The sequence below is a fragment of the Polyodon spathula genome, chromosome 4, assembly GCF_017654505.1.
Source record: "Polyodon spathula isolate WHYD16114869_AA chromosome 4, ASM1765450v1, whole genome shotgun sequence".
Classification (NCBI taxonomy): Eukaryota; Metazoa; Chordata; class Actinopteri; order Acipenseriformes; family Polyodontidae; genus Polyodon; species Polyodon spathula.
The window spans coordinates 15,480,200-15,552,288 of record NC_054537.1 but is presented as its reverse complement, the minus strand read 5'-3'; the positions used below and the strand labels follow the sequence as shown (position 1 = coordinate 15,552,288).

The 72,089-nt window shown below is 37.3% G+C and overlaps 2 protein-coding genes across 3 annotated transcripts; one reads left to right on the top strand and one right to left on the bottom strand.

Annotated features, from left to right (window-relative positions):
• The first annotated feature begins 5,146 nt into the window (after positions 1 to 5,146).
• On the top strand, positions 5,147 to 11,762 carry LOC121314212 (E3 ubiquitin-protein ligase RNF152-like). The gene has a single exon (XM_041247238.1). It carries the CDS (start codon positions 5,364 to 5,366, stop codon positions 5,973 to 5,975), a length of 612 nt encoding a protein of 203 aa, XP_041103172.1. The 5' UTR covers positions 5,147 to 5,363; the 3' UTR covers positions 5,976 to 11,762.
• A 20,254-nt stretch (positions 11,763 to 32,016) lies between these two features.
• LOC121314211 (cadherin-20-like) lies at positions 32,017 to 70,145 on the bottom strand. 2 transcript variants are annotated; one of them, XM_041247236.1, is made up of 13 exons: positions 69,875 to 70,145; positions 52,637 to 52,703; positions 46,374 to 46,772; positions 44,754 to 45,048; positions 44,371 to 44,490; positions 43,437 to 43,604; positions 42,256 to 42,443; positions 40,904 to 41,157; positions 37,799 to 37,935; positions 36,988 to 37,109; positions 36,405 to 36,522; positions 35,734 to 35,985; positions 32,017 to 33,760 (listed from the first exon to the last, which is right to left on the bottom strand). In XM_041247236.1, the coding sequence occupies exons 3-13, from the start codon at positions 46,620 to 46,622 to the stop codon at positions 33,264 to 33,266; spliced, it is 2,400 nt and encodes a 799-aa protein (XP_041103170.1). In that variant the 5' UTR covers positions 46,623 to 46,772; positions 52,637 to 52,703; positions 69,875 to 70,145; the 3' UTR covers positions 32,017 to 33,263. The 2 variants fall into 2 exon arrangements, with proteins under 2 accessions (XP_041103170.1, XP_041103171.1); XM_041247237.1 differs by lacking the exon at positions 52,637 to 52,703.
• Positions 70,146 to 72,089: the final 1,944 nt, after the last annotated feature.

Sequence of the window (72,089 nt, the reverse complement as noted above, 5' to 3'; positions counted from 1 at the left end):
TATTGTATTGCTATGATACTACTTATTGTATTGATTTTAAAATACTATAGAATTCACTAAAAAGTTAACCTTTTCATAATTGAGTTAATGGGAAATTATCTCATCACATTGTGATCAGTAGGACCCTGTTTAACTTAAGATCTTGTGAAGTTTGAATTGTGGGGTTTAAATTCATTTAATTCACCTTTTTGTAGTTTGATTACAGTGCGACCAAAGGAAAGGATTTTAGGCAGCGGTCCGCTTTGAAATACCCAGCATTTTATTGATTTATTTTTTACGATGGATCAACCTCCAGTGGAAAGTGACTGTGTTCCTGAGGCAACATTTCCACTGCCACAGTTTACACAGGACAAATCAACTGGACTTGCACCTAAATTAAAAAGACAGCAATTCCCAGTTAGGGATTATTTTAGTTGAAAAGAAAATAATGAAAAAGGCGAAGCAGTTAAAGATGGTACCCCTAGTTGTATGGCATTTGAAAAACAACCATCAATCATTCACTTGCATGTCAGGAAATATTAAAGATAAGATTGTTTAAAACACTTTAAGGCAAAATTAGTTATTCAACCTGGTAACTTTTAATTTATAGTAAGTGATCTAAAACTAAAATATTTAAATATTGTGTGGTAGATAGTTTCAATAACCGTACAATTAAAATAGTTGAATAATAAAAAAAAAACTGTAATTTTGATATCGTGGCAGGAGCAGCCTGGTCATTGTTTGTGGAAACTGAACAGTTAGTCCAGACAGAAAGGAGAAAGCAAGGCCATTGAACTGTGTTGGAGTGTCTAGAACAGCTTGTTCACAGTAAATCAGTCCATTGTTGATTTTCTTTTACTACTGTATGATCATTTGTGTTGTACATTGACCTATTTTTTTTTTTTTTATTACAGCCTGCTCAGCAACCCTTTCAAGCCTTGAAATGCTTCTCAAAGTGGACAGCAGATTGTCAGTTCTCCCTGTAGAAAATGATTGAAACCCATTCCAACTGTGATTTCTGTCACCGAATGCCCATTCACAAGATAGTTTGCAAGCTGTGATTTATATGAAGTAGCTACATGCTAGCTACTTCAGCCTGCAACTCCTGCAGCATGGCTAAGTGCACAGAATCTATATATGGTGGTACCCACGGGCCACTGTTTTGTGTAAAATTACATCTCCAGGTACTCCACTAAAAATGTTAAGGGGAGCCATTTATTAGTCAGGCTTTCAACAGTACTTTTTAATGCAAATGAGATGAACTGACTTCTTGATGAGCATATTTTGTAGAACAAAAAAACTAATGTTCACAGCTAGAAGAATAAAAATAACTAACTGCAGCAGTGCATCACACTTCAGTCTATTTATACAGGCAGACCACAGGCAGACCACAGGCAAGTGTCAGAAGTATTTGTTAAGCAGGACAGAAGGAAAGAAATACAAGAAACATTGAGTTTGGCAACTTACCATCAGAAGATACCCATTTCAAGTCCAAATAATCTGTTATGTCTTTTATTACTATTGGGTACAAAAGTATGTCATTTTGTAAATATTGGAAATATCTTAATCTCAAAACATCCTGCGTATTATGTAGTTTCTGTACAAGAGCAGATTCTAGAACTTACACTGAAAAACAAGAATTCTATTTGGATACTGTAAGACAGGATCATTCTTGAATGTTCTGATGCCAGTACATGAAAATAAATAGGATACTCGGCGTATAATATCAATCTTTGCACTAGTTGCCTGTTGGTTTTAGAATTGATTTTAAGATTTTGGCCGTAACCTTTGGTGTTGGACCTCCTAACTTCACATAACTGCTCACTTTTTACACCTCTGAGCATAGTGTACTTTTGAGGTCTCAGGATGCTGATGAGCAGTTTCTCCTAATTAGTTATTTGAACTGCTGAGAATAATTCCTACAGACTGCTCTGCTTCTGTTTTCTGAAGAGCATCTACAGAGATGCACTTTACCTGTAGATACTGAGCGAATTAAATGTTTTGCTCCCAAAGCAGTTCATTCAAATATGCCTATGGGATAGAGTGATGCAAGATGTTTTCATTTATTGAAAACAATATTGGCATCCACGAGACCCAGTCGTCTGCCTAGCAGAGTGAAGCGGATTCAAAGATTGCTTCTATTGTCCAGTAAAAGCTCAGCACATGGAACTGATGTGTTTCTGGTTGAGTGATTAAGATGCTTAGGAGTGCACATGTCCTGTCCCATGTGCAAGGTCTTTATACTGATAAATGGGTTGAGCCTCCACTGCTGCTCAGTAGTGCACTGAGGAGGTTGGGGTGAGGGGGAAGGGCAAATAGGGAAGACGTTTAAATCAGTCATTGCCATATTGAATCAAGTACCACACTAGAAAACCCCATGCAGAGCAGCTTTTAAAATCGGATGGATTGTGAAAATGAATGAGTGATAACAAATATAAGAAATAATTCTGGTGATATTGGGTCAAAATGCGTTTGGAAGGTTATAAATTAACTGGGGCTTCGAAAGGAGTAGCTCCTGTAAAATCAAGATCATGTCGAAAGTATTTTAAATGTTTTTTTATACTGTAAGATAACTATGGAGTTGAAGAGGATTGGCTTAAGGTTTCACTGCTAATTCAAATGTGAAATGAGGAATTGCTACAACTGGAACTCGGTGTACACATCGTTTGTGGAGTTCTTCAAACTAAACACTTAAACTGTCTTCAACTTCGAATTTATTGAAAAAGACTTCTGCCAAGATATTTGTTACTGAATTTATTAAAGGGGAACTTTCATTGGGTTTTTGTAAAATTCATACTAAATGTACACTCTTCACATGTCTTCACAGCTGTGCTGCTTGTCCTCTCTATGTTGGGCTGTCAGGCTCTCATGTTGCATGCACAGTGATGTTGTAGCGTGATAGGAAACATGAAGCCACCATTGAAAACTCTAAAGCAAATGTTTTCTAAAACCTGTATAGACACTTGAACTGTGATCAAAACATATTGTTTCAACTAACTGAAACCCCTGATTATGAAATCAGCCATGTCAAGTCACAAATATTATTTTTAAATGTTTTATCCTATGGGCTGAGTTGCTGTTTGCCAGGCCAGGGAAATGGAAATGGTTTGTTTGGACTAGTTTTAATATCCCACTCTTGAATTTGGCCGGTGGTTGTTCTGTGTTTGGGGTACACATTGTATTATGTAACATCTCAAACACACTGCAACACAAGCAGGGCTCTACACATGGCAGTAAGCAGAGACTCAATAGGGGTTGTAGATTAGTTTAAATTAGGGGAGCTGAATTCAGGTAAGAAACTCATGATACCTTTTAAAGTTTTTCTTAAATTCATCACTATTGAGTGTTTAATAGTTATGAGTAAAACTCAAAACAGCATGAATTGGAGTCGAGGCTATTTTAGGAATTACTGTAGGACCTTGCTAAAATTGCCACACATTACAGTTTTTGGATGGTTAAAATAGGTTTGTTTACACTCCTGTCCACAGCGTCTTTGTATCTATGCAGGGACGTTATCATTGCCATTGAATACTGCTGATAAAGATGAGGTTTTCCAGCTAGGAATTGCTATAACGTGTTATCTCTAATTCCATCTGTGGGCTCAACCACAGGCTGGATTTTCTGTAGGATTATACAGTTAGTCACCATGACTCTTAAAGGAAAAATAGACCAAATTTTGTTAGTAAAGGCCTGCTTTTTTGCCTACACAAATATGTTGACAATGACCATACATATTAATAACCAGTTTTTAAATTATAGGGAAAACAGTCTTCAGTCAGTTTCCTCTCAAAATGACAACAATACTGATGATTTCAAATCTTACTTTCATCCAATTTCTGTGTTACCAAATATTTTATGCAGTAATCTTTGGAGCTTTGATCAGTGGTCAGTTTTCCATCAGGTACTGTGCTGTAAACCAACAAATATTGTGGTCTGCATAAGCCCCAAGAGAGAGTATGGGAAAATGTAACCAAGAAGTATTATACTGTAGTCCGATCAATTAAAATCTCTATTCAGAAGGATTGTGAAATGCCCTTGTTGTGTGTTTTTTTTTTTTTTTTTAACTGTTGAACAAAGGCCGACCTCGGCTGTCTAATGCTAAGAATCTAGGTCACTTGTAAAAAAGTGTGTGGATGTGTGAACTGGCTGATACAATGAGTTAATGCTCAATCTTTGCCAACAGCTTAATTCAACTCCTTCAGTGCACTTCACTTTGATATTCTTGTTTTTCATAGACCAGGTGCTTGTTCTTACTAGGATCCCATTCTGTGTGCTTAACTAACATCCTGTGAACTCCATTTCAAAGGACTAAAAGGAAAGCCTGTCAATTGGGGAGAGATTATAAGAATTCTATACCTCACAGCCATTTATAGTCTTCATAAAAAATGACAGAACAGGGTGTCAAGCCTGTTAAAATCACTAACATAAAGTTAATGATGTTTTTAAAAAATGGGTTTGAGAGAGGACATCCCCAAACAAATACCACAAAATCTTTCCAGTTCAACACAAACATGTAAAGATAACCAAGCTGAGCTAACTTCCCTTACATTGATGAAAACCACCACTCCATCTCCTCCTGATATTTAGTCTTATTTCAATGCAAGGAAATATGTATCATATGATTTAAAATTTTGACTTGCAGTACTTAAAATGGAGAAAGTAAAGTTTCCTTTACATTTGGATTTTACAGCGTAGACCTAGTTCTGCCAGTCCAAATGGATCTGTACAAATGATTTTGTTCCACATTCCTGACACACCAATTAATTAAATGGAGCACCTTAGCTGCCACTTTAGTTAAGTGCTCAGATCCAAATGTCAGCTTTAGATTTATTTATTTTATTAGTTCCAGTGACTTGCTGAGATGCCGAGGTCAGAACTCTCAAATGAATGAGATATGAAAATAAGAATGCTGTATAAATTGGTAATTTAAATAAATAAAATAAAAAAAAAATGTCCCTCCATTCATGATTCTGTAAAAGTTACCATTTAGACCAGATTTTAATAGAAGCCAGTAAGCCATGTCTTACAAGGCCACCTTAAAAGCAGTAAGTTATAAGCTGACCTTAATTTGAAAACAAATCAAAGATTAAGCATTAATTAATACCTGAACCGTGAAGTGCTTGTAATTTTAATCTCTTTGATGAATAATCTAGGGCTTTTTAATTTTTTAAAAAAATTTTTTATACAGGATTAATGTTGTAATTTCCATTCTTTTACAGATTTGGAAAGAAGTAACATGGATGTTTCTCTAATGTGCTGTTGAAAAAGTCCTCTGTGAAAGGAAGCTTCATCTGAAAAGCTGATATTCATGAGAAAGCAGTACCACACCTGCTGACAACACTGTTGAGTTTTGTACGGATTGCTTTGTCCTCTTTAAATACAAAATGGAGACCCTTTCCCAGGACTCTATTTTGGAATGTCAGATTTGCTTCAACTATTTCAGTCCTCGGCGCAGACCAAAACTCCTAGACTGCAGGCACACATGCTGCTCTGTGTGTCTCACTCAGATGAGGACCAGTCAAAAACAGATTAGATGTCCATGGTGCCGAGGGGTCACCAAGCTGCCAGCAGGATTCTCTATCTCTCAGCTTCCAGATGACCCCGATATGATCAATGTCATTGCTATCCCACATGCCTCGGAACACACCCCGGTCTTCATCAGGCTGCCTAGCAATGGTTGCTACATGCTGCCCCTCCCCATCGCCACAGAAAGAGCTCTATTGCCTGGAGACTTGGGTTGCCACTTGTTGCCAGGCAGCCAGCAAAAGGGAGTCACCATGGTGACAGTTCCCCAGCAGCAGCAGCCCTTGCAGGACAGGCCAGGCCCTGACAGTGAAGAAGAGGAGGCAGAGAGGCAGAGAGGTGTGAAAAGTTCCACCTGGTCCGGGGTCTGCACTGTGATACTGGTAGCCTGTGTTCTTCTGTTTCTGCTTGGTATCGTCTTGCATAACATGTCCTGCATCTCAAAGCGGTTTACTGTCATCTCCTGTGGCTGAGGCTCAGCTTGAAAGAAAGACTCGATGTGTGTGCACGATAACATGGGTGGGGGCTGAAGTGACTGTATTGGGACTTCACTGAAAACAGTAGTTTACGCAGCCCAGTGTTAAGCATTCACAAGCATTGGGCTGCAGATATTAGCACAGGAACCCACCCTAAGAAAGTAAAACAGAATGTGCTTAAGAAGGCATCAGGATTTAACATTCATTCCATTCAGGTCTTGCAGTGGTGAAGAACATTGCATGCATCATTGCAAACCTGCAATGCCTACAGTGAACAGTAGTGCAAAACAATCACCATACTCTAAATGTCGGAAATACAAAAATAAAAAATGTCCTGTGCTTAGTTGGAGATGCAGTATAACATATCTAGATGCAGTTTCCCTTGTAGTTGGTGCTGCAGTATCTAAACATTTAGAATCAGTTTCAATTAAGGTGTGCTTTAGGGATAACTAAATGCTGATTAATGTGAATTTTCTTCCCATTCCTAGACAAGAAAAAGTTACTATTGATGTTGCTAAAGCTTACATTGTTACATGTACTGCATTACAGTATACATTGGTAGGATGTCATGTGTAAAAATAGGGAGCACAATAGTATATCAATACCAGCATTTTAGGTGCAAGCACAGATCTTTACTTAAAAGCAATGCAACCTTATAACCAATGTTCCGTTTTTGGTGCAATAACATTTTTACTTGGCATTGTTTTCTCTCTATGTCTGTCAGATTGGATTCTAGAGCAACATGTGTTCATAGAATAAAAAGTGAGTGCAAAGAAAGATGGTTTGCTTTAATGCTGTGATCCTGCCTGACTGCATGCAGATAATCTGTGCATTAATGCATTGTCGTTATTAGCGTCTTCAGGAAGTTAAAGCACAACCGCTTTTGATTCAGGAAACAACATTGTTGAACCCATTTCCTCTTCATGTTGAACAGTTTCAGATTTGGGTGGCTTTATTTAGGATGAGGAACTGTTTTTGACTTGACTTTAGCTGGGTTTTGTGTAAAGGAATGTGTACATTTTAGCTGTTGGAAAGATAAAGAACATAACAGTCACAGTAAGATTGGTGTAGTAGTGTTTCATCCCCGACTGCCAGCTGTTTTATGTGTTTTGTCATTTGTGTTGTGCCAAATTTCTTGAGCAGTTATACAATATAATTCCTTCAATCAAATTATAAGGTAAATCTTTAAAAAATGGAATCAATATATTGATTTTCTTATACGTGGTCTTTTCATTATGTCAGTTAGGAAGGAATGACCAACCCCTTCCTAATTAATATATTAAAGTAACGCATGCAGTTTTAATCACTTGAAGGCACTTGCCAAAGCATTTGTCTACTTGAATTAGTTTGACCTTATACGGTATAAAAGCAATGAAATGTGTGAAAAAACAACAAACAGGGTTTGTGTAATTTGTAATCAAAACAGAAGATTGTGTGTGTTATTCATTTCAGTTTCCTGACGTATTTATCAAAAAAACAATGAGCTTCCTCGGACAAAGCTCCCGGGGGTACAGTGCATGATAGAAGTAATTTGTGTTTTGACAAGGGTAAGGGTGGGTCTTATCAAGTGATATTGATGTATAACTATGTGTCTCAGTGGCTAGAGGTTAGTATTATTGTCATTTTACAAGAAATGCTGTTGTATGATAGGAGTGGGGGTTTTCCCGCTATGTGTGTCGGTTTATATAAATTAAATGACGTAATTTATAAAATGCTGGGAAGTGTTTAAAATGATTCTCTGACCCACTGGTAGCAAAGCCATTTGCACAGATTTGATTGTATGTTTATAGCGTGGCAATACCCGTACTTGGCTGCCTGGTTTGAAAATAATGAATGATTATTGATGATCTGAATGATGATTATGCCAAGGTTGGTTGGTATTGTAACTGTGTAGCTCTGGAATACAGTTACAGTTGATGACAGCCCAGTTCAATCTGTTGCTTTAAGTGGAATATGATTTTGAAGTGACCAGCTACAGAGCAGTGTATGTAATTATTTGATATCAAATGAAGCTCATATGAGTAGTCTTTTGTTTCAGAAAATAATGCAATTGCTTGTTTGGTTAGTATTTTAAAATGCATTATCAAACTGCCCTCCAGATTCACCATTTCCCCTTTCAATGCCATGCAGGTTAACATCTTGTTCAAATAGTCGAGATGTATGTTTGTTTTTGTTTTTTCCCCCAGATTCCCAGTAATGATAATTATGTGACTTTTTGATCCAACAATGTGGTCTACTTTAATAATCTTCAAAAAGGATCTTAACTGTACAGAAGTTTACTTTTCTTCTTTAATTTAACAGACAATTTGATGCGGCTCTGGACTTTGAGTTATTTTACTCCTGAGATTTTTTTTGTCTTTCAATGTAATATGGTACGAATTATACCAATTAAACTGTTCTCTTGCCAATTCAAAACATTACTCAAATATGTGTTAATATTTTAAAGCAGTTAAATATTTGCCAAATTCTTAGAAGTCAAATTTGTATGCAGTAATGTATGTGCTGACTAAAATATAAACTTCTGGAAGCTTATCTTATTCTCAAATGAATCCAGACTCTGCCAGCCTTATAGACATTTGACTTAACTGGTTTTGCGTGAACTGGCAGTAAATCATGAAATGCTCAATGCCTTAAAGTGATATCAGCATTTCAGTCACTGTACAGATGGTTATATTTGTTTTAGGCATCTGTCCTGTGTGCATGTAGCAATGGCATTGTTCCTTAGAGTTTCTACTGAAGCTTGAAAGGTAGCCCCTTTGTTTTCAAGAACACAGTTCTGTATTCTACAGTGCCAGTAAATCCTAAGGCATGGAAATCAAAGACAGATGTCGGAATTCTCCCGTTATTGCCCAGAGTCATGCAAATCCAGTAAAGCATGCCATCACCTGGGGGGGGGGGAGAGTGTGCCAGCAGGCAAGGAGAGTGTGCCAGCAGGCACACAGGGGCATTCAGCAACACACACCTACAATGAGTTGATACCTCCCTGACTCAACCATCAATATCTAAATAAAAAGATTAACATTTTGTAAAGTGTTTGAGTCACTTTTTGTTGGCATACAAATTATCATAGAATCAAAAATGGCACAACATTTGATTGTATGATGGGTTAAATCTGAGGACAAATAGATGCAGACTTTGTTATGATGATGTTTTTTTTTTTTGTTTGTTTGTTTTTTTTGTACTTTGACAAATCTGAAACCTGACATTTGATTTTTAAAGTACTGCTTTTATAATGAGCTTTCTCAGTGCCATGGGAATTTATTTGCATATGCCTGAATCTTGATGGTTGTTTTTATAACAAAGATCAGTGATTCTTACAACCCATTGAAATTAAATATTTGTAAACCAGCATTGATCATTGATTTCCTCCTAAGTTTGATGTTCTATGTTCACTGACCAAAATATAACACAAATAAAAAGTTAAGGGCATGATGAAAATGTCTGAACACTTTGTCTTATCTTTGAAGATACTGTAGGAACCAGAATTTAGATGATAATTTACCCTTGATACTTGCATTTAAATGACTATTGACCCTTGATATTTGACTTGTTGATATTTTTGAGCACTGCAATATCCTAGTTACACAGAATACATGATGGTTTGTAATACTTTCACTGTGCACACCAAGTGCCCCCTAACCTGAGGAAATGTGGTATCATGTCAACCATTTAACATTTATCACATGTAAAAAAACTTCTGTTTTTTTTTTCAATCTTTACCTTTTTATAAAGGGAAGGTTTAAGTGTAGTAGTGTGCCAAGCAACAATTTATGTGAGGTAGTCAATCATTTATTTCAGTTATGATTGAGGGCTCAGATCTGTAGCGGTACTTTGTCAGGTGCTGTCAAATCCCACTGTGCTTCAGCAGTATCTGCGCAGAGAAATCTGTACAGTGTGTCAGTACGTTCCGTAGATAAGAAAGTGAAGAGAATGTTTTTGGGTGACAGGGTTGCTTTCTCAAAGATTGTGCTCTGCATTGGGATTGTGATGCTTAAGAATGTGAAAAGGTTACTCACACATTTGTGTTAGTTTCTATGTATAACCCAAGGTGATTTTTTTTATGGAATCCAGGTTTATTTTATTTCATAAATATTTATTATAAGGGCAGTTTGAAATATCTGTGTACACTGATGTTTCTAAAAGTGATTTGGTTTACTGATGCTGTGGCCAGCAGTATTTAATTACACCGTACAGTGAAGGATATTGCAACAATATTTATATCGAAAGGTGCAGTGCCCCTCAAAATAGTGTTTAACTCTTTCTCTTAACTCCCCCAAAGATGGTGGAAATATAACTCAAGAGGACAGACTGCTAATAACTACTCAGTACAACAGACCAGTTAACCCACCCTAGTTTTTTGTATGCACTTATATGATTTTTGTATGACTTAATTCCATAAAAGTCTTTTTGCAAGGTTACCTAGTGCTTAGCAATACTTGAAAAATTCACTTTCAGTCTTGAAATGAGTTTGCTGGGAGTAGAATGCTTTTGTGATACTGAAACCTCCTTTGAGGAATGTAAGCAAATTGTGTATTCTGCTTTTAAAATAAACAGGTTCCAGAAGGCCACATTCATGCAACAATGTACACCCGTAATCACCAAGGAACTGTAATTCATGAGTTTGGGACACTGCAGCTTTAAACCACATTTAAAACGTGTGTACCTTACATGAAAAACCAAACGCAAGTCTGAAAAGTCATGCAGTAAACCAACCTAGTTGTAATTAAGGGTTTTGGGCTCTCAATTGTTGAAGTATAAAGTAAATGTTTACCACATGGCATTAAGTATTTTCTATTTTGTTTTTAATAAATCAGGGATTGTGTTTTAAAACTGCTTCCCCCACCACCAACATCAAATATTGTGATACCATATATATTGAAAATATACAGACTTGTCCATATAAAGTGCAAAGACAAAGTATGTTATGTTTAATGATATTAAAAATATATATTTAACAATGTGATATCAAAATGAGCTTACTGTGAAAAAAAAAAAAGCGTTTTCTTTTGCATATGTGACCTGGAAGTGATACGCTCCCAAACAATGCGCTTATTAAATTTAAACTTTTTAACAAATTAATGTTATTGTCCATTAAGACCTGCCACTCAATACTTTGGACTGACGAAAGCAACCAGTCCTGTACCCACAACTGCAGAATCAGCCAATCGCAGCCTGTCAGCTCAACTGGAGCTCCACATCTTTCAACAACAACAAACATAGATACACACAACTCAGAAATATTGCTCCATTCAGATATCTGCCGCATAACTCCAGTCAGGGTTAACTACCACATGGTAGAGCTTCAATGATAAGCACTATCGCATAAATTATGTCCTTGTCTAAATGGTATTGTCTCTTACCTTTGTGAAGCAGGCAACTACTGTACCAAATACCCTTTTAAGAAATCACTGGACATTGTGAGTTTTAAGTAAACCATGCATTTAGCTGCAGTACAGCTTCTTGTATTTTATTTTGTAATTGAATGATGGTAGATGTGATAACATAAAGTCAAAAATATTAGAAATATATAGGCTTTCACCATGGTGTGCAGGTAATATTGCAATTTTCATAAAATAAGTGAGCAATTTAAGGAAGATTAGCTTCTGGTAACAGATTTTGATGTTATACTAGGTACATCTGCCTTGCACACGCATCGAAAAAAGGGCCAGGTGTGCTATCAAATGAGGTCTCCCTTGATAGTGCAGCATGCCATTTCTGTTGAAGGTACTGTTGATGCGAGACGAACCTGAAAATGCCTTTTATTTCGGAGTTTGTACACCACTAGCTAAGAAATACAGTGTGTGTATATTTATATTATATATATATATATATATATATATATATATATATATATATATATATATATATATATATATATATATATATATATATATGTAGTGACATATATCTTACTGCGATATATCTAAATGTATGTATAGGCTGCCTCTCACTGTACCAGAATCTAAAAACATGAAAACAACAATAAAAGGTCGGTCAAGTCTAATTTTCTTTAGAAAATGACCACCTCTCATCTTTTCATAGTACTGCAGCAGCAGCTAGAGGACTGGAATAAGGTGTAAAATGTCATTTTAGATTGCAGAACAAAAAGGTTAGTGACTAGAAGAAAAGCAAATAATTGGTTTCATTTAAGAGCCCAAATCAGGTTGGTACTGATGTTTCTGTCAGGAAGTTCTTTTCTTTCAGAGCAAGTCGTAGGTTATAATTTTGTGGTTAAGATCCTGTTAAATGGTATTTTATCTTAATTCTTAAAAGTAGAGATGTGCAGAAAATACAGATTTCCCTTTTATGAGGAGAATAAAAAATGTTCTAAAACAAAAAATTAAAAATCTGTAAACCAGACAAAATTCACGAATTAACCCAAACCACAGTGTCCCGCCCCCCCCCCCCCTTCCCCCCACCCAAAAAGAAAAAAAAGTGCACTTCCATTTGCTAGAAATGTGCAGTTTTGAAAGAAACATTTTAAATGTTTAATGTGTGTTTTAATTTCAAATTTATAATCTCTGGTACTACTTTACATCAAAGGAAGCTCTCTGTTTCTATGCCTTATTCTGGGGTTATCATTTTGCACTTGTACTTCCTGGGTCATTTCACTTCAGCAGTGTATGACGGGTCAAAGCATGTTACTGGCTGAAAGCAGGTCAGTCAATAGAGGTAGCAGCTGCTGATTGGTTATTGACAGGAAAGCAGCCGATGAAGCTGTGGGGACAGTTTCACTCTCCAGGTGAAATGACATAGAAAGTGCAAGCATAGGTTGTAAACAGAGATTTATTTCAAAACTTCACAATTGAGACCTATGTAATTTATGATATCCAAGTCAGATGGCTTTTCTAATATTCAATGCTGCTTGTGAACTGCAGTCCTTGAGTCGTTCCATTTGTAATAATAAGTGTAATTTATTTTATAGGCTGTTCTTTTTGAAGTTTAATGGCCCTTTTAGACACATGAGCCACTAGGCTGTGTTTTAAGTACTGTTGCAATGTTGCCAAATATTGAATTTGTAAAGGATAAAAAATCTGCTGTTTGTAGAAATTTGTCTTATTATTTTTTTGCTTATTCTTTCTTTCACTTCTGTGAATTTTATTTCTTGTGACCTGATTTTAATAAATGTAGATATTATATTTTTTATGATAAATCACTGTCCATTGTCTGTATATGCTGATTTTATGACTGCTGTTAAGCACATTTATTATAATAAAACTCCAGATATGGTTTCAGTTTGGTCTGTGTGTCTGTCTTTGTGGATGTGTATGTTTTTAATATCACATGATTAGATTTGCTTTCACTTTAATACACCAAAGCCAAGAGGGGTTTCAGCCAAACCAGAAGTACTGTGTTGGGTGACTTTGAACCCGCAGTACTGTACGTTGGTTAATATTTGTATGCATCACATTAATGATAGGGGTTTTTGTATTAGTTTAAAGAGTAATTAGCAGGGTTCTGAAAAATATTGCGTTATACGTCCCCATGTGTTACTACAACAGTCTAAATAACGCCTATAATTGTTATGTACATTGTTAACATCCTGACACATTTTTACACTTATAAGTTTAAAGTCTGTTTCAAAGGTCTTTTCAGCACTTGTTTGTATATTTATTTATTTATTTATTTATTTATTTATTTATTTCTAATTGCTCTTCCGGTAGCGATCAAAGGAAACATCCCTGATCTCAAACCAAATGACACGTTGAAAACCTAAAATCTTGAAAGGAAAACATGTAAGTCACATTTATTTCTGGGAACCTGCTGTTAGGAATAATACTTCTTCTATGTGAAAACACATTTGCTGCTCTAGAGCAAAAATTGTAATGGAGTTTTAAAGGTTTTTCATTTTAATTACGGTGCATTTAGAAGTGGTGACACAGTGTGCAATGTAAAAATTCTGTAAAATAAACAGATTTGTAACATATTATTGTAAGCAATACTCCTCTCTTCTGATCAACAATCAAATGTGTTGTTGTTTTTATTTATTTTGTTTCTGCAGTATGTACCTATTTATTCAAAATGCCTTAAATATCAGTTTTTCAATAAGTTATTTGTGTGTCAACCATAAAGGGCTTTTTGTGGTTTTACATTTTTTTGTGTTTGGTAAAGTTCACCTGATTTAACTGTAAAGTAAATCAGTCAGTGTTTAGCTTGATATAAAGTTGCCAAACAGTTCCAGATGTGAGCTTAAATCTCTTAACAGCTTGCGTGTTGACAAGATATTGAGAGTTGGGTTTTATGTGCCTATCAACATTTTATGAGGGGAAATGAGCCCGTCAGACAAATTGACTTGAAAACTGCATTTGTGCTTGGAGAGCACTGAAGTGAAATCATAAGTAAGAAAAGAAAAAAACAAGATTACAAAACATAAATAAACAGAAACAAGTAGCATAGGACAAATCTGTTTAAAAAAACTATGTTGGGTAAACTGTACTTTTAAACTTTGGCGCAAGGTTTTCATTTCCTATTATGAGTATGCATGATCACATAAAACAGCTTACTTGTTAAAAAAGGTTCAGAGTTAATAAGTTTTTTTTTTTATCAACCTTTTTTAGTTAGATTTTTTTAAATTAATTTTAACTCAGAGATTCATCTACTTCTATTTTGATAAGGAACTTTGTGAGCCCAATAACTCAATCGGTTCATCTTTACTTGGTTGTATGGAATATTCAAACTCAAAACTGGGTAAGACTTAAGCTATTTCTCACTTAATATCATGTAGCCTGCCCATATATAAAGAAGCGGGATGTTCTTAAATTGCACTAGCTAGATAATACTGTAAGATGGATGTTATTAGCCCTCCCTCCTGGGACTATTTGAAAACATTAATTCAGGCTATTGACCCACCTGGTCGATATGCTAGTGTGAAAATAAAAATTGGGAATCTTCTGTGGGGTAGCCTAACCTGAAAAAAATTACAGTAGGTGGCAAAACTAATCACACGCATGGAAGAAGCCACACAGTGTTTATTAAACATGACTCCCTCGCCCGCTGGTCATGAGTTATGAGGGCAGACGGCAAGCAATTGCAGCTACTTGTTTGCTGAGGTGTTGCACGTTTAAGTACCATTTATCTCCCATGAAAACATGTGTAGTATAGATGGATATCTACAGTATCCCATTATACTCTTTGTAATAATACTGGGGAAAAGGCTTGTCTTAGATATTTTGCAATTGGAAATAATTGCCAACGCTAATGTTGTAACAGAGAGTGTTGTGTGATGAACTACCATTGTCAATTCATTCCCATTTTATAATTGTTGAGGTTAAACATCTGTATCTAGTGAGATATTCAATGGAGGACCGCTGGACTTTAAATAAATGACTGAACTTAGTATTATTATTATTTTTTTAAATGTCTTCCAATGCCAAGATGTTACTTAACATATATTTTTAGGATCCCTCACCCAGCCTTAGTTTAATATAAAATGAGATATTTTAGTAAATAGTGTTGGTGGCACAGAAGGGTGGACCATTCTAAATGGGCAGATATATTAATAATGCCTTATACTCACCCAACAAAGAAATAGAATAAGCTGAGGTAATGAATAGATCATGTATACATGAAGTCTTGTCTTAGAAGAACACAGAATGAATAGTTATTCCTGTTATACCATAACTAAAGCTTCAATTAAAATATATTTATATATGTAACGTAAAAGACTGGCTTTTATCCCCCAAACACCACAAGGCTGATTTTCTTGGTGTTCAACAATGAAGGTTATAGCGACCTTCAAAAGCGACTTGGCTTGAGATTCTAAAAATCAGTTTCTGATCACCTATTAAAGTTGAGCTGTTTGTTTTTCAATTTTTATTTGCTTGGTACAAACGGTCAGTATGTTGAAAACCACATGTATTTGTAGTTGAATGTCCTTTTACAGCATCTGCATATTCTAATATTTAACGTTGTACCATTTTAATATCATGTATCTTCTTTTGCTTACAGTGTTGTGTACACAAGAAGGTTAATGATAAAATATGAGTCATTTCTGATAGTGAGGGAATAAGAATGACAGAATGTCGACCCTCTGCAGAGTTCTATTGACTTGCGTCATGTTCAATTATATAGCTTGATTGGTTCCAGTAAGGTAAACGAGCAGGGGGCTCACATTAAGGTCTAATGGTGCTATTCTTTTAAATCAGAGCCATTGTCTCTCATTGGTCTATTCAGAAAATTGCCACACTAGCAGATTAAAATGCAGACCAGCCATCATCATTTATTTTACTGTGGCAGATGTGTAGAAGTTATTGATGTTTTTGCATTAAGTTATTGTACTCATTTTCAGAATCAGTCTTTTCTATTGCAGTATTGAAACAAGTGTTAGCAAAACATGTAAAAAGCGATTTATATTCAAACACATTGGCAAGCACTAGCGCAGGGATTTAAAAATAATTAACAGTATTTCTGCAAATCCATAGTAATGTGACTGCTGGGGAAATTGCTTCTGTCACCAAAAAAAAAAAAAAAGTAACAGGCACCTGACTTAATATATATTTTAAGCAAAACATGAAACGTTAGGTTACTTACCATAACCCTGGTTCCCTGAAAGTGAAGACGACCACCAACATACTTATGGGATAGGCTTGCCTTACGTAGGTATTCACTGAGCTCTTTATATCAGAGCTGCCGATAGGCCCTTTCCTGGGGTTACGTCCACCTACCGAGGGATTAAACAGTCAACCCACGGAAGCCATTTTCTCTTTTGGGTCTAACCTGTCAGGGTGACTGCTGTGACCGCGCTGGCTGGTGGTAGTCTTCTCTTTCAGGGAACCAGGGTTATGGTAAGTAACTAACGTTCCCTTTCAATTCGAAGACAACCACCAACATAATTATCCACGTAACACATCAATGCCCACACCGGGCAGAGGAAGTTCAATCTTCTTTCCTTCTCCGACGAAAACAGAGGTGAATGGAAAGATTCCAGTTCCACCTACTGGTTCATGTGGAAGGCTGTGATTGCCTAAAGGAGGAAAGCAAGGTTCGTACATAGTGACACCCTGCTGCCATCATCCCAAAAACGCATATAGGAGCTGTGCACAGACAGTGCCTGTAGCTCACTGACCCGCTTTGCGGTGGTGATAGCCCGTAGGAAGGCTGTCTGCACAGACAGATACTTCAACGCTATGGTGTGTATGGGCTCAAACGGGGCCTTCTTGAGATCCACAAGTACAATATCAAGGTTCCATTCGGGAAGAACGACCCTCCTTGGAGGGCGTAATCGCAGAGCACCCTTGACTGTGTGTTGACTGTTTAAACCCCTCGGCAGGCGGGACCAAGGACGCCACCCCAGGAAGGGGCCTATCGGCAGCTCTGATATAAAGAGCTCAGTGAATACCTACACTGAATGCCAGGCATATCCCACAAGTATGTTGGTGGTCTTCTTTGAATTGAAAGGGAACCCATACAGCATATTAAAGACTCAAAACTACTTTTTTGCAAATACATTTGAGATAACATATTGTAGTTCCCAGTGCACAAAAGTTGATGGCACCTTGCCCCCCCCAATCTCAAACTGGAAGTATACAGTATGGTTGCTGCTTGTTGAGATCATTGTCAGATCACCAATGAACAAACAAGTTTTGCTGTAGACCTTATGTTTTATATTGTTGTATATTTGTTTTTGTTTTTTTATTTGCTTTTTTTAAATAAGCTAAAAACCACCAAGCTACGTCACAATTTAATACAATAACAGTTCTTGATTAATTCCCACTTAGCAACTGAAATAATGTGATCAATAAAAGACAACTACTGCAGAGCTGGATCATTAGTTGAATGGTAAGACCTCAGACTCATAGCAACAAGGTTCACATTATATACTTTCAGCCATTGCTTTTCCATTTAATTCCCCTTTTTGTTGCTCTTGATATGTTATTGGAATATGTACTGTTATGTTAATGTATGAACAAATGAAAGATGTACCTTGTACTCTTATGTTAATGTATGAACAAATGAAAGCTGTTCCTTGTACTGTTATGTTAATGTGTGAACAAATGACTGCTGTACCTTGTCTTTGCCTGACCCCAAGACAATGGGGCGAGCCTTTCGTCTAAACATTTTTTTATTCCAGGGCCAAGACACATGTAAATAGACTGTGACCAAACTGTAATACAGACATAAATATGGGTATTAAATCTCCAGGCCTCATCTTGACTACAATTATACTCTTTGCACTGTATTATTAAAGAAGACTGCAGCTAAATGTCAGGTCCTAACATAGTTTTAGAGTGAAATAACCATAGCATAGTTAGTGCTATGTTTATTTCACTCTTGTCCCTGCTTCATTTTTTCTATGACACAGACACTTTGACTTTGCCCCTGATCTAACACTGGTCTTCTGATTGGTTATATTTAGCAAAATAAGCGCAGACAATAATCAAACTGCTTCCTCAGTTACCACCTGCTTTACAAACAAGGCCATGTTTATAGGAATGGTGAGACCGTTATTTTAAAGGGGTTTATCAAGTTCAACAGATACCAAAGTGGAAGTAAAAGTGATTAACCAATTCCCACATTTTTATCTGACAATAAAAGAGCAACTTAAATGACAGTGTTATAGATTTTTGTTACAGTGTTTTATGATGTTTACACTTGTATTGTTTGAGATGTGCAAATGGGTGGTTGGTTCTCACCAAAATGAGTCTTTAATGGCTTTTGTGTGTAAAAATTAACGAGACATTTTCTAACAAAAAATAATATTCAATGCTTAGAACAGATTCTCAAGTTTAATATACAAGTATATTTTAAAATTAATTTACTTACATTTTTTAAAACGTTTTCTGTGTCCAACCCAGAAAAATCACATTACCGTAACAAAGCAATTTTTTTACGATAAAAATGTGAAATTGGTGCTTTTATAACAATTTTGTGATGCAATCGTCTTTATCAAGTTATTCTTAAACATATCAGTAGCTGTTCAGGTAACTTCTTGGTTTGGGAATTATGGGTAATCAAAACTTTTTAAAAATACTTTCAGGAATCACTGGAGAACTTGAAATATTATGGTAATGAGACAAATCCCTTCGTGACATGTAGCATTTCTCAAAGAAATCAATAATTAAAAGCTGTACTTTAAAAATCCATAGATTATTGCAAATTATTGACAATTCTGCAGAAGATACATATTTATTTCTGTGATAGATATTCATTCTTTAATGAATAAATGTTTAAGTAAATTACAGTAGTGAGGTTTCAAAAACAATAAAAAAAAAATAAAAAAATAAGAAAAAATAGTAAATCCTCTTTACTACAAAAGATATCCACTGCAGACATGGTTTTACATGTAATTGTTGAGAATCGCCCAAATGATACATTTTAAGACAAGGACTACTGGAGCTGCTTGAATAAATCCAATGTTTAGTCACATGTGCTGCAGAAGGTCCTTATGAGACCGAAGGGATGTTTAGTCTATATGTATCAATAATCTCTATGGTATCTGAGTTTTGTGCACGGCCACTTGATTGATAAGGGGTCAATTAGGTGTGCCCCGCACTGCTGTCAGCATGGCAACTGCCCACAATGCCCTTGTCAGCATTTTTGCTGCCGGAGTGCCCTGCACCGCTGCCAGTGGTGCCATTGTCAGCATTGCCGCTACCAGAATGACTCACACTGCTGTCAGGGTTAGGGACACCACGGCAGAAGGAGGAGGTGAGCAGACCACCTCCACCACAGCCCTGATCACCAACCTGCCCACAAGAATCCATTTGGGGAAAGATGGACATAAGGGGAGGGGGGTTGTGTTTTAGGGGGGGAGGTGGCTGATGGAGGCTATGTGTGCTGTGCACATGAGGTGAGGAATGTGGCAGTGTGGCAGGGTGAAAGCTCTGCCGGTGCACAGGTGCACGGTGTGGGAAATATTGGGTGGCACGGAGGGGTTAAATTCCTCCCAGTAAAAGCATGTGGGAATGTGGCTGGGGCAGTACATTGAATAAAAAGGGTGATCAAGGGTGTTAGTTTGGAATTGTGATGGTGAAGGTATACATTGATAAAAAGGGTGATCACGGGTGTTAGTTTAGAATTGTGATGGTGAAGGTACAGTGCTGGACTGTGTGTGTGTGTGTGTTTGTTTTGTTTTTGTAATTGTAAATAAATGCGCATGAGCACTTAAACTGCAGCATTCTGGTCTCTGAGTCTCACTGCCGACAATACCCGGTCACAAGGTATTTTAGCTTTTCAAAGCTTTTATCATAAGCCAGCCTTTCTGCAGCTCCGGGTTTACTATCTTCCTCTCTCAGACTTTCTCTCTATGGATATACATACTGCTTCCAGTCACTCCCTCTAAGCTGGGAGTCTATCAATTAACCTTAGTGTATTCACTGCTTAAATATTGTGTTCTTGCCAAACCAGACGGAATACATAATAAAAAAACATATGTGCACATGTGCAAATAGTACAGTTTAATAAATAACTGGAGGAACTCATGGTAATGATGTCTTGTAGAAAAGGGTATTTCAAAATAAAATAATAATACAAAGAAGTGGTTGGATATCTAGGTATACACACAGTACTGTTGCATTTTGTGCAGTTAATTCAAGACCTAATTCACCCTCCACCAGTCCTGTAGCTCACAGTCCTTGTTTCCTTGCCTGCTTAATTGACATCCATGTTTTATGACATCCATGTTTTGAATCACAGTTGAAACATGGAATGGATCTCCTCCTAGCAGCTGATGAGTTAACAATACTGACATAATCATAAACCTCTCAACTACAGAACCTGCTCCAGAGAGCTGCAATAGGCTGAGATGTCAAGCCATTGCTGTACAATGGTTCCCAGCAATGAAGCTCTGTCTTTTAAATGTGAGGGTACTTGTTCACATCTAGCCCTTGTCTTCCTATTCAATCCAAAAGGTTAGGATGGCAATTATTTACAGTGACTTCCTATGGAAAGAATCCTGACCCCTTGTTCAAACAGGCCATTTGTTTCTTTTCTTTGCATTATATGCTATCATAAGTTGTTCCAGATCCTGGGGACAGCAAGCTGGATGTTGAAACTCGCTAAGTTAAGGTTGGCTTGCACTTGTATTTAAGCTCAAGGACGAGGTTTGATTAAGGAGGTGACTCTTCATTCAATTTAATGGGCTGAGATGCCAAGCTATTGCAAGCAGCTCCAGCTTTCTGCGTTGAACAGCACATAACTACAGCTTTCAGTCCAGTATGGTAATGTTTGTACAGCAATAGTGTACAAATGTTCTAGGCCAATGTAGCTATGATGGCTTATTATAAAAAGGCAATTAAAAATTAGCTCAACAGGATTTTTTTTTTTTTTTTTTTTTTTGCAGTTTGTGATACCACTCCAACTTTCAAAACACACTGTTGTGAAAGTCTTTTCTAATTACTGTGGATATAGGTCACAGTGTGTGGCAGAGCAAAGCTCTGCCCTTTAAATTGGCAGGGATGGGGTTAACTTCCCCTACCTGCCTGGGTTTATTATGTTCAGGTGGCTGGGGTTGATTAGTTGATTAGGTTGATTAACGATCAATCAGCGCCCAGCCACCTGATATAAAAGGAGGCCTCTGCTTCTCATTTAGAGAGGGAGCTGAGGAAGCAGGTTGGTTTTTTTTGGTTGTGTAGAAAGTTTGAATCCAGTGAAGGCATTGCCCAGCCTGGAAACTTTATTTTTGTGAGTTTTGTTTTTGCTTTATTTGTGTTTGAGTATCTGTTATTTTGCCCTTGTGCACTTTTTTTTTGTTTATTTATAATAAAATTTTTTTGAACTGCAGACTGTCTCTTCTATTCGCCAGCCTGCCACAACTGCAGGAACTGTCTCTGTTATGTATATGCCTCTATCAGTGTAAATAACATACCTCGCCAGCCTTTGCCACGTTTTTGTTGTCATTCCAGTAACAGTGGAATCAGCTAATAATTGTAGCGCCACCTAGAGGCTCAGATTTGTGAGTTTTGTTTTTGCTTTATTTGTGTTTGAGTATCTGTTATTTTGCCCTTGTGCACTTTTATTTTTGTTTATTTATAATAAAATTATTATTTTTTTGAACTGCAGACTGTCTCTGGGCCTCTATCCACTCGCCAGCCTGCCACATTTGGTGTCAGAAGTGGGATAGCGCCACCTTTATTTATTTATTTTTTTTTTTTTTTTGAAAAAAAATGGGAAAGAAGAGCAGACAGTGGAAAAGGCAGGACAAGCAGCAGCTGAAGAAATGTAAGCTGCTGCAGCCACCGCTGGAGGACCCGGCCAGCCTCTTCCCTTGGTGTTCCTGGTGCGGGAAGGAGGACCATCGTTGGCGGTCCTGCCCAGATGTGCCACCGGCAAACTGGTGTGGCCGGTGTGAGGAGGACGGCCACAACTGGGCAGGATGCCCCTACAACCAGGCCCAGGAAGAGGTGCAGTGTTCACCCCGGGCATCAGGGGCCACCCCACTACCTCCAGCACCACCACCTTCACCACCGTCCCAGGAGATCTGGGACTGGTTGATGCACCCTGAGGCAGACCTCGTCCACGATCTCCCCATAGTTATCAACACGCTGTGGCGTCGAGATGGGGAGAGGTGGGAACAGTGGGAGGAACAACACCACCCAGCGTCCTTCCCAGAGGTTGCTCTCATGGTGGTTAATTACCTGGCGGTAGACATGGGAGATGCACCGGTCACTCCAATAAAGAGAGGTGAGCCGCCTTCCCGGGAGCCAGAGAGGGGAGGAGCCGCCTTCCCGAGAGCCAGAGAGGGGTGAGGAGCTGCCGTCGCTCCCAGAGCCAGAGAGGGGTGAGGAGCTGCCGTCGTCCCCAGAGCCAGAGAGGGGTGAGGAGCTGCCGTCGCTCCCAGAGCCAGAGAGGGGTGAGGAGCTGCCGTCGCTCCCAGAGCCAGAGAGGGGTGAGGAGCTGCCGTCGCTCCCAGAGCCAGAGAGGGGTGAGGAGCTGCCGTCGCCCCAGAGCCAGAGAGGGGTGAGGAGCTGCCGTCGCTCCCAGAGCCAGAGAGGGGTGAGGAGCTGCCGTCGCTCCCAGAGCCAGAGAGGGGTGAGGAGCTGCCGTCGTCCCCAGAGCCAGAGAGGGGTGAGGAGCTGCCGTCGCTCCCAGAGCCAGAGAGGGGTGAGGAGCTGCCGTCGTCCCCAGAGCCAGAGAGGGGTGAGGAGCTGCCGTCGCTCCCAGAGCCAGAGAGGGGTGAGGAGCTGCCGTCGCTCCCAGAGCCAGAGAGGGGTGAGGAGCTGCCGTCGCTCCCAGAGCCAGAGAGGGGTGAGGAGCTGCCGTCGCTCCCAGAGCCAGAGAGGGGTGAGGAGCTGCCGTCGCTCCCAGAGCCAGAGAGGGAGGAGGATCTGCCGTCGCTCCCAGAGCCAGAGAGGGAGGAGGAGCTGCCGTCGCTCCCAGAGCCAGAGAGGGAGGAGGAGCTGCCGTCGCTCCCAGAGCCAGAGAGGGAGGAGGATCTGCCGTCGCTCCCAGAGCCAGAGAGGGAGGAGGATCCGCCGTCGCTCCCAGAGCCAGAGAGGGAGGAGGATCTGCCGTCGCTCCCAGAGCCAGAGAGGGAGGAGGATCTGCCGTCGCTCCCAGAGCCAGAGAGGGAGGAGCCGCCGCCGCTCTCAGAGCCCGAGAGGGAGGGGCCGCCTCCGCCACCAGAGGGAGCCGGGCCGCCGCCGCCGCCGCCTCCGCCACCAGAGGGAGCCGGGCCGCCGCCCTCCGCCACCAGAGGGAGCCGGGCCGCCGCCGCCGCCTCCGCCACCAGAGGGAGCCGGGCCGCCGCCTCCGCCACCAGAGGGAGCCGGGGCCGCCGCCTCCGCCACCAGAGGGAGCCGGGGCCGCCGCCTCCGCCACCAGAGGGAGCCGCCGCCGCCGCCGCCGCCTCCGCCACCAGAGGGAGCCGGGCCGCCGCCGCCGCCTCCGCCACCAGAGGGAGCCGGGCCGCCGCCTCCGCCACCAGAGGGAGCCGGGCCGCCGCCTCCGCCACCAGAGGGAGCCGGGCCGCCGCCGCCGCCACCGCCACCAGAGGGAGCCGGGCCGCCGCCTCCGCCACCAGAGGGAGCCGGGCCGCCGCCTCCGCCACCAGAGGGAGCCGGGCCGCCGTCGCCGTGCTACCTTGGAGATTCGGGGCCCCCTCAACCAAAGAAGGCTTGGGGGCTCCGACATCAACCCCGCCCACCACCACCCACCATAACAGCCCACCCAAGGGACATAATTGGACTCTTGGGGGGAGGGGGGGGGGAGGGTGGGGGGGGGGGAGTTGGCCGATTGCGGCCGGTGTACGTTGTACATGGGGGGAGGTGTGTGGCAGAGCAAAGCTCTGCCCTTTTTAAATTGGCAGGGATGGGGTTAACTTCCCCTACCTGCCTGGGTTTATTATGTTCAGGTGGCTGGGGTTGATTAGTTGATTAGGTTGATTAACGATCAATCAGCGCCCAGCCACCTGATATAAAAGGAGGCCTCTGCTTCTCATTTAGAGAGGGAGCTGAGGAAGCAGGTTGGTTTTTTTTGGTTGTGTAGAAAGTTTGAATCCAGTGAAGGCATTGCCCAGCCTGGAAACTTTATTTTTGTGAGTTTTGTTTTTGCTTTATTTATGTTTGAGTATCTGTTATTTTGCCCTTGTGCACTTTATTTTTGTTTATTTATAATAAAATTGTTATTTTTTTGAACTGCAGACTGTCTCTGGGCCTCTATCCACTCGCCAGCCTGCCACACAGTGATATACTTTTTCAGGAACTGACACCTGTAATGTGTTATGTATATGCCTGACAGCATATCAGTGTAAATAACATACCTTTAATAAAAATCTCTCTTTGAACAACACGTTTTCTAAGTTGACAAAATTCCAGTAACAATAGAATCAGCTAATAATTGTAGCAATGACATTTCAGCTGATGTATTAACTGGAAAATTAATGTTCCCACTGCCAAAATTGTATTTTCATCTGTCATACCTAAGCAACGAATGTTCCCAAGCAACTGAACCCTGGAGATAAGACTCAACCTTGATTCTGGTGCCTCTTCTCAGTCAGTTGTCTTCCCAAACCAGGATTAAAAAGGCTAATACAGCACCCACAACCAGGGATGGCAACTTTGCACCACCAGCATTCCAAGGAGCTCTTGATGACACTCCATGCATGAGTTCTTATACTGTACCAGAAGAGACGCTGGAGACTCCGGGTTCATACCTGCTCCCAAGATACTTTAACCACATGAAATCTGAAATCTCCGATTGTTGGTACTAAGGCTCACATGGCGAGATGTTTGGTTATGTATTTCAAAATGTTCTCTGTATAATTCTTACTTCTGCTTAATTAATAATAAACCTTGTTTGCAACAATATGTGCTTTGCCTTAAATTCTTGTTCCATTACTGACAGGATATCTTGGAGCAAAAGCTTTTAATGTTTTTTTCCCAGCAAAACTTTCATCCTCCACCTTCAAAGCAATGTTAACTGGGGAAAGCAAAGTTTTACTTTACTATGACTAAGGATTGATTAAGATATTCAACAGCACTACAAAGTAATTACCAGCCCTGAATTATAATTAGCAGCTTAGTGAGAGCAACCGCTGTCCTTGAAATGTGCAATTCAGGAGGTGCTGCATGACCTAGTTTGACACTGAATTCTATAACACACTTGCTATGTTACAGATGTTTTTTTTTTTTTTTCTCATGGAAGAAGTGGCTTAAGGGGAAGGAAAGCAATCAGGTGACTCAACCGAGCTGTAAAAAATACTGGCAACTGCTTGGAATGTTCTTTCACTGCAGCTATGCAGCACACATTGTATGTGAATGAGAAGAAGCTTGAAGATTACTTTCGCCAGTGTATCTATTAAAGGGTTACAGAACACCAAATTTTGATTACAACAGATTACTTTTTTTTTTTTTTTTTTTTTGCTGTGTTGTGTGTACAGTGTCATGGTTATATTATGAAAAACAATCATAATTGTTTTGATATTTTTGTCATAAAATGTTGAAAGAAAGGTTGTAAGTTGAATTCTCCTCGACATCGTGCATCAAAGCTCTCTCCTGCAACAATGCCAGTACTGTCTTTCTGTCTCCACCCATGCCATTCAATAGAGCATCTGCATTATTGCGGCAGAGAGAACTGATTTGGATAAAAAAAGAGAATTTAGTGAAGAGTCAGATGCAGCGTTTCTTGATTAATGGCATTGGTTATGATTTGTAAAATATATTTAGTTTAATTCCAAACTGTATGACCCAAGATTTGAGAAAATAATGATCATATAAGATTCATGGGGTCTTGTTTTCGGAACACACCAACACTAGCTATTTTGGAAACTGGACATATTTGATCATGGCATACATTCTTTAGTGCAATCAATAAGCCCCTTATCACAGAACCACCTTAGAAAGCTCTCTAAATTTACAAGGTTTGAAAACCCATCATCTTTTCATATTTCCCAGTTGCTTATTTGGCCAGCTTTCAGGTTTGTGACAGTCACTTGGTTGCATAAAGATTGATGGATTTAGCTGACTTGCAGTCGCTGTTTTGAACTGTAGTATGAAATATAATTCTCACTTTGTAAAGAACTAGATAACTGTGGAAGACACTGTACAAATATTGATTTTATTATTATAGTATGAGATTGGAAAAGTAGAAGTAAATTTGATACTGAGTGAAGGTTATGTTTTTATTACTCACACCTTGTACCTTTCAATGCTCTCTCTAACTTAAGTCTTAATCTTTAACCCTGTGTTCAGTTTTAAAAATAATCCACATTGAATCCAAACTCCTGGTATTAAAGCCTAATTTCAAGTTCCATTCCAATTCAACAAAAAACTGAATCTGTGACAGGGACCACAGCGAACTGTGTATTACAGATGAAATTCAGCATTTTTAGAGCATTTGTGTGATTGTAACACATTGTAATTCTTGAGAGCTATTAAATAATGCATATATTTTCTATTATCAGTAATATTCGGCAATGGTATTTTGAATGAATTTCAGTTAAATAAGATGTTTTACATGGAAAAAACAACTCAAAGTGGTGAATTGATGTATGTTCAAATAATCCATAGTTTCTAACAGTTTCTCACTTATATTTGTTTTGTCTCTCACATAATCCAACCACTGGTACCCACATACCTCCGATTCGAACACGAATGGACAGGTAAAGATAGGAAAGAGTGGCCTGTGGCCAAGATTAAATACTATTACAGTGAGAAGTTAGGATGAGGGCAGATCTCAAGCTGTGCCAGCGAGGTGCTGTGGCAAAACGATTGATTGTATACAGGTGCAGGGGTGATGCAATGCATGAAAGAAGCAGACAGAGATAATTATAATCCGGTTTGGAAATGTTTTTATTTTGTGATTCTAGGTCTGGGGACCAAACAATAATTCCCCAGCAGTACAACCAATGTGTACAGCATGGGGTATATAACACAGGAACAGACAGCCCCAAATAATAAATGATATCCGTCATACAATAATACAAACACGGTTACCAGTCCTGGCTGTGTGCGGTAGTGCTCGTGGTGGGTGATACAAGTTTACATTTGTGACAAAGGTGCAGTGTTGTCCAGTTTAGTGCTGGTCCTTTGCGACAGCTCCGGAACTGTGTTAACTGTCTGGTAACGTTAGATCTCTGGCAGTGAAACTGCTGCGGCATCTCCCTCTGGGGGGACTCCAGCCCCCAGAACTCCTGCAGTGAAATTGCTGGGGGGAAAGGTGGTCTTCTGATCTCTCCCCCGTTTTTTCAGAATTGGCAGCTCCCTCTGGTGGGGCTCCAGCCACAATGACCCCTGCGGCCAAGCAGTGCTGACGACGACCCCTGGCTTAGCAGTTCCGGCGACCCCAGGCGAAGCAGAGCGGCAGGCAACCCCAGGCGATGCGAAGCGGCAGGCAACCCCAGGCGATGCCAGGCAGGCATCCTTAGGCGATGCCAGGCAGGCATCTTTAGGCGAATCGAGGCAGGCATCCTTGGGCAAAGCGTGGCAGGCATCCTTGTGCGAAGTGAGGTAAGGAGTCAGGACAAGCTGGGGTGCGGGTGTTGGCCTCTTCTCGGCCACTGCGGCTGGGCTGTTCTTCTCCGTGATTCCCTCACTAGCCTATGCAAGGGCTGCTGGGGACCACCAGCATCTATTCCTGGTCCTTCTGGTGAAGAGAGAGGCAGCTCCTACTCCTCTCCCCCTGATATTGATGGAGGCAGAGGCAGCTCCAGCTCCTGTCCTCGTGATGGTGGGGGAAGTGTTACCAGCAGGCATTCATCCTCTGCTGGTGGGGGAAGTGATACCAGCAGGCATTCATCCTCTGCTGGTGGAGGAAGTGATACCAGCAGGTATTCATCCTCTGCTGGTGGAAAGGGACCCAGCATGCATTCACCCTCTGCTGTGGACGGGGACCCAGCAGGCATTCACCCTCTGCTGGTGGCGGAGGCAGAGGCAGCTCCTGCTGCTCTGCTCCTGCTGGTGGGGGTGACGAAGGCAGAGGCAGCTCCTGCTGCTCTGCTCCTGGCGGTGGAGGTGGTGGAGGCAGAGGCAGCTCCTGCTGCTCTGTTCCTGCCGATGGAGGTGGCGGAGGAGTGTAGTCTCCTGGCAATGGAGGTGGGAGCAGCGTGTAATCTCCTTTCGGAGGAGGTGGGAGCGGCGTCTAGTCTACCCTTATTACAGGGGACTGGTGCGGCTCTCCCTCACTTGCAGGGGAAGGTGATGAAGGCAGAGGAAGCACCTGCTCCTCCACCAGGAACCAGGAAATAAACAACAGTGGTGGAGTCTGGTGAAGCTGAGGGAATGGTCTCGCTCAGCATTTAATAATGAACAGGCAGACAAAAAAAAAAAGGTTGTAAGACAAACAAGACACAGGACACGACACTCGTAGACAAAACTTAAAGACAAACAAAACTGACTATACAGACAAAACACGGTGAGCTTCTATTATTATATCTATCACAATTATCTCCATCTCCAAACCCGTTCTCCACTCATCGAACTCACAACTCCCAGTGAGTTAAAACACGCTGCTTTTATGCAGCTGTACCGAGACTCAATTCCTAATCAATTTTTCAATTAGAGTCACGGTACCACTGCACGTGAATTAATAAAGTGCAATTCCCCGTGCTCACATATTATTACATTTTACTTGCAAGTGAAGTGTTGTGCAATCCTCATGCCTAAATACAAATATACATTTTAAACACTTGTGTTACACAGACCCGTTTATATCCCGTGTACCAATGACTATACACCAACATTAACACACAACATACAACACAAAATACACACGGGGGGGGGGGGGGGGTGCACTTTGCCACAGCCACGTAATGATAAGATAAGAAGATATCCCGTTTATGTATAGTAGATTTTTGATAAGATAGGATTTTGTTCATGAAGATAAAATAAAATAAGTTGATTCTTTGCATAATTTTCTACCATTTTGTGTTTGGTGGAGTCAGCAGAGAGGAAGTCAGTCACAACATGTGATTTTTTGATGTGAAGCAGTCAAATACATTAGGCATGCTGCTAGCATTCAGTTAACTAAAAGCCTCTAGTAAACAAAACAAAGGAATACAACTCAATATTGCAGTAGACTCAGAAACAACCAAAATAATTGCAAAAATATATAGATCAACAACTGTAAAATATGTATAAAGCATGTTTTCCGGAAGGTTCTTATGTTAAATTGTTTCACAAACTATCTGAGTTCAGAGTCACTGATATAGTCTGTGGTGAATATTATATTCATCGATAACATTAGACAGTCATCAATTTCAATGCAAAGCTAAGGGAAACAAATCAATTAGACACATATTTCAATGAAATGTCTTTTTCAACGAACAGCTCATCAATTTGCAAAAACAGTTGCAAGCAACATCACAGTGACTGATTATTTAATGGGAAGCTGTCTAAAGACTGTTCAAAGAAATACAATAAATTAGTTTCCTCTAATTTTTTAATTTTGTAATATGTGCCATATCAACTCACCATCTACTGTACCTCTCCAATAATTTAGTTTTGTAGTTGTTTATATATTAATTGGCTGTTTTTATATTCCTCTTTACGAATTACTGAAGAAGGATCATTATGTTGGAAGAATGTAGTTATTTAGCTAATCAGTTTTATTAAACTTGATTAAGTTTTGAAAGACGTGCCGTTTTAAAAAGAAGAATATACTAGATTTTTATGTAAAAACAAAACAAACATAAAAAAAACGCATTCTGGTACTATACTAGGTTGAAGACAATTCTCAGTTTTCACGCCTTACTTTAAGGTTGCCTGTTCTTGCACTTTCTAGGTCAGTGTATTCTGTCCTGCCATTAACCAATCTACTGCAGTGAATTGAACAAGAAAGTTGTTTTACAGACTGTATAAAAGTAAGGCAAGCAAAATGAGTACATTGTTGAATCTAGTTGGTACCAAATATATTTATTAAGCATACCAGTGAGGGGAGCTTGTATGAGTTTACAAATCTGCTACTACAACCATGACATTGATATGGCTTCTATATCATGATTAATGGACCAAAAAACATATTTGCACAGTTTATTACTGGTGTGTTTGTATTAGGTCTACCCGTCTTGTTGATTCAACTAAATGACTGCAACTATGTCTTTAAATCTGTCCTATAAACTGAAAGATATGATGTAAACTTCTGCTTACATACCTTAGGAAGTATGTACTGCCACTGTTTACTTTTATCAGCCCAAGTGTTACTTCAGATCAAATTACAAAAGCTTTACTAAACCAACATGGTAAGCAATAGAAATGTTCTTATTAAAAGTGTCATTCTGCGATTAAGATTATCCATGCAGCCTCTGGACAATTTCACACGTGTGTAATTTATTTCATGGAAGATAAGCCCAAATCTGTTTTAAATTGTGAATTCTGAGCAGACATTTAGAGCCAAGACTTTGATCTTAGGCTGATCATGCTGCAGCTAGTAATGATAAAAATGAAAATGCATATTATTACCTAAGGGGGCAGGCACAAATGTAATGTACTGTGAGCCTTATTAACTTCTATTTGGAATTGTACTGATACAGCACACAATGGAAATGAGGTGGCAAAAATCTATGACATTTTAATCAATCTACCTATGTTCACAGCATTGACTCTAGTCAAATGGAACACATCTAATCACACGATAACACAGCATTTTAATATAAATTAATAAATTGTGTGTAGAGTGTCTCTAGTTTGGATCACTGCAAAGCAAAGCTGTCTCAGACTGCGTGAAGTCATTTTGGTTAGAATAACACCTGGCACACTTACTAATTAATTTACTGTAAATCACAAAAAAACACAAAACTAAAAAAAAAAAAAAAAAAAAAAGATTGGACTCAGGAACGAATATTGAACAATATAAAAATGCTGTTGATTTTTTTAATTTACATTTGTGTCATGTTCTATTCAGGGGTTGGCATATGTAGCCATGATGTACTGACATTTTGAGGTGATTTATAATATCTGTTCCAGATTAAAGGGAATCAGGTATGGTTTTGTAAAACATCCCTAACCTCGTTAGCTTAACAACTTTTATGTATGACAAGTCCTTTACGATTTTTTCTATAGATAACATTTAGTTTTTCATACTAATGTAATTTTATTCTGATTAACAAAATGGCTATCAAAAACCTGATCAATAGAGAATCATTTAATTTGGATGGATAATATTGTATTGTATTTTATGCTTGATTTCTAGAAATTCTAGGTATTTTTAATAACTGTGGTATACAGTAACTTTTATCTGGGGTATATATCATAGTATTTTTGAAGGCTAGTTTCATGATAGGGTGACTGGGTGGTATGGGCCTTAAAATGTGGAACAATGACCCCCTGCCTGGGACCTCAACACTGTTTCCTTGTGCGGATGTGAAAAAAACACTGAAGTAATTTACAATACCTATATGCTGTGTGCTAAACTCTGTGTCAGTTAAATAAGCAAACAAACGTTATTTACATACAGTCTTCCATCTGTTCCAAGAGTGAACTAGAAACTGAACTGGTGTTCAGCACAACATATCTACTGGTATTTACAAAAAGTTTTTTTTCAGTACAACATATTAATATACCTAATATATATATTATATATATATATATATATATATATATATATATATATATATATATATATATTCAAATATCTGTAACAAACATTGTTGCCTACTGTGTATAATTCAAGTAGGTTTCCCCTGTAAACATTGCTCAGACAGACAGACATAACAGGTCTGAGCCCTTCTTACTGTACGACATATTTTTTCCTTTCCATATTTGGCTTTCTCTTGTAGAAGGTTTACTTTACATTTGGCACTGGCACATCGTCAAATTAACTGCTCTTTTAAATCCTCAATGGTTTCAAAGCTATACAGTCCACAACAATGTCTGCTCATCCTACTCAGGGCTCAAAGATAACTTTGCAGATAAGGTTAGATGCCAGTCTATTAATTTACAATCATTCGTGTACATGTTTTGCCTCCCATTAAACTGAAGCGCCTGTGTTTGAATTAATCCCATTTATACACTGCACACAACTAGTGGTTTACTGAGTTCATGGTGAGTGTAAACTTTCTGCAAACTATATTTCAACATTTTTACAGAACATGTAAACACCTCTGTGGGTAGCTCAGTAGATGGGAGCCCTGGATTCATTATGTAAATATAACATTTTTGAGCTCCTATTTGCATAAGAATATGTGGTTGCTAAGTAACAAAAAAACAAAAAAATCCCAAAAAACAGGGAAGTTAAAGGCTGTCAGGCAATACAGCACATTAAAAAAGTCGTCCCTTGCATTACAACTATCTTATCTTACACAGCTACATCATAATTAGATGGAACCATAGCATTTACATTTTTTTTGAAAATCACAGGAATGAGCCTCTAATATTTCCAATAATTTATATAAAATATAAATACATATTTCAATAAATATGAGCAGGAAACGTATGTGCATCCCTAAATTAAAAAAAAAAAAAAAAAAAAAAAGATATTCATTATTGCAAGTACATAGAATTTGGACTGTTTACCATGCGAATGTATACCACCGGCATTGAGAAGAATGTAAATGTAATGCTTTCTTTACAATCTATAAGGGATTCTTGCCATAAAGTCCCATTTTAAATGTACAGGATGGGCCGTCTAGGCCAGTAATATACGATCTATCTTACAATCAACCACAATACTTAAAATACTTAAAAATATCTTAGCAGCACATTGCTAAGTTCTTCTGTATCCGAAATACCAGGTTAGTGTGAATGAGCATTACAGCACATGTTATTTTTCTCTTGCACAGGAGTTTGGTCTCATTAGATGCAATACTAGAAATCCTGCATACTCCTTGAGCAATATGAACTCACACTCTCTCATAAAGAGAAGGGCACAGTTTCTGTTGGTATTTGTCAAATACTGTAGAACCAGTCTAAATGGCTACCATAAAGGATTGTCCATCTCTGAAACCCCATACATGTCAGACAGTTTTTTAAAGCGGGGCCCCCAGTCACTGAGGTAGTCATAGTCATGGTCGGTATTCGTGGTGACAGACTGCAAGGAGCTGAGAGAATCCGCCACGGACCCTTCACCTTCATAGGCATAGGTCTGTAAGGAGTCGTAGGGGGGCGCACAGGGGTCTACATCGGCCTCATACAGCTTGGCCAGCACGTAGCCGTGAACGTTACTGTCCCCCATGTAGTTCTGAGGCACGTAGCGGGACAGGCTCTCAATCTCTGGCACCATGTCCTGCCTGAACTTCACCACCTGAGATTCTCTTGGATTCCACATTGCAGCAATGTCAAAGGCCTCAGTGTCCTGCTCTCCGCCACCTTCATCATCGTAGCGCACAATGTTCTCATGTACATTCTCCTCCACGTCTGTCAGGTAGGGCTTCTTCCTCTGGCTCCGCAGGGACAGGATGAGCAGGATTATCACTGAAGGAAGACAGTGTAAGGATTTAATAGCAAGCCGAAATAATAAATGACATTAATTTTAAACAAAAAAAGGAATGCATTTTAATATTAGAGCAGATCTGCTCAATATTGGGTACTGATCAGCTGCAATATTCTTAATGGAAATGTTTTTTTTTTTTAATTATTATTTAAACAATCTACACAATATTTGCTATCTCCATGAAGGAATTTTCACAATATATTTGGGAACTAAATATCATTTTCACTAACCCCTCTGTTATTATTTAGTTGAACTATGAAACACTTCTAGATGTAACCTCAGCGCTAGACAGTGATCTCAATGTTGGACAGAATGCCTCTTTCTGAGGAAACGTTTTACTCTATAGCATTCACCTGTCCCATAGTTTCAGTAAAGTAGGACAGCACAGCTTATGTAAGGAGGAATTCTCACTGGAAAGGGGCTCCAGCACAAAGTGAAGAAAATGTAAGTGCTAAAAGGGGAGCAGTAAAGGAAGAAATATATACAGCTTTTTTAAAGTAGAATAAACAGGGTGTACAAAACTAATCATTTTCTAATCCATGTTTCATTCATGGTACGTGGTTCCCAATTCTTGAAACTTGTATTATTGTAAAAATATGTTATCTTCTAAAGACCAGTATACCCCAAAGAGATTTTTAAACAAAGGAAAATAGGGAGTTTTATTAGGTGTGGTCCTCTCATTAAGCATTACGACTCTACACTGCCATTAAACCTGTACTTCTTTGATACCAATCTGATTTATACAATTTTAAGTTAATCAGTTTAACAAAGGTCAACATAAAACAAAAATTGCTACCAATATTAACTTAAGAAGTAGTCTATGTGTTTCCTATAAAGCGATTTTTTTCTTTACATTTTTAGTAAAAAAGAATTCAATAAAAACAACTTTTTGCTCTGAGAACAAATTGTTTTTATTTTAGTTTACAAAAAATGTAAAGAAAAAAGGTGTTTCGTAGGAATGTGAAGAATATTAACATCCCACTTATTTTTTATTTCATTTTGTTTGTAGCTTTGGGTATGTTACTTTGTTGGAACTGATAAAGTTAATTTGCTGTTAGAGACCTGATGCCATTCTATATTACTTTCCTCCTGTTGCCAACAGGTCACATTCAGAGTGCACATGTCTGACAAACTAACATATCGTACCAATGCTCAAAATGATAGAAACCCATGCACCTAACATTGATTGTATGTTATATTTAGCCAATCTCCCCTTTACAACATCTTCCTCTCAATTACTTTACAAATAAGAACAGACCAATTACCCGATCAGCAATTATGAACCATACTTTAAATAAAAAAAAGTAAAATATTCACAATTAAAAATAACACAAAGTAAAAATTAAATGTGACATTAAATCTCTTTGGGGCTGACACCTCATTTCAATTAACAAGACAGGTCAAATGCATCCTCCGAGTTTGAGGGGTTTTACCTGTATTTACAAGATGCTTCTACTTGGTTCTCCTTAAGGGCTTTTCCCATCATCACTGTGAGGTTAATTTTATTATTAATCTTATCTTCTACACCTATGGGAGCTTTCCTGCAGACATTTGTGCTGTGATGCACTAGCTGATTGCTCCTGCTAATCAGATGCATTGATTGATGTTTTTTCTCTATTGGGAAGCACTCACACAGAACACTTATCTTAAGTCTTACATTAATGATGCAGAAATCCTGTGTGGAACAAACTGGAAGCATCTTGTAATGGTACTTCACAGAGAACATACTATGAACATACAATATTGATCTCAATTTATTTTTATTTTTTTTAAAGAAAATTCTCAAGGATGTAATGAAAAAAAAACTGACAAGAAACAAAACAAGATTTGGAAAGCAAATAACATCAGTGATATATGGCTGTAAGTATTATTTAAATTTTGTAAACCCTATTTATTTTACCTTTAAATCTACCTCAACTTGAACATGTCAACAACATAAACTAAGCTGGCTTACCAAGTAACACCAAAATGCAGGCTAGAATTGCAATGAGAGCTCCTCTGCTTAGGCTAACAGGAAGCGTGTAGGCCTCAGCAGTGCATGACATGGCATTCCCCTGTGTGTCACAGCTACACACGCGGATCGTCAGGGTACTGGTACTGCTCTGCACAGGCTGTTCCCCATCTAATATGAGTATTGGTAGGTAATAAATACTCCATTCTTGCTGGCTGAAACCTCCTCGCCGGGTTACTATCCAGGCTGTGTTGTCTAAAAAAACATGTAATTACACCATGTTAGACTATATAAGTCATAAGATTTATATAGCAACTAATACCGAGAAACTCACAAATTCCTTAAGCTTCAATATTGTGTTGTTTGAGTAATGTTTTAGTTTTTATATTTCCATAAATATAAAATATCAAAAACTAAGTGGAAGCATAGATTTTAATAAAAGGGTGCTTCTGTTGATGACAATTTAGAATATGTTTTGTTTATATTATTATGGGGATCAGTTTTCTACATTTTTTGTCATAACATTTTTGTAAACCAAGAAATGTAGATTGTAGTATTTTAATGCAAATTGTTGCTTTGGATAAACTGTATTGAGGCAAACTTATTTTATTCAACACCTCAACACACTGCAGAGGGCAATAATGTAAATGATTAATTCTATCTTCTCTTATTACCTTGGTTGTCTCTGAGTGTGAAGTTAGGGTTGTTAGCTGCCTCAGGTGCCAGGCTATAGTAGAAATGTTGACCTCCGAGTGGGTCATCTAGGTCCATGGCAGTTACTGTCTGAATCAGCTAAGGTCCAAACAAAAACAATCGATGTGCATAATAACATCCTTCTAATGAGCACACATTATTACATTAATTGAACTAATGGAGGCTTAGTATTCTCCACTGAATTACAAGAATTGCATGCTGTCTACCCACAAATCATCTTTCAGAGTAAACATTATACATAATGGAGCTGAAAATAATAGAAGCAGAACATATTATTTATTTACTTTTAGGTTGAACCTTGTGTTCAGTTATTCTTTTACACTACATTGCACATTTGACTTATTTTTAAAGTTATTTATCATATGGAAGCAGCATGGAGGCTGGTGCATGCAAAATAACAGAATCTTGCTTGTCTATTATTTCCTGCCTCAACCTTCCAAATTTCATTGTGAAGTTAACACTTTTCTTTTCACAGTGGATAAGTGGGATGTATTCATTTATAATGAAAAACACTGTAAAACATAATATTGTGCTATATTTTACCTGTCCAGCTTTAGTGTTTTCACAGACAAAGGCTTCATAGTAGTTTGCCAGCTCTGGCGCGTTGTCGTTAACATCTGTGACTTTCACAGTGACTGACACACTTCCAATTTGTGTGGGGTTGTCTGATGTAACAAAAATTTATATACAGCATTCATGATTCTTTAGTATACAATTATATACAAGTCCATTAACATATTAAACATAAGATATACTATGGTACAGTTGGGTCATGACAGAAACATCAAATAAACTGTAGCAGCTTGAAACTATATGTAAAACAAACTATATATATATATATATATATATATATATATATATATATATATATATATATATATATATATATATATATATATATACACACCCAGTTATCATGTACCTGTATGTGACTGTGAACCCTATTGACAAAACTGTAACTCATCAGTTATTTAAAGATGATTTTCTTTTTTGAAAGATAAAATCCATACCATCAATTGAAAGTTGCCTAAAAAAATATAATATGGTAGCATTATGAAATAATTACATTGTAAAAAAAAACAAACACAAAAAAAACACCTGACCTCCAAACTAGCAGTGCTGTCTTTTATATTTTAATTTATTCTAAAAGCTTTTTTAAGAGATGCTTGGAGATCCAGTGGGACAAGCATTGCTCTTTCATTTTCTGTTCTATTTTCTCTTGATTAAGCCTTTTTTCTATGTCCTTCTATTCTACAGCTTTCTGTCAGCTTACTCCAGTGGTATTGCAGTACATGGTTTGGGACTCTGCCAAGCCAGGAAAAGTTATTGTTTGACCTTGCTGTCGGCTACTTACTCGTTTCCATAGCCATAACAGTAATGTTGTGCCAGGAGACCTCTTCGCGGTCCAAGGGCCTTGCAGTCATTAGAGCCCCTGATGTGATGTCAATGTAGAAGTATCTCCCCGGGTCACTGTTCCGCTCAATGGAATATCTGAGAAAACAAAACAGGGAAGCATGGAACTAATTTAAGCCAGCATTAACCGCTTATTTACCTTTACTAATTTTAATTCACTGCTGGTAGTTGGCAGTTACATGACAAACACTGATATGGGTTGGGAGTCCCTGCTGAGTAATGCATATTCCCTGCCTAAATATGTATTTATGTCTTTTCTAAGGTCATACACTAAATGCACTCAAGCAAGGCCTGGCTGGAATGGCTGATACTGTGCCGACAAAGAAATCCCCTTAAGGGACATCTATTAATATCATTCCTTCATCACTAAAACAGTGAGAATATAATATTTCCCATAATGTAGAGATTTGTGTAGTTCTGAGAGAATAATTAATTTGATTACGTGAAAGATTAGACTTTAAACATTTTTAAAACCCTATGGAACAAGAAGCCATCCAGTGCCCTTTTCTGTTATGCAATTGTAATTAATTGTCAATTTATTCCTTTCAAAACCATCCCTGCCGTGATGTTTTATGATCCATTACTGGTACAGCTATGCCTGTAGCTGAATTTGTAAATCATCATTCATGCTCACACACGAAATAAAGTATTTGTCATATAGGCATAAAACTGCATGTGAAGGATACATACATATGCTGTATAATAGAAATTTGGGCATTTCTTTCTGATTGCACAGCATACCACTTTTAGCGCGTACCTGAAAATAACACATCAGTCTTTCATCATCCATCCTACCCCAGAGTGTCGGACATGGAAACACACAAAGCAGTTTTAAGTGAGGCTGGATTTTCATTGATTAAAATATTAGTATATGTGTGCTCCCATTGGCTGGAAAGGTTGCAGTGTTTTCGGCACAGTGCGAGATTGACAATTGGAAGTTTGTCTGGTTGTTGGAAGTTTGTCTGGTTGATTGGAAATTTGCAGGTCTGTAGAGCCTTTTGTGTTAATGAACTGACAAATTAATTAATTAATTATTAGATTAATTAAACAATATAAATTACTGTATGAATTGACAAATTTATGGACCACTTGCTGGACAAATTGACCAATGTATGAAATTGACAAACAAATTGACAAATTGACAAATTGACAAACTAATGGCTGGATAGTTTTGGCACAAATGGCGCTCCATAAAACTACCTTGATCCATTAATCAGACCCCTGTATCGGAGACCTTAAACTTCAATCTCAGGTCAGGTGTACATTTAAAGCATGTAAAATATCGTATGAATCATACTAATTGCCTTTTTGCTTCTAGCTGCCCAACTTCGGTCTCGGCTGGCTATCGAGGCATTCTGCTGCAATTCATATAGATCTTGAGCTTCAGTCTCTGTTCACGTATCCGGCATTTGGACTTCATGGTGGTTTCTATTTTTTTAAACAAAGTAAACCTAATAAACTATAGGAATGAAAAAGGGCACTAATTCTGTTTTCTGTCCCCACACTCCCATGATGAGATATTTGGTCTCCAGATCGTAATCTGCAGCTCTGGACCTGCTGTTTAACTGCGCAGAACCCGACAGTCTGGGTCCTGGTTCTGCAAGACTCCAAGATCTCCAAAAAGATGGCCCTTCTTCCTCAGACTGTTGATGCCATTCCTTCAGGATTGGAGCTGTAAACATGCTCAGCTAAACATTCCTGTGCATGTCATAAAAAAAGCTTAGCAGGGCCTGAAGAGGCAGCTGAAGGTCTAGGGTCCCTGGAGATTTTGCTTTTTATTTTTTTTTCTTCCTCTCTGTTACCTTCAATCACACAAAACATAGTTGGCATAGCTGGCCATAATTATATATGTATTTAAATATATTTTTCATTTGTACATTGTATAAAAAACTGAATTCAGTATATTATTTGTTCAGTATATAGCAGGTGGATTATTGCTGGGGGGTTTAAAGGTTAAAATAATAAATTAGGCAGCTTTTGGTAGATATTTATATCAATTTTTCTGCCGTATACCACATGTCCAGGTGGTAACTATCAAATCAGTACCTTATCTTTTTATGTGGCCACTGACAATAGGTAGCAGTCGTGCTTTAGAGCTTAGCAATGGTCCCAGGGCGCCGGCTCGGGGGGAGGGGGGGTGGGGTGGTACAAGCGTGCTCCATTTTCCACCTTGATCTACTCTAGGTGGGTAACATCCCTACCGTTGCCCCGCCTTCGTTATATCAGGCCACTAAGGGTGTAGTGGCCTGATATAATGACGGTGGGGCAACAGTACGGATGTTACCCACCTAGAGCAGGGGGCAGCGTCGGCTGCTGGAATGCTAATGCCATCTGATCCAATGTTTGTCATCATGTAGTCAAATCATCTGGTGTTGCGTTATTTAAAAAATAACTTGTATTTTGGGGAGATGCAGTCCTGCCTTTGCTTAACTATCAAAGGTCAGATATTTATCATGCAGCAGGTCAATTGGTTTGGCAATTTAAACAGCCTCGTCTGTTGGGGAGAGCAGCTATCTGCCCCCTGCCTATGGATTTTATTCAGACCGCCTCTCCACTTATTTATTGAAATATTTATAGCCAAAGATTTATTATATGTTAAATGTGTTATCCTAGAACGTATACTATGCATAAAAATGTTATTGTGTCTAATCTGTAATAAATATTTTATCTATCGCATGGGTTCCCTGACTGAATTTACTAGTTGATGCTTTTGGGCACTAACTGTGTTAGCATATTGACACTGCCACCTAAAGATAACTTTCCAGAACTACATCCTTATTAAAGGGGAATGAGGAAATAACTGAAATTCTACTTACTTGCTCCTCACTTCAGTTTTTGTTTGGCTTATTTAACCAATTTATTCATCTTTACTTTTGACCTATTTCAGTAAGTTTCCCATTGTACACCATGTGCTGTATTGGACAGACTTAGTTTAGTTAGCTCAGCTGGAACCAAACAGCATCTTGGACACAGTGACACCAGATGCCTGCATTGGCACAAAAACGACAGTTTCTCCAGAAATGCCCAGTTGCAACCCCTGGCTTACCTCACAGAGTTATTAGACACATCTGGGTCCTTGGCAGAGACTGTCTGGAAGACGGTACCAATCTCCACATCTTCAGGCACCTCCACATAATAGAATTTGGAATCAAATTGTGGGCGCTCGTCTACATCCTCTACGCTGATGTGTACGATGGTCACGTCACTGAACGGACCCATCCTCAGGAAACGGTGGTCCAGCTGTGTGTTGGCTCCCTCTACTTTTAAGGTGTAGCTCTTCTTACCTTCAAAGTCTAGAGGCTGAAACAAATAAAAAAGAAAGGAATGAAGTTCGGTGCAGTTTCAAGCATCCTGAAGCCATGTGGCTTGTTACTGAAAAGGGTTGGAAGGCTTGTGGGAAGCGATTAGAAAGGGAGATTCAGGGGTTTCCGTGTACAGACAGAGCAGCAGAGGATCCCATGGCTCTGTACTGTAGAACTATTTACTTTCCTTGAAGCAGCATAATATGTGTGTTCAGGATATCTTAGGGTCATGTTCATTATTTTGTATATCCTTTTAAAAAAAGTGTTGTGCCTGTCCTAAGCGTGTGTGAAGTAGCAACGTAATGTACTCTCTGCACAAGCCACCAGGGGTTATCTTCTTATTAGTTTCATTTTTTATGTTTACCTGCTTTCAGAGCTAACATTTTGCTCAAAGGCACATTGCAATGTGGGGATACTAATGAATGAACAGATGTCACAGATAATTATGCAGATACTTAGCACACAGTTTTATAATTACCAGCAATAGTTTTTAAAGGACCTAATACCAGACATTAATATTTAATATGGCTCAATGCAATTTTCGTTACAGGTTGAAATGTACCTGACAGCTTCGTAAAGGTCACATTCTTTAATATTTGGTAACTTGCCAAATGTTAAAAAGAAAATGCATCAACATTACCTATATTCTGTGTTCTAATGGGGGCACATATATTATATATTTTCCAGTTGACCTTTTCTGTTTCATTGCCAGGAAATTGTAACTGTTTTTTTAATATTTAATTTGAATGGAGAAACTAGGCTATCTGTTATTAGTTTCTAGTGGATTACCAGTTACTAAGTGACTGGTGTCTACTAAAATAACATTGCAGTTCCTTTTAAATATCTTCAGTTAGATTTATTATGGGCTATCTACTGGTTTTGCAGACCCTGATTAGCACTAATCTTGGATTATCTCATTTTTCTTAATCTTGGATTACCTGAACCAGCCATATTATATGTGGCAGGTCATCCACATAATTAGAGGAACATCAAGAAACAAAAAGCAGTAAGATTGAAAGCTCAAAATACTCAAGACGGTAGGGTTTCTGTGGAAGAGTTTTAAATAATTATTCAACTACAGTCGTCTGTTTCTTACTTTTCTGATGGTTATAATGCCAACTTGGTTTGTGGGATCAGTACTGATGTCAAACGTGTCTCTCCCGTCCCCATCAATGATGGTGTATCTCATTTCAGCATTGATCCCTTCATCCAGGTCCTTAGCCTTCACTCGACCTACTATGGAACTAACTGGGGATGACTCTGGTACACTCATCTGGTACAGCTCTGTTACAAGACAACAACAAAATGCTTTCAGGTTGTCTTCTAATTCAATCATGTTAACCAAAAGAAATACAGTGACAGTCTTTTCTATTCTAAGGGTTTGTTGTAAGTAGCCAAAGTGTACTGTTCACTGAAATGGTGAATACTGCACCTCATGTTTGGTCAAGAAAAAACTAAAATTAGCAAGAGATATAAGAATTGTCTAAGAAAATTATTTAACAAAATTGGTCTTTGCTACCTGGCTTAAACATTATACAAAATCTAGGAGAGGTAGCAAATTGTGAAAGTGGTACAATAACCAAACACAAGCGGCATAAATAATGGAAACCTGTACTATACATATATTTATATAGGTTAGATAAATAATTCAACAGTAATAAAGCACTTGGTTGGTGTTTGTTACAATGATATGATTTCACCCCTGGGCAGAATAAAAAAAAAGAGTGGGGTTTTACCATGGCAACACCATTTTGTATGCCTTATTATAACCACGGTACCAATTATCTTAAAAACTGTTCAATATTCATTGACTGTACTTACATTATAATCTTTTTCATGAAAGCGTGTTTTTGTTTTAATAAATAGGTTTGTTTTTAGAAATACATTAATATGTATCATATCTGTGATTATCTCATTTTATTCATAAAACTTTTTTTTTTTTTTTTTTTTTTTTTTTTTTTTTATCATACCATGTATCCCATCTACACAGTACAGAAATAAGACAACATTATGTTGGGTTGTGGGTCAGTGAGATAACAAGTCTAAATGGAGTACCTGGATCTCTAGCCCAGAGAGTCAATAATATATCTGTTAGGAAAAATTTATAATATGGACTAAAGTTTTCCATTTAGTTCCACATCTATCCTGATGAACAGTGAGTGGAAACAGCTTGCAATATAATCCATTGAGTGTGTTGTTTGGGCAGATGCTGAACATGCTGCACAGAACTTACAACACCTAGTGGCACAGGGACAAAAGACATTGGAAAGCACTCACTCTGTGCAAATTGTGGTGGATTATCATTGACATCACTAAGGGTGATATTGACAGTTGTAGTCCCAGCTAAGCCTCCCAGCTGTCCGCCCATATCTTTGGCTTGTATAATCACTTCGTAATGCTCCTTGGCTTCCCGGTCCATGTTTGGCAGAGTCACTCGGATGATGCCTGCAAGTTCAACAGAGTCCAGCCAGGAAATACAACTTAATAAACAAGCAAACCAGTAGAAAAGGCCATGTCTAATTTACCTGTGGTGAGAAGCATACCACTGAGATTCACATTGTTCCTTTACAAAGATTTCCAATGTTCTTCGGCACAGATGTTGATCAGACTCTTGCGGTTTAATTCCACGTCAGGTGAAATGCATTTTCCCCCCTAATATATATATATATATATATATATATATATATATATATATATATATATATATATATATTGAACACTGATGAGCATGTGCCATACATACTGACACAGCTTATCTTTGCTTGTTTCAACAAATGTATTTTGTTCTAATCTGTTTACTCTGAGATAGCTGAAGATACACTGAAATACATCAAAGTGACCACCAGATGGCAGCATTAGCTACGTTACAATGCAGAAGACGAGAGCAGTACATATCTTATTGTGGGTACCTCTAAATATAATTTAAAAGTAATAATGCTCTTATTAGGACTGAAGTCATTGTATTTTGTATCTTGCTCTTAATTGTACTGTAATTCTTGATGTATATTTTTTGTATACAACTGTAAGTCACCCTGGGTAAGGGCGCCTGATAAGAAACAAATAAATTAATAAATTAAATTAAATAAATAAAATAATAATAATAATAATAATAATAATAATAATAATAATAATAATAATAATGTGTATTCATGGTTCATTTTCAGAATTAAATAATTCATTCATTCAGCATTAACTGTGTGTCACTGAGTACCTGTTCTGGGCTCCACAGAAAAGTAAGGCTGTCCCTGTAGGATACTGTAGACAACCCTGGCACTGTTTCCATAAGTGGGGTCATCTGCATCTGTAGCTGTCAATTGCAGAACAGAGGTACCTAAGGAAGAGCAAAAGCATTACAAGTCATTCATTTGTGTTTTTTAAAGGACTGTTTAGAATAATTCAGGATGGGTGTGTTATTATTAAAAACAGCTTCTGCTTTTTGGAATCTAATATACTGTATCTGATATTCTATATAACTTGGCATTCTATATTACGACTTTCCAAAGTAAAAATAACCTGACTTAATAGATTTGGATTTCAAATAAACCTTGTCACATCATTGGAGCACCGTTTACATTATTATGAATTATTGCTTACCTATCACTGACATCTCAGGTACAGATGCTGTGTAGGGCCCATCCAGAAACTGGGGTTCATTATCATTAATGTCCTGGATTTTAACAATGAACTCTGACTCGGGTTCCAAGGGCATGCCTGTGCGGCGTTGCAGTGCCTGAGCCCGTAGAATATACTGGGATTTCACTTCCCTATCCAGCCTCTGGATCGCATGGATATCACCAGTACTGTCATCTATAGTGAACATAGTGCCAGCTCCTTCTCCTGATAAGATGTATTTGATAGATCCATCCCCTCTGTCCATGTCTGAATGAAGCTTAAAATAAGAAAAGGTTTTATTCATAACAATGCACTTGCATAGTTACTGTACTACTAATTAAATACAATTGACTTAAAAACATTATTTTGAAACCTGGGTGGAATAGGCAATGTCAGTACAATTATAACTTGACTGTTCTGTTGGATAAGAAGAAGATACACATTGTTGTGAATGAGAAGAGTCCATTTGTCCTGCCAAGAGCTCAACTCATTCAAACACAAGTACAATTATCTGGTAAATTGTTGATTGGTTAATAAAACGTTTGTTTGAAGAAAGGGGAATCTCAATGCATTCCAACATTTCCTCAACCACAGCAATGTTTTGTTTATTAATTTTCTAAGATGTAATCAGTAATGACAAAGAAACTGCTTTGCAGTATGTAAAAACAAATGTATTTCAAATTATGATCAATGTTTTATTAATGGAAAATACAACTAACTACTTATCTGAAAGGAGCAATTTAATTTTAATAATATAAGAAGGATCTGTCATGGTAGAAAGCTGGAGCCATTTTAACTTAATAGCAACTTTACAACCAGAAAAATCTAAAGTCTACAGTAAAATGATAGGTTAAATGATGCATGTTACAGCCCAGTAAAGCAAAAATTAATTTGACACCAAGAACGTTTTGCATTATTTGAGCTGCTGACTGCAATAAAACAATCCTTGGTTTTCAACATAAAATCTTGAGATCCAGAGTCTCACCATAATTTTACTTAATGATAGTCCTGAGTGGCACAGAATCTCTCATAGATTAAAAACCTGCTCTTGGTAATGAGTTAGAATGTGCCTGGTCATAACAGGATGATGATAGCAAAGCTATCAGTTACCTAGTTCTTCTGCAGCTACCACTGGGAATCCCTCAAGCTATAGTTCTACCACAATAAGTTGTGCACTTCCTCAGGGGAGAACAAGCCTGGAGTTATTCTTTCAAAGAAGCTTGTCATATGTTATCAAAACAAATCCTATCTGATTGCAAGTAGGAGATCATTGGCACCCTTGTTGAAGGTAGTCCCTTGATTTAGGGCATTGCTGCGTGGGTTTCTCAAAGCTTTTTACACCATAGCTGTAGCTGTTTAGCTGTCATGACATCCTCCTGCTGCTTTCCTAAGCCTTTCTGGTTTAGGTCTTGTGTCTAGTTCTTATTATAACTGCCAGTACTGTTCACCATCTCTCAACAGTAATTATAGATTCAAAGGGTTTCTCTAGTACTAGTCCACTTAAAAAGCATCTGAATATTCTACTTCAAACTTTATGCTGTTTTTGGTTCATACAACACATATTCCAAACCATCACGTTACCTTCCTATATTTTGCACATACCTTGCCAACATACAAAGGCTCTGATCCTGTGTATTCTTCCAGAACAAAAAACTGGTTCCAGACCCAGCCTCTCTTTACTCTTTGATGGTGCTCAAGTGTTTCATCAGACTGCAGCAATATCTCATCTGATTGCTTTTCATTTCCCCCTCCAGTCTGCAGTGTGGATTCCTCAGTTGTGGCATGTAGAAGGTGTGCCAGAATTGTTAAGCACAAGCAAAGTCTGCTTTTCAGCAAATGCTTCTCACCCATTTTCAATGAAATGGTGCTTTCTTCAATCAAAGGATTTTATTGCTGCACCAGAAAACAGCTTTTGTGAAATCTTCTTTAAGGTAGTCAATATGGCGAAAATTGGCTCAAAAATCAGAAATTTTGAGCTAGATTGTTCATTTGTTGTTTATTCTGTTAAAAAAAAAGAACACAAAACAACATGTTTGGGTTTTTATTTGTTAAAAAACAAACAAACAACAAAAAAACCCTTTTAAAAGCAACACAAATAACCCAAATTCTTCTAGCCCTTATCAGGCCTTTTCACTTAGAGGCCTAATACTGCTTGAGACACTGCCTGCATACAAAACAGTGTGATGTGACCAGTGATACATTTTAGAGCGTACCAATTTACAAGACAGTACAAGACAAATACATTCACAGCTGTGTCCTTTGGAGCAGGTTCCTGGTGTGCTGGACCAGTATCTTGCAGCTGAGAAACACCATTAAAGACTGTGTTCTATTTGTATCCCCAAGACAGGTGCATGCAAAGTGCAACTTGCTGAACCTGTGTACCTCTAAATAATGGGACCTAGTTTCCCCTAGAGATACACATTAGAAATTCTTCTGATAATATAGTGTTGCGACTTTGGCTCTGTGATTTATTAAAAAATGATTCAGTACCATCAGCCAATCAGCTTCTAGCTCTAGTAGGCTTCTATAAGACGGTAGATGCCTGCTGGAACTTCACAGCGTCAACTGTGAATCAAACTTAAAATCAATCCACGCAAGCACTGACTTTTTCATTTTGACATTCCGTAATGAAAGCTCAATTCATCTATTGGACTGTGTAGGTGAAATGGGTATGTATATATTACATGGTGTATAGTTTTCATTTGTAGAAGTTAGTGAATACAAGTCACTCTGCAGTAGCCTGAACCTGAGGGCTGTGTGTGTGTCGCCAGAAAGATAACAAAGCATGTTCAAAACTGGAATCAGTTAGAACTGGTTTCAAAAGATATTATCTATGTTTTAAGTTGCTCAAAACTATAATCTGTTAGAACTGGTTTAACAGTATAGGGTAATAAAAATTGTTTAGAGTAATACACATGAGTTAGCTATTATTGGGTAAGTTTGGGATGTTGGCAGCATGTGATAGGCTATATGTTAATGAATGCTTGTTTTGTTGCTTGTATAAGTAAGAACTGTAAAGCAGAAAACTTGTGATATTCAGTGCTGTTGAGTACTTTGATCTTCACTGTAGTGTGATGCTGTAAGACACCTGCTTTCTGTGTAATAAACTGCTTTTGGTGATAAACATTACCTACAAGATCTTATTGACTTCTTTGATCACAGTAACATCACCTACAGACAGCAAATACTAAACTAAGATACAACTGGTCCAAATTTAATTTTTTGTCAGTCAAAACCAGCCAATCAATACCATGCAGTGGTGAAAGCAACCAGTCCTGAACCCGCAACTGACAAATCAGCCAATCACAGCCTGTGAGCTTAACTGGATCTCAACATCTTTCAACAACAATGAACCGAGACACAAACAATTCAATAACATTGCTCCATTCACATATCTAGCACTGTCCAGATACACTAGAAGCAGGGGTTTACATGACTGGTATGCAGGTAAGGATGCAAGCCATTAAAAAAATGCAGACTTCCATATTGCTCTTTAAGATGAAAAGGCATACCATCAGCACATTTTTAACAAGAAAGCATGTTTCATAAAGACGGCGAGGGTGTTCACGCTTGCAAGGTGACCCATACCTGCCTGACCTCTGGATTTTTCCCAGTGACTCAAGGTTTTCTATTCAGTCTCAGGGTCTCCTGGCACTGTCAGTGATCTCCAGGTAACTGAGCTGATCATGATTAAATATGTCCCCATATTTCACATAAGCTCGGAGGGTTGCAATTTAACAATAGTCCCTCCCTGCTAGCTACGTCAAGTTTTTATTAAAAAATGGAGAGTGATGGGTGGAACCACTCCAGTTCATAACATGAATAATTTTCTTTTAATTGGCACTTGAAACAACCAATGGGATCTCTGTTAAACCATCCATTCAGAGTAAAGGGATGCAGTTACGGGGAGTGGCTCATTGATACTTCGTTTCCCAAACTTGAGCGTGGGCCAGAGGAGGTGCCGATGTTTGATACGTTTAAATGTGCACTTAAAAATTACATTTACTTAACAATTTTATTTAATATAATATATTTTCCACCTTCAGTTATATCCTTATATAAATACTGTTGTGCCATCAAACTAACATGTACAACAACACTATAAAGTGACAAAGCGTTTTGGTTTTTGCTTTTGAATTCCCGGGGGGGCAGTATGGGTATTGAAATAAATAGAGAATGTGTGATAATTTGTTAAAAATTGTAATAACCAGCAATCCGGACTCCTACTTAAACATTCATGAACTATTGTTGTGGTCTCTGACACTGCCATCACAATCGTTTGAACTGTCGGAGGAGGTGGAGCTAGACAATCACCTCTAATTTCGGTGCTACTGAACCATTTCTGCTGGTACTCACGTGAAAACCTAATAATAAAAGTTATGTGAACCCCCACTATAAGCAACTCTGACAAGTAAAATGTTTTTTATTTGATAAAGTGATTTAATTTTTTTTATTATTATTTTTTAATCTAATTGTGTATGTGATCCTTTGTGAATTCTTTTCCTTAAACTTTTCTCAACGGAAGTATACCTGATGAATCATTACAAGTTTACACTAAATATAGGGTTTGAAGTGTTGTTATAAAGGAAATAACGATAAAAATCATTGACGGCTCTTCCATGTGGTAGTTGTCCTTGACTTTCATGAGCACCTTCTTGGTCGGCTCAGGATAAATAACTCCAGTTGAGGTCAACTGCCCCATGGGTAGAGCCTTCATCAATGGGTACTATCGCTTAAGTAAATTATGGAAATCTGACATTTTACTTTGGCATGTAAATATATATGTAAAGAAGTGCAAACACAAGATGCTTTACACCACCCATCACCAACCTCTCTTGGTTCTCTGCATATATGTAATCCTGTGCCAGCAATGCACGTTGACTCTTCAGATCCCTTAGGAAACATGGGGCCCTGGGGTTGGCAATGGGAGTATTTTAGAAAGTATGATAAAAAAAAAACTACTTTAAGAATAGCTTTAAAAAAAATAGCTATTGTGTCTCACTGCACTCTTAGAATTTCAATAGTCAGTTAATCATTATTTAACAGTGACAAAACATTTTGAGGCACTGGTTGGCAAGGCTCTGTTGTTGGATGTCCCCACAATGAGTCTATATCGCAACTCCCCTCCAAAGACTGAATGACATCACTGAGTGGAGGAATTCTGACCTCCATTAGTGGTCCTTTCTCTACATTCAAGAGGCCTGTTGTTGTAATGAAGTCAAATTAACCAGTGACCTCATTTAGGGTCACAGATTGCAGCCATTTATTTTCCTCTGTCTTGTTGTGGTTAAATAACCACACAAGTTGCTTGGAATATGTTACAATATGATAAGCTTGCTGTGACAAATAAAGGAATGCAAAGCAGTTCCCACAATATGTTAAGCTATTAGTCTCGGGTCCAGAATTGCAAAGTGTTTTATGTGGAACAGCAGCTATTGCAGGACTGCTTCCATATTAGTTGCCGCGGATGGTGTTCAAGACTTAGAAGTCCAAAGTCCTCAGCTATCTAATACTCAAACTGTCTGAAACAATTGTATTTGCACAGTAATTACAAACAATTTAGCATATTTCAAATTTAGCAAGTGGAATGGAAAATGCAAACAAACACCATTTCTTAAAAATAAGAAAAATAAATAAAAATAAGTTCTTATTCATGACAAATATAAACTGATCTATCAATCTATGGGGATACTGATATTGTATAGCATACTTTTTAAACTCATCTACAAGATTTGTTGCTGTTCCCCCTTAATCAATTTCCATGGAACAGATTTAAAAAGCACAGAAGCAGAAAAAAGCCAATGCTATCTAGAAATTGCCCACATTGAAAAGTTAAAAACTGTGTCATGTCTAATTTGTTAACAACAATCAATTTCTCATGGTAAAAATTGCCACCATGGATACAGTTCATATCTTTGACCCCAGGAGCACAAAATGAAGCCCTTTCTCATCAGTTCCTTTGTGTTGTTCATGCTTGTTTCCAGTTCCGTTGCCTAGGATAACTTTCTCTGTCCTTGTCCCTCCTACAAAACATTGCATGAAGGTTTTCTAGTCACTAGTTATAAATGGTGCTTTTGAGCCTTTCTGGAATATATGAAGACCCCTTTTTATCAGACAAAGATGTACCACCCTGTAGTAGAAAACTCAGCCAGGAATCTTTTTTTAACGCAAACAAAAAATAGTGACTACAAATGAATAAACTGGTGAGAAACATCCCAAGCTGTTACTTTCATCTACGTTAAGTTTAAGAACTCTCTATGAAGGCAAGAGAACAGGACATTAAATTGTTATTTTCAAAAGGCACACTTTAGCAATGGGATGCCTTTTACTGTCTGCACCATGTAGGTTCAGAAGAAAGGCTTGAATCGTAATAATCTGCTTTTACCTCCAGAGTGTTTCTTTCAGAAAGCAGTAACCGCTGTGCTTTGAAACTGCCATGCCCTGCTTTAATTGCTCTATGGATCCTGTCTCTTTGGTGCATCATCCTCCATTGAGGAGGTTCAGTGTAATATATTTTTTTGGCAGCTGATTTGTAACTCAGGAACATTTTCAGATATCAAATTGGGAAGTGATAACCAGGATCCTAAAGAGCCGTTCAGCCTTTTCCCTGCACAGAGCCACCCCCACCTCCCCTTTTTCCTTGCAAGAAAAATAAGTATCTGCAAAGCCTCTTTTACAGGCTTTTTAATCATTTGTTTATTACTGGGAGGCATAACAGAACATTGTCAGTTATGAAGAAATTGAATCAAACCCACTTGCATTTGTATCAAGCACTGGTGCATGGAAAGGATGCCATTGTGAGTAATAGTCATGAGGCAAGTTTGCAATCAGTGTAATTCTGGACATAAATTGAATCTGTGAAGTAATTGTGTGTGTGAGTGTGTGTGTGTATGTGTGTGTCCATTAGAGAAATCATCAGCCAGTAGACTGTTACCCTTCAGAAAACTGAATGCTGTGAAAAGATGAACTTATTTAAAAGACAGGGGGGAGGGTTAGCTTCATATCAAAAAAGTTCAGCAGCTTTTAATCTCTTTCTCATAAACAACTACAAGTGTGTAGCTCTTTGTACTATATGAAAATGTGATTGCTGATCATATGTTTTTCATATACAATTTCATTAAGACTTTTCAGTTTAATGTTTTAGAACACTGTAGGGCAGATACAGTCCTTTATTGAGTACCTCTTAAAATAGCAGTGAAAAAAGCTTCTACAGTGAATTTCAGATATGCAGCTCTTAGGTCAACATGATCAGTGCAGCTTGTTTTATCAACCTAAATACCACTAAAAAAGTAGAAATCGTACATTTCTAATGGAAATGCTATATTTATAACTGTTCATTCCATAAGCTTTAAAGCTTATGTATATGCTACATCTTTGAAAACATATACTGCAAATGTTACCAAACAATATATTGAATTATTTAACAAAGACCACATCTGACCAAAAACAAGATGCCTACGTATGACCTGTCCAGGTTTTAAGCAGCGTTTGCAACGTTCCTAAGGATTAATTCTAAAGTCGGATATATATATAATATATATATATATATATATATTATATAATATATATATCTATATATATATATATAGATATATATATATATACATAGTAAGGACCTGAAAAGCTCAAATGCCTGAATTTAAATTTGTAATGTAACCCATGCTGTGCGATCCCCTTTAAATGGTTTTATTTCACTATTTAACATATATAAACATGTAAGCAAATCATTAATTCATTAAATTAAGCTTCAAATAACTGTAAAATAACTGAAAGTACTATGTATTGAGGTTAGCAGTAAAATGTAAGACTTCATGCTTAAGGTTTAAATAAAATAACACATTAAAAAAAAAAAACCTCAGCCTTACCTTGTTACTTTCATGATGCTCCTTGCCAGGTTATGTTTTTTACAGCATATTATCTATTTTATTTGATCTAAAATGCAAAACAAACACAATTATCTGGTTACTAAAACTTCTGTCTCTTAAACACAACTATCTTTTAAAAGTTTTTTCCTCTTTGGTACACTGCAAAATACTTTTCACAAGAGATCTCTGAGAGCCAGTCAGAAAAAAAGCCCTTCTCTTTCAATGAAAAAGCAATCCTCATGGCTTTAACATCATCCTGCAATCTGTGACACCAGTTATAGAGAAGCGGTCATAAGAAGATGATGCTGGGACGCAAGCCTCATGGGCAGCACTTACAACAAAGGCAGTCATGGCACGTTTGGGTATTTACAAGAGAATAAAGCACCCTATGGAGGAAACAGTTATTTCCTTGAGCAGCAAAGATGAAACTAAAATCATCATACCAACCTGCCTTCATACATTTTAATGAGATTTGTGGTACACTATTGGATCTGAAGAGAGATTTATGGGCATAAAAGATTAAGCAAATTTTTTTTTTTTCATTTTTCAGCTGCCTACCAGTACTGATGCAAAGCAATTAATTTGGGAAACTGGTACATGGCACCGGAAAGTATGATTACTAACACACACAAAGCAACTGTAGAAACTAATTATGTCATTTTCCCTTTCTTTTATTAAAGCTTTACAATAAAAGTGATGTATAAAGATAGACATTATTTACATAGTTTCCTGGACCAACATTGACTTAACAGTACCACACATATATAAATATAAATGAAACATCAGGACCACACTATATACTTGTACATCAACCTTTGAAAGTGAATGTATGTATATATGTATTTATTTTTGTATTTATTTGTAATATGTGAAGAATTGCAAGATTGTGTTTTTTTTTTTATTATTAATATCAGGACAAACATTTGCATGCTAAGTACAAAAAAAGACACATCATAACTGGTGAATATGATATAAATGTAAATAAGTATAAATGTATATAGATGTATACACAGTATATTTAATAAAAGCCTGACTGAAAGGTTGCAAGTACATATTGTATTCACAGAAGGTGATTAATAATGCAGTATTTCATGGCCAATCAAAGTATTTATTAATAAAGTTAATATAAACCTAATTTTCTTGGTGTCACATAAATTGAACAAATGCAGTTTGCCATTTCTGTGTAGCTAAAGACAGAGTGATATGAAACATTTAAAAACAGCATTTGATCTGTCTTGCTATTATTGTGTGTTTTGTGAACCCTACCTAGTTTAGTGCAATTCAATCCTGCTTCATATATTTGTTTCCCAATGACTTTTTCAAGTTACTTAATCTTTCTGACAGAGTAATTTAGTCTCTTGTCGAGGACCAAAACACAGATAAAAGCAATACCATCCATAGGTCCAGATGGTCAAAAGGTTTTTCTCTCAATCAATTCAAGATTTTTGTTGTTGCTCTCTTTCAATGTCTTTTTCTCATTTGGCAGCCTATTCTTCTCTTCCTCCCTCAATTCCTGTGCTTCAATAAAGATGTGACTGGTTAGTGTCCTAGCCAATCTGTCCTTGCATGCCTGACTACATCCTCAGAAAGGCAGGGTCCCCTTTGTTTGGCCCCTGATGGCTGGGTGGCATTCTGCACCAGCAAGCATGGCTTCCACCACAGTTGGAGCTTTGCAATAATTGCCAGAACAAATTGAACTGGGGCTTATCAGAGCCCACTCTTTTCAATGGGAAAATGGAGGTAGTCCGCAGAACAAGACATAGCGGGGCTTGTGACAATACAGCGTAGAAATAGATTGGATATAGCCAGCGTGGAGCTGTGTACCGGACAACATCAGTGATATATGCCAGATGTAATAATGACATGCTAGTTTGTGGATGAACACAACCCTAAAACTGATAAATCCTGCTTTAAACAAGTAGGATCACAATGAGGAAAAAGATGACGACCATATATATATATATATATATATATATATATATATATATATATATATATATATATATATATATATATACATATATACACAATATCATAGGATAACCATGTTTAAACTTTTTAAACCAACCCTATCTTCAGTCGTTACTAGGGGCCTAATTGAAATTAACTTATGGTATTTTGTTTGTACCAATGTATTTTTATAGCATTGTGCTGTAGTCAGTGGGGTCCTTTTAACAATGTAAACAGCAGGGAATGTTATGACTGCTACATGCAAACATGTTCTACCATGAATATTTTTCTATCGTAGTTTATGTTTTACTTTAAATATAAAAAATCATCCCTGGGGAAAACACCAGATGGATTAACATTGATTTATAGAAGTTTAGTGGTTTAGAAGTCAAAGGGACCTCTTCTGGTGAACTGTTGCTTGGAAAGCTTGGTTCACTTCCTAATTTCTGATGAGCACAATATAAATTTGTAGTAGAAACTTTAACGACCGTTTAAGTCTAATAAACCCAAATGTGTTCATCTTTAGTAGTTCATCTTTAGAAGTTTGAATTTAAATGCAGTTATAAACTGAAAATTTAGGTTTATGGTAACAAATAAAATACTATTTCCTTCAAAGGTGTTTAACAGAATGATTATCTTAAATGATAAAAGAAAAAAAGTATATTTTTAGAATTTGAGATGCCGTTGAGCATACATTTTTTATAATGGCATTACAAAGCTGTTCTAAATGAAAAACGCATGTTTTTCAGAGAAAAGTATGTGTTATACTCATAGAGTAAAACATTACTACATTGGACTAAATGAAAAATGTCAATGACCATATACAACAACAATCAATTTACTAGAACCCCTGCAGTTGTAAGGTGTCTGAACACCAGCTCCTGTACGCCACTGTGAGAACTTATTCATTAATCTGGTTGATGAGCCTGCTTTGTGGGCTGGCTTTTTGCATTAATGGGTTTTTTAAGAAGATGTCATTAAAAAAGTTATTTAAGCAATAGCAACAAGCCGTATAGAGTGTACAAAGAGATTAGAGGTTATTGATGTCATTTTGCTTTCTTTACCAGTATCTTAGTAAAAGGATTTAGGCCCAGATACATGTGACAGTTAGAAAACCTCCTGTCTCGATGGGTGAAGTGGACTATGTGTCAACTTTGAAAGCCTTCAAAGGGCTGTCTGCTTTCTAGTAGATATGGTAGGTGTATCTGTTTTCTTTAAGCATTTTGCTTGCAGGACTGGATGTGGTTGCACCTGTACTTTGATCTGAAGACTGCTGACATTCTTTTTATCATTTGATGAAGTGAACATGTATTCAGAAACATAATTAATTTGAGTTTACCCAATGCTGAAATATCTTGTTTTCTATTCTGTATGGAATAAAAGGGCTTATCAACTCCACATGCATTTAAGAACAGTATTGTGTGAATACCAAAGATAGAGATTTGAGACTATTTTTGTTTTCAAAAATTCATAATATATTTATATACTACAAAGCACTTGCAAAAATAGCATTCTTTTGACTAGTTAGTAAGAAGCTGTTTACAGGCAGAGCCTGTTCTTTATCAATCTATTGTCTCAACAGCTGGTAAGAATTTCATTCAGAAACCACATTATTTCAACACATGCTCACAATTCCTTTTGCATAAAGCTGAATTGAATGGAACAGGGTTCTCAACCATTCAATTAACTTGCACATTGGGAAGGAGTTGTTCTGATGCACAGATCCATCAAGACATTAAGAATAAAGGTGCTGTGAAAGGTCCGTCATTCAGAAGAGAATGCCAGAGAGCATTTTAATTAAAATGAGCAAACAATAGACGCATTTGCTCCATTATAAAGATATAGCAGTTGCTGTGAATGTTTTCCCGTCATATTAATTACAATCGTATTTACTCTACAAATAAATCCCATTGAGCCAGACAATTAATTTTGTAGCACAGAAACCTTTAACCATTTGCAACCTCGCTTTAAATGTAAAAAAAAAAGTAATTAATCCTGTTCCAGGTGCCTGTAGTAGAAATAGGGACTGGAATGCTTTTATTCATAATATTATATTCAGCTATACACAATTTAAAAGCACCCAGGACAGTGGACTATGCAGAAGGAGTGTACACTATTTGAACTGCTGGTTATCAGTAGGTATAGTACTATATGTGTATCAATTTTCTTTTAAGTATGTTGTTTTCAGGACAGAAGTGACTGCGACTGAAGCACTTTGATCTGAAGACTGTTGACATTTTTTTCATCATTTCATAAGGTGCAGCTGTATTCAGAAATCTAATTAATTTGAGTTTACCCAATGCTGAATAATCTTGTTTTCTATTCTGTATGGAGTAAAAGGGCTTATTAGCTGCACATGCATTTGAGAACAACATTGTGTGAATACTAAGGATAGAGATTTTCTTTAAACATATGTTTTCACACATTGGTCAGCAAAGATCTGTTACAGAGCTGCAATGCAAGCAAAGTAGTGCCGTTTTTGTTATTTTATTTATTTATTTGTATAAAGTTAAAGGCTATTATCCATTTACACCTGAAACACCTATGGGGGCTCTTTAGTCAATACTAATAAAAGTGAAAACACAATATTTCCATTAGGATCATTCTAGTATAGAAGGAAGTACTTAATTGCAGAATTTATTGATTTTTCAATACTGTCATTTCACACATGTTCTGATATCAACAGCAAATCTTATTAAGGCTGATTTATTGGGATGTGACACGTACTCATGTAAGCTCAACATCCTGGAGATTTTGCTGCATTTTTTATGAAAGGCACTTGACGTTCTTAGAGAACTGTATAGGGTGAGTTGATTTGCCAGCTTCAAGGTACACTTCTCGACCCATGTTCTTCCCCTAACTTCAACATGTGGAAGAGGCAACCTGTCTTGAATATTATGAAAGGTGCACAACCAGGAGAGTCAGAAGAACAAAAAGATCCTCTTTCCCTGTACCGTGTAAATGCCTCAAGCTACATCATCTTGGCTTTCTTTTACATCAGCAAGAGTAAACCTAGAGATCAACAGTTGTGTCAGAGCAAATGTTACAAAATTAATATGAAATTGTCTTAGCATATTACCATCCCTGACATAGAAATGTTATCATGTCTTAGGTGCACACCGACAGTCTTTCAAAAACCATTTGCTAGTTTCCAGCACCTGTAATGAGTCAAAGGACATAGGCTCTGAAATGTACTGTGGGAATAAAAACCAGGGGACTCATGTTTAATAAGATGTTGATTTGTTGTCTTTGAAGGTTCTGCCTCATGTTTTAAAAAAAGTGCCAAGTCCTCAGTGACTATAAGGGGATTCTGTTATTATTATAAGAAACCCAGGGAAGTTTATCACCCTTCAATTCAGTATACATTACCCGGTACCTGGTACAGTGAGTGCAGTCAGTCAGTCAGCACCAGAAAACAACATTTTTTAAATTATTTTTCATATTCTGGGGTAGGTGTACTAAAGTGTTGCGCCTATATAGTTGCAAACAAGTCAGAAGTCTTGGGTGAAATGTACAAACAAGTGCAATGCTATTTGTGACTTTTTAAAGAATGCTTTACGGCAGCAGTTTCTGTTAGCAGTTCAAGCGTAGATGAATATGTAATGGGAGTTCCGGCATACATTTGCAAAAAGGGTGTGGAGATTAAATCAGGGTTCTCAAATATTATAATGAGATGTACGAATATTATAATAAATAAATCAGAGTGTAAATCAGGGTTCTCAAATATTATAATGAGATGGACGAAAGCTGCAGGCAATTACAACACTTACATTTACTTCAATTTGTTAAGAATTTTTGAAAGCATGTTTTAAACACTTGCAATTGTTGCTGGCATTTCCCAGTCTGCATTTTGTAGTGCGTTGCCAGTTGTGCTCTTTGCATTTTTGAGGTGAACAGCCAAATACTTATTTTTCCCTAACACTTTTCCTCATGACTTACAACGCACCCGGGCATGGTGATATTACAGCAGGGCTTCTCAAACTCGATCCTGGGGACCCCCTGTGTCTGTTGGTTTTTATTCCAACTGATCTCTGAATTACTTAACTATACACTTCATTGAACTGATAATTAGCTTAATTAGACCTTTTTACTTGTTTTCAGCTCTTATAAAGTTGCCGATTTCAAGTTAGCTATAACACTGTAAAAGTAACAGCTATATTCTCACATGTATTTGTTAGGGATAGGAATTAACCCCATCCCTGCCAACCACCACCAAAACACATAACCCCAACACTTTATCTACAGGCAGGTTCTGCCCTGCCACAGTGTTCATTGGCTTTTACTACTGTACTGTTTAGGCGTACTGTACAGATTTATATTTTTGTTCATAATATAATATGTGTAACCTACCCATAACACATTAGTGTTATTTCAGCTAAATGATTTATATATTTAAAATACATTGCGCACTATAAATGTACGTGTGTGCAATTTTAATTGTATTTTTTTAAAACCCAAATTATACTTAAATAAGTTTATTGCGGCTCCTTCCGTTTATATATTTTTTGGCCCATCTTAGTACACCAAGCCCTCTGTCTTTTCTAATTCTCATCGAAAAACAAAAAGTGTATTTAGGTTTGTGGCCAAATTTCACATTTTATATTGGAAGAAAAGGTTTTGGGAACATGCAATAAACAATGCAAATGTAGTGCAGTATTTATAATAATTGAATACATATATAATCTGTGATGCGTGAATAGAATTAAACTATATATATATATATTATTCATGTCTGCAAAACTACCTTGTTGGTGATGTGGGTATTGTCAGTTTAATAATATCCTATGAGTCTGCTAATGGCATCATAATGAAAGCTAGTTAATGATGTTGTATTGCTGTGTATACAATGAACACAAACATACTATTTAAACAAAATATAGAGAATATTAATTAACTCTTCCCTAGTCGTTAGTCAGACAAGGAGGTTATATAGACACCTGAGCACTAATTAGCAATGCTGAATAGGTAGAGTTGCCACAACCTTACATTATCCCATAGGTGGTGTTTGTGTCTGTAATGACGTGTTTAATTATGGAGAAACAGCTCCCCCTATAGGCCCATCATGTGGTAACCAAATGTCAGTGTTCTGTGACAAATATTGTTAATTCTACAATTACAGCTAAAGCCCCAACTTCATGTCCCGTAAGCTATCTAAGTACTCACTGCATTACCTTTTAAAGGATACTAAAAACTTTACATTTTGTTAAAGTTTCCAAAAAGTTTTTATTTATTTACGTTTTTAAGCATCCACTGTAACAAGTAATTGCAGTATGTTTATTTCCAACACACTGGAAATAAAAACAGTCTGATAATAATGAAATTAATTATGCATATTAACAGTCCAGGACAGAAAGCTAAGGGGAAAATGTAATTATCCACACAGAAGCAGACACTGGGAGATTAATTGCAATATGCAAGCTGATTTTTTTCCTACATGACACTAATCTTTCTCATGCTATTTTCTATTATCACTTGCCATTTTACCACAACATGAGCAATATATAGTACTATGTACTCAGCGTTGCATGAGCCTCAGTTGACAGAAGATCAATAGAATGCAACAGAAATGATACAATGAATGAACATGGCGGGATTATGCCTAAAAAACAGGCAGCATTTTCAGATTGTCGACTGAATAATACACAGGATTACTTGTGAAACCACGGCAAGTTTCCAACAACAAATTACATTTTGCATTCAAATGAACTTGTCCCATTATTATTATTATTATTTATTTATTTATTATTATTATTATTATTATTATTATTTAATTTCGTTGTTGCCAATTCTTTTTTTTTTAATTTTCTCCCAATTTGGAATGTGCAATTATTTTTAGTCTTATCTCAATGTTAACACTTTGGACAGGCATTTAGATATGAAAAAAACAAGTTTCCTCAAAACAAACAAACAAATAGACCAACTATTTCACCCTGAACTGCCCAGCAATGTAAGATGCCACTTGTTTATGTGCCTGTTTTGCATTGTTAATGTGACAAAGGGACAGCTTGAAAATGGGTTTTGTGTTAAATTATTAATAATTTGCCAGTTGAGAGTTGTGAGTTGCAGCTATGCAGAAAGCTTAGGAAAATGAAACTTCCCAGTAGCTTACATAGGTTGCCCATAAAATATTGATTGTATTTACAATGCATTGGGCAGCATGAGGAAAGCATATCAATGTAATCTACCTTCAGTTAATACCATCATTAATATTTAATCATTAAGCCTAGTAGGGCAGTCAAGCCCACAGAAACATTACAAGCTACGTACTGTTCTCAAGACTAATATAATATACTCTAGTTCACAGTTAAGACCAGCTCCCTTTTCATTTCAGCTGTATCTGTGTAGAGAGAATCAGCCAATGAAAGCTCAGTTTTGAGAACGGGCTATAAAGGACCTCTTCATGCAGAGAGGTACGGCATTCTACCATATTTTACAGCTAGACCAGTTACTTGACCAATGTTCTGTTTTTCACTGCTTTGTATCATAGTAGCTATAGATATAAACCATTAATAATATTACTGTATTGTTATCGTAATGGTTAATTAAAGTTCAACTAAGAAAATCTTAAGACTATGCAGCTGACTTTTAAGCCATAGCGATACTCAACAGTTTTAGTACCAGTATGTATTAGGCATCCTCTGCTGAGCACTGATTAAGGATTAAGAGTACATTCTACCCCATAAAAACTGTATGCCAAGTATAGCCATGATGCAATGTATCCCATCTCGTTTCAAAGAAGACCCAGGGAAATCAGACCACTTGCTTGCAAGCACTGCCATGTCCGTACATAAGTTTGGCTGAACTGAAAGTTTAGATCAGTTCAGACTATGCTATGGTCAGTCACCTTTCAGAAATTGTAAAATTTCTTTCCGACAAAAATTGTGCCAATGATGATTTGGAGTAAATGGAGACTCCTGTCATGTAAGCTGCCTCTGACTATGGGAAAAACAAGGGTTGCATCAATTTAAAGAAATAAAATGGCAACAGAATTAAAAATTTCCTGTAATGTGTTTTCAGTCTTGTTCATGATCACAAAGGTCCCTAACTATGCATAAACACTTCTTTTTTTTCAGTTCAAGGACTACCATGTGAAATAATTTCCTTTTTATTTAAATTTAGGTTGAAAAAAGGTTTACAAATAAAACAGACTGGGAAGGCAGATAATCCAGATGAAGATTTGGAAACTCTGCTGGCAGTCAGAGATAATTTGGATACTACATACAAGCGCCTACAGTTTTATTAATTTAACTTGCAAAGTTGTTTTCTATGTATATATTCAGTGCTGAGAAAAAATGTATGATAATTATAAAAATTTTACCATGATAGCCTTCTTGAATCAAAACCAGTCTTTTCTTAAATATCCAATTGGGTTTATATTAAGCAATATCATGTCTTTTGAAACAAAATTATGTATGTACTAGACAAACAATGGGTAATTAAGATTCACAGTATGTGAAAAAGAAAGTGAACCCCTCGTTTTATCAGCTCAGTTAAGGGGCTAATTAGTTTAAATAATTAGGTAGATCTTCATGGGTGAGTTTGGGAGGCCCCACCCTCTATAAATATCAGAAATTTTGTGAGTTTGGTCTTCACCATATAGGTGTCTGGAAACACATCATTCCACGATCAAAAAAAATCTCAGAGGACCTCAGAAAAACAGATATTGATGCTCATCAGTTTAGAAAGGGTTAAAAAAAAATTCCAAGTATCTGGGGCTACACCAATCCACTGTCAGACAGAAATTCTACAAATGAAGAAAATTCAAGACCACAGTCACTCTACCCACGAGCGGTTGTCCTACCAAAATCTCTCCAAGAACAAACAAGAAAATCAACAAGGAAGTCACAAAGAACCCCAGAGTAACATCCAAGGATCTGCAAGCCACTCTCACTTTGGCTAATGTGAGTATTCATGACTCAACTATCAGAAAACGACTGAACAAGAATGGTGTTCATGGAAGGATAGCCAGGAGGAAACCACTGCTCGCTAAAAAGAACATTGCCGCCCATCTGACATTCACCAAAGAGCACATAGATGATCCACAAGATTCTGGAACAATGTTCTCTTGACAGATGAGTCAAAGGTACAATTTTTTGGACTCAATGAGAAACATTATGTTTGGCGAAAACCAAACACTGCGTTCGAACAGAAGAACTTCATCCCAACCATCAAGCATGGTGGTGGGAGTGTGATGGTTTGGGGCTGCTTTGCTGCCTCAGGACCTGGATGGCTTGCCATCACTTACACAAGCATGAATTCTGCATTGTATGAGAAGATTCTAGAGGAGAATGTCAAGCCATCCATCCGTGAGCTGAAGCTGAACTGAAAGTGGGTCAAGCAGGAAGACAATGATCCTAAACATACAAGCAGATCTACAAAAGAATGGCTGCAGAAGAAGAAATTCTGCATTTTAGAATGGCCTAGTCAAAGTCCGGACCTAAACTCCATCTACATGTTATGGCAGGACCTGAAGCGAGCTGTCCATGCAAGCAAGCCCTCAAAAGCCATCGAGTTGAAGCAGTTCAGTGCGCCACCAAAGCACTGCAATCTGCCAAAGGTCTGAGACTGCAGAACCTAGCTCATAACAATGACTTCTTAAACTCTAAATCTTACATTAATTTCATGTGATAGGCATTTGAGTGTAGACATCAAAGTTCGAGCTTGATTGTTACATGTAACATGTCAGCTACCTTTGGATCTTGCTCTGGCAATACTATAGAAGTGACCTCTTTTATTAAAAGATTTCAAATGTAAGCTGAAAAAAACTGTTTTATTTCCTAAAAGAACAGCTAGGCACATTCAACTCAGTGTGTCTTTAAGATAATGAAAAAAAGATGTTTGAGGTAATGAAGTTGGTTGTTGGGCCTTAAATAATTCCTGACAAATTCTTTTCTTGCTCTCTCACAAATCATTTTTATATGTGGCAAGAGGTGGATATCCATGATAGAAACCCAAATGTGAACAGGAGGGCTTTGCAGGGATGGTGTCAGACCAGAAAAAGACTCAAAACAAGTGAAGAGTGGGGCAAAATGAAGCGCAATGATGCTCAGTGTTTTATTAAATAATAATACAAACAAAAGAGTTTAAACAAAACAAACGGTTTAAACAAAACACCAAACAAAAGGGTACAAGGGCCAAACAAACAAGCATTAAACAAGTAGTATGCTGGTTGTGAAACCAGCATACGTAGCAATTGTTTATTTCCTTCTTCGCAGACTTACATCTCTCTTCTGACACTCTCCGCCTGAGCAGAGAAAGCTGCAGGCTTTTGTAGAGGTGACTACCTCCCGATTAGCAACAATTAATCAATGAATTAACTCGAGTGATGATCACCTTCTGCACAAGGTTTTTATGAGTGGTGATTTTAACCCCATTCATGTGACTATTATGAGACTGGCTGCCTTTTTGCCAGTCTCACACAACAAATAATAATTCTGAACGAAAGCACAAAACATATATATACAAATATATACAATGATACTAACCAAAATAATAACAATAATAATACAAATAATAATAAAACAGCACACATATATATATATAGGACATAGGATATAGGACACGCCACCACAAGAAGTCATCTAATAAGAGAGTTGATAGCTCAATAAGTATTCTTGCCTCCAGGTATAAAAGTCATAGGTTTGACCTGGGCACATTGCAAGCTTTATACCAGCACCTCAGCTCTGTGTGGGCACTTTGATGAGCTCTCTTTGGATGCGGTCTAATAGAGATCCAATCTGTTTTGCAGATATTGAAGTGGAGACTGGGCCCAGACCCCATCCTAAATGTCAAGGAGAAATCCATGTCATATTCTGACAAATGAATATTATTGGTGGTTGCTAAAATGTGCATAACATTTGTATTTAGCTTCTCCTTTAGAAGGGTATATTTTAATGATCTAAATAGAGGCAGATTTTAATAATGCCACCCTACAATTTGTGACATTATATTTTGAACATATTTAATGATGTTAAATGTGCACATTCATATAAGCTCCCTCAGGATGCTTAAATATATTATCGTTTTGATTGGATTAAAAGTTTACTGGTAAAAGTCATACATGTTATCCCTACTGGTAAAAGTTTACATGTTATCCCTGCAACTGAACAAGCTCATGTTTTTTTTTTTAATTTAAAAAAACATGAACTACCATTTATTTGTATTCCATAATTTATAGAAAAGAAATATGTTAATTAGAGGAAAAATAGCAAAATTCTACCGTAAAAGTATTAACCTCAGTCACCACTGAGATTATTAAAAATTTAATTGAAAATTCATGATTCCAAAAATGACATTTAAAGACAGAAATATTTTCCCTGAATGGTAAAGCTCACTATATCCTACACAGGTGCTCTTGCATTAGTTAAAGTAAAACAGAGCCCACTGCCAGAATCAGTTTCAGCCACAAGGCTGATTGTTTATAAATTGCACACCTGATGACTCCTTCAAATACATTCTATTAGATTTTAATGAACAAAAAGTAGCTCTCCTAAATAAACACTGCTCTAGAGGCTCAGCATGGCAGCAAATTCAAAAGGTCTATGTGTGTCTGACCAGATGTTGACTCTACCATTAAACAAACACCAGATACCATTGACAGCTGTGTAGACAAGCCACAGCTTAAGCCCAGCAGGCTTCTGGGCCTGTTTGCTTTCTGCCTTTTGGCAATCCAGCCACCCTGCGGTAATAGCATTTTGGGATGTATTTTTATCGTCACAGATGAACTGCCCATTTGCTTGCTTCATGTCCTGAATAAAAAAAAAAAAACAGTGTTCTTCCATTAAATTAGGTGTTTGGTTGCTCTTTTCTAGCATCTGTGTGAACTATATGTAATTAGATTGAATAGAATTCAGCATTTATTGCATTACTGGTTTGGGAGTAAGTACCCAGCAGTACACAGAAAGAGGGTCCTTTTATGCTGTAATATTACAAGCTATTGTCACTTGAATACTAATAAGGAATGTGTCGGCTAGGTTTACAGATTGCAAGGACCATTATGAACAGCTCAGTTCCAACCTAATTGTAACTGCTGGGACAAAGAAACTAACTGCACAATACCAACAATAAGGAGACAGCTCTTCTTTCTATTCAAGCCAATATCAAGTTCATGCCTGACGCTCGTAGAATAATTAATTTTTATTAGATTATATTATTATAACAGAAGGGTTCTAAAGATCAATTTATCAGTGGTAATGCTACATTTTTACAAGAGTTGCTTTGAAAGTAACTTTTGGTCTGCAGTAGAACCTTTTGAACACAAGAAGTCTTTCCCGAAGCACCTTGTATATTCACAGCATAACATTAATTGTCAATCATTGTTCAGGAGCCTGTCCATTACAATCTTCAAATTGATGAAGATTGTAATGGACAGGTGTTAGGTACTGATTTAAAAGAAATTGTTTAAAGAAAAGAAACAACAAAAAAGAAACGGTTTTGCTTTCTTTTAAAAAAGTAAGGTTAAAAAAAATAAGATTTGTCAGTCAATTGGTATTACGAGAAAGTCTTTCAACTGCTGTACAGTTGAAGCCTTAGGTCAATAGTGATTGAAGCTTATTCACATTTTCACTTGATTGGACCCTTCATGAAAGGATATCAGGGTTACTCAAGGTTACTATGATTCCACATGACATAAACAATTAGGATTGAGTTGACAGTTCCTCAGAGATATCAATGACTACATTGGTTCAGAACTGACCTTTACGTGCCTCTTCAAGCCAAGCTTGAGACCCATTGTTGCTGTACATCATCTTTGCACATAAACAGTGCCAACCCAATCAAAAATCTATACTATCCAATACTGTGACAGCATGTCCAAATCATATCAAATTACTTTAACATAACCAAGATTAACTGATACAAATGACATATATGGGAGTATCGCTTCTGGACAATGTCATCGAAAATGCTTCCTAGTGATATGCAACCAATTATCAAACAACCAGGACCTCTCTTGGCCTATCTTATACTGTACAATAGAAAACCATACACACTACGCATTAACTTTTAGTATATGTGTAGTTCACTGTATGGATTGTTAGATACCTTGCAAATAACTGTGGTTTTATTACTAGAAGATTACATATGCATGGTAAGTAAAACTGAATACCCTAAAGGTGAAAACAGAATCTTCTGTTTCCTAATGATGAAAACCCTCAGCATCAGAATTTTTCTAACCCTAACCCAACCTTCATCTTTCATTTTTTTATAATAAATTGAAAGTGAACAATTGTTGACAGCTATGAAATTGGCAGGCATGCAATTTTATAAGAATATAAGATTTTCCGAACAAAAGGAGGTCATTAGGATCATCTGTTCTCATGCCTAATAGCTGATTGACCTCAAAACCTTGTCAGATTGGGTCTTAAAGCATCCAAGTCATTCAGTCTCAACAACATGACAAATTAACCCACTCTATACCCTCATCACTCTGCATGAAACACATCAAAAAGTGTCTCCATCCTTCTGCCCCAAGTCTATCTCTGCTTAATTTCCAGCTGTGGCCCCTGGTCAGAGTGATCAGAAATAAAAAAGAAAAATTGATCAATAAATGGAAAGAGTTATAGTAAAGGATATTTTAACATTTGATAGCAAAACAAGTATTTAAACTTTGAGTAGCCTTTTGTTTGTAACAACAACAGTGCTTTTTGTGAGTATGCCATTTTTGGCACCTTCAAAACCGGAACAGAGCCAAACGGGTAACATAATTAGAAATACTGTTTGAAATTCAGGTCTTGTGCTTGCTTAAACATCATTAGTGCTGTTGTTACATGACATCTCCTGAGTTCCTAGTGAAAGCTAATGAAGTGTGAGGAGAGCCAGGATGCATGACAATAAATGAAAGGGTAGTGCTTATATAAATCAACTTAAAGGTTAAAATTTGGCTTGAGAGATTTCACATCTTTTTAATCAGGGTCATCTTCAAAATGGCTTTGTTCATGTGGATTCACTTGATAAAAAAACAAACAAACTCAAAAGCTTGTGTGAGAAAATCAATTTAAATTCATTTCTGCCTAAGGTATACGCTCTATTACTTAAGCAACTGCAAATTAAATAGATTCATTACCTGAGAGCTTGGCTAAAAAACAAAGTACATAATTGCTTTCATCATGCTGATGAATGTCAGAGTAATTTACTGGCCCATCTAACACAAAAATATAGCCTTTGAATTAGGAGCACATGCATTTCATCCAATCATGTCACAGCCTATAAAAACAGCCCATAAAAACCCTGGGCCTGTTTAAAAATAAGAAGGCTGGCCACCTGTTTAAAAATAATAGAAGTATAGTATAACTTGTATGAAAAATGACACAAGAATATAAGGAATTTAAGTAACAAATGAACTCAAAGTCACCTGTACCATAGAAAAGTAATACGGTTAAATGTATTCTTAATCCACATTATCTGAGGGTTTTACCTTGAAGTATGCATTTATTTATTATTAGTATCAGAGCCTCATATACAAGGGGGTCCTAGAAAAAATACAGCTGGCAGCACCCACGTTCTCATACAGCATTATTAATGTTATATTAGGGCTGCAAGTGTATTTCTATATAATGAAATCACAGGTCTGATATAGTAATATATCATTTTGAAAATGGGTGCTCCACTAGCCATACAGTACATCTATATTGTAGTTTGGAAGTAATGGAAGCAGTGCACAATGGCAGGGTCCTCAACCTTCCTCACACGAAACACATCAACTATCATGAACAAGTCATGACGAGAGCTGTACACCCTCAGAAGGATATTCTGTATATGTTATTTAGTTCACTAATTCACTGGAAAAAAGCCTCACTAACATATCTGCCTCAGTTTCTTGGAAATAACTGTGAGAAGAGAACATGGTGTGAAGTTCAAAGTTTAAAATAATAACAATCATCTTTATCACGTCTATTAATAGCCTTCTGATTTACAAACATTTCATGGAAATGGCAATTTCACTTTACTATTAGTAATAGTCTATTAAAATGCATTCAAATGTTTCAGAAATGGGATTTACACTGTAGCGTCGTATACAATCATTTTGGGTTCATAACATGAAGGCTAGACAAATAATGTAACGAAAGACATTTTAAGGGATTACTTTGATAGCAAAGGAAACCTACTCTGAATTTCATGTTCTGTAACTGATGTGTCCAATACACAGTATCTCATTCCCTCCTCAGACCATTTTCTTTTTAATCCTAACCCTGTATTTCACCCTTCTTTTGAGTTTCAATTGTTTTCTATCATATTTATTTATATATATATATATATATATATATATATATATATATATATATATATATATATATATATATATATATATATATTATTTGCACTTCACAGCTGACTAAACCTACTGTGTTCTTTTCTTTCTTTTTACTTTACATTTGTAATACCCTAACCACATATAAACAGGTTAAATTGTGCTCCCTAGGGACTGTACAAATAGATACTTAATGATTCTAGTCACATCATCCCACAATGAGATCTTTATCCACTGTTAGAAACAGTGGTTGGCAGAGGCTGTATGTTTCAAAAAGGAGAAAAATAGAAATAAACGGTGTCCCTGTTGGCTTTTATGCTTGTCAGCTGCCTTGGTTACTGTGTGGGCTGCCAACAGACAGATTCCTTTCTCTAATTTCAGTGTGAAACAGGCTATTCTGTTCCCAAGTGTATGAAATCTGATTAATGCTTTTATAAGTTTTGCTTTTATAAGTACACACTGATCAGTCATAATTACAACTGAAAGCAACCAAAGCCAAAGACAAGTGGAACCTTTTCTTTAAAATCTACTACAGCTATTTATCAACTTTATATAACTTGCATGGTGACAGCTATTGTTAAAGTACAATGTCCATTTTCACTTCAGTCAATACATTTCCTGGCAGCATTTCATTTAATACTGTATAAACACAGTTTAGAATTCACAAAAATAAAATGTGTTCCAATATTTATAACTACTTAAAAAAAATACAAAAAAACACCCAAATAACAATTTAATGGTTTACTACCTTTTACAAGACTATCCTTTTATTATCGGATACTATATTTGATAATAAATGTGTAGAGATACACATTCTAATACAGTGCATGTTAAAAATGTGACAAATGAACGATTAAATGGCCAGTCTGCATTTATATAATTTTCAGTAAATTGTAAATCTTTGCTGACATTATTGCTAATTTATAACAACAATTGCATGCAAAATATAATTACAGTGTGCTACCCTGATGCATTACACATTACAATTGTCAGATCAGTTGTTATGATCTGATACCTGATACATTTAATGATCTGGTTACCTTAGTGCCTTCTGCCTTTTCCTTGTTAGTTTTGACACCTAAGAAGTTCAGTTCACTCCTCTCCCGACACCTCCAGATTCCAATGTAAGCTTGCTGTTCAGTAAATTCAAGCAAAATTCAAGTATGATGAACACTTTTTTTTTCTTTCAAATGAAAAACACCCCGTCAGCTGGTGCAATAAAAATAAAAAAAAAAAGTGAAATGAGCAGGACAAAGTTTCCTCCTCCTCCCTTGAAATGCATTGCTTAACAAGAGAAGAAGTCCTGCCTGGTTCCTCCTTCCCTCAAACTGACTGCACTGTGTGCCTGTGGCACTGGTACTCATTCCTCACCTCATGAATATTCTGACAAGGCAAATGCAGCTGAAGTAAATTGAATTAGCCTATTGGCTCCAGGAATTGCACCCCGTCTCCCCAGGGAGCTGTCAAAACTCACTCCAGATGAAAGGTTTTGTATCCAAGAAGCCCCCACCCCCACTCTACCCCAGAAATAAGACATTGTTAATATGTTGTAAGACTACCTTATAACATATAAACAAAAGAAGTAAAAAAAAAAAAAAAAAACATGCAAAAACAACAGTTAGTAAGTTAGCTGATAACAGTCAATACTAATTAACGAAGAAAAAGTCCCCTTAAAATAAAATGTGACCCATAGATCATTAATTCTGTATTTTATCATAACAGAAAGAATCTAACAGCCCTAAAATATTTTATTGCTGTAAAACCTGAAAACAGATGCTTATCTGAATCAACATAACATTTTGACACTACACAGGCTGGTTGTATCCCACTACATGTGTGTCTTTAAAACACTGGCGTCTTTATTAAAGAAATCCCTCAGCAAAGTTATTCTAATGTTCGCTGTTAAGTGGAAAGTTCTAATATATTCAAAGTTTGAAGCAGAATCTCACACACTTGTTCATGTCTTTTCAATGAGAATGATTTGAAAAACTTTGCATTTGGGTAATTAGAAAATATGATATAGGAGATCATATTATATTTAAAAAGAGGTTATTTTATCATTGCACCAAGCATGTTGTCTTTTCAGAGAGCATAGCACCTGTCAGAAAAGCCGTGGATGTCAAAGACATTATTATAAGGACTGGTTTGGTCAAAAGCTGCTTAGTTGTTATTTGTCTGTATGAGATTTTTTTTAATTCAATCTGATGGAAATATACTGTTCTTTATAGAAAGACAAAAAAAAAGCTGTGCTCATATCTTTACCACTCATTGTTACAACCACAAAACATATTAAGAAAACAATCTGGTTTTAACTTCAATTTGCCATTTAGACCATGAAATTAAATGGAAATTGAGGAATTTGCAAACAAACTAAATTAAAGGTAAAAGACAGTTGTATTTGATCCTGGCTCTAGTACCCACAAGAGGCCTATTACAGCTCCTCTCACACAGCATCAGTCTGTCCTAAAGTAGGCCCTGGGAGGAAAATTGTTTGATAAGTATAGTGACATTAATTACACTGTGTAACACAAAAAAAATGTTTTTTGTTCCTGGGTAGTAAGTGTTATTTCTTAATTGCTTATGCCTCAAAAGTATAGAACATGGCTATTATTCCCCACAAACTTTGCTTTTGTGACCAGGACAGTGATATTTCAAAATATCACTATTTCCACTGGGAGAATGGGCAAATGTGTGTCTTTCCGTTCACATAAAGTCAGAAAAAAACAACATATGAATCCCAATTAACATGTATTTATACTAAAGTAATACAAAGATGACTACAAAAGATTTAGAAGTGAGTAGTTTTTTGAGATTTACAATTATACTGTAAATACAGTAATCTTTTGTAGTCATCTTTGTATTACTTTAGTATAAAAACATGTTAATTTGGATTCATGTGTTGTTTTTTTCTGAAAAGACACTCATTTGCCCCTTTTCCCATTGGAAATAGTGATATTTTGAACTATCACTGTCCTGGTCACAAAAGCAAAGTTTGTGGAGAATAATAGCCATTTTCTATACTTTTGAGGCATAAGCAATTAGGAAATAACACTTACTACCCAGGAACAAAAATTGTGTTACATAGTGTTATCTTTGTGGCAATATGGTCCAGTTTCTTCCAAAAGGATATGGACCACTTTTTCAAGTACAAACTGTAAACAATAATCTGAAGCAAAAATAAGTTGACCACGCACAAATAACGCCTAGAAAATCTTTATTATATGCATCAGAACATTAAAGGATAACACAACTTAT

Coding starts and splice junctions, on each gene's coding strand:
- LOC121314212 (XM_041247238.1), top strand. CDS start 5,364: ATGGAGACCCTTTCCCAGGACTCTATTTTGGAATGTCAGATTTGCTTC.
- LOC121314211 (XM_041247236.1), bottom strand. CDS start 46,622: ATGGGTGAGAAGCATTTGCTGAAAAGCAGACTTTGCTTGTGCTTAACA. Junction 42,444..43,436: donor TCCACCACAATTTGCACAGA/GTGAGTGCTTTC, acceptor GTCTTGTAACAG/AGCTGTACCAGATGAGTGTA. Junction 33,761..35,733: donor CTGCATTTTGGTGTTACTTG/GTAAGCCAGCTT, acceptor GTCTTCCTTCAG/TGATAATCCTGCTCATCCTG.